The sequence below is a fragment of the Chelon labrosus genome (genome assembly GCF_963514085.1).
Source record: "Chelon labrosus genome assembly, chromosome: 3".
Taxonomy (NCBI): domain Eukaryota; kingdom Metazoa; phylum Chordata; class Actinopteri; order Mugiliformes; family Mugilidae; genus Chelon; species Chelon labrosus.
This window is the reverse complement of record NC_140339.1, coordinates 2092810-2163693: the sequence shown is the minus strand read 5'-3', so window position 1 is coordinate 2163693 and position 70884 is coordinate 2092810. Positions and strand designations below refer to the sequence as shown.

The 70884-nt window shown below is 42.9% G+C and overlaps 3 protein-coding genes across 4 annotated transcripts; all 3 read left to right on the top strand.

The window, feature by feature from the left end:
- Window positions 1–18828: 18828 nt before the first annotated feature.
- Window positions 18829–32051, top strand: LOC311485627 (para-nitrobenzyl esterase). The gene is made up of 10 exons (XM_084541168.1): window positions 18829–18920; window positions 19995–20265; window positions 21689–22109; window positions 24491–24598; window positions 25157–25353; window positions 26889–27088; window positions 27179–27237; window positions 27925–28092; window positions 28996–29223; window positions 29655–32051. Exons 2-10 carry the CDS (start codon window positions 20002–20004, stop codon window positions 29795–29797), a joined length of 1788 nt encoding a protein of 595 aa, XP_084397294.1. The 5' UTR covers window positions 18829–18920; window positions 19995–20001; the 3' UTR covers window positions 29798–32051.
- A 1577-nt stretch (window positions 32052–33628) lies between these two features.
- On the top strand, window positions 33629–53746 carry LOC311485424 (USP6 N-terminal-like protein). Of its 2 annotated transcripts, XM_084540821.1 has the most exons (14): window positions 33629–33812; window positions 40142–40215; window positions 43529–43614; window positions 43722–43761; window positions 43841–43921; window positions 45614–45721; window positions 47088–47197; window positions 49620–49668; window positions 50311–50431; window positions 50593–50687; window positions 50806–50871; window positions 51473–51572; window positions 52141–52293; window positions 52420–53746. In XM_084540821.1, exons 2-14 carry the CDS (start codon window positions 40150–40152, stop codon window positions 53025–53027), a joined length of 1683 nt encoding a protein of 560 aa, XP_084396947.1. In that variant the 5' UTR covers window positions 33629–33812; window positions 40142–40149; the 3' UTR covers window positions 53028–53746. The 2 variants fall into 2 exon arrangements, with proteins under 2 accessions (XP_084396947.1, XP_084396946.1); XM_084540820.1 differs by lacking the exon at window positions 33629–33812 and having other exon boundaries at window positions 39944–40215.
- A 2617-nt stretch (window positions 53747–56363) lies between these two features.
- LOC311485906 (ankyrin repeat and BTB/POZ domain-containing protein 2-like) lies at window positions 56364–70599 on the top strand. The gene is made up of 17 exons (XM_084541593.1): window positions 56364–57645; window positions 63181–63330; window positions 63760–63967; window positions 64054–64206; window positions 64568–64733; window positions 65088–65177; window positions 65266–65367; window positions 65884–65980; window positions 66155–66290; window positions 66370–66605; window positions 67379–67557; window positions 68046–68151; window positions 68230–68332; window positions 68738–68810; window positions 68904–68972; window positions 69480–69593; window positions 69788–70599. The coding sequence occupies exons 1-17, from the start codon at window positions 56769–56771 to the stop codon at window positions 70034–70036; spliced, it is 3108 nt and encodes a 1035-aa protein (XP_084397719.1). The 5' UTR covers window positions 56364–56768; the 3' UTR covers window positions 70037–70599.
- Window positions 70600–70884: the final 285 nt, after the last annotated feature.

The following is a 70884-nucleotide window of genomic DNA, read 5'->3' as shown; positions in this document are numbered from 1 at the left end:
CAGCAAGGACAGAATATTTTAAAAGGCTCTCATTAGTAATTAACAGACATCACTTACGGTGCTTTTTCCTTTTCAGGCAATCATTTATAGTAGTGGCTGAGTGTTTTGTTTCCTGAATGAATGAGGCAAAGCTCCACTAGGGCACCCTTTTTGAGTATGTGTGGTTTTTAATGTGACCTGGGACACATTGCGTTCACACTACCAAAGAATGCCAGACCACCTCCACATGTGGTCAGTGATCGGATCTCTCAAATGCGATCTCAATGCGACCTGGGGGTGTTCACACCTGTCTTTTATGTGATCGGATCACCCAGATCGGATCTTGATCCAAGGTCTGAACAGGCCCAGGGATCTCCCATAAATTTACAACACAGTCTGAAACAAGAAACTCTACACGTCCAGTTGTTTCAGCTGTTTTTTGGATATTGATATGAGGAGTCACAGGATCTTAAAAGTTATTACAGACTGGACTGTTCAAAAGGAAAATCTGATCTCCTAAAAACCATGTAAACTCTTGATCTGCTGGTTTCTCGTTAACTGTGCAAGCAAACTTACAAAAATAGTTTAGTTTTGCTTATACAAAAGTTATCAGACAGATGATTAAAAGACAAAGAGGTTTGTGAACTTGGACTGGATGCATGGATCCAATCCATGGATGAGAGACTGTATTGTAGCTCCAGGCGTAATATTAGTGAAACAACAGCCAGACAGAAAGTGACATGAAAGTCTAAGAAAAGTTTCACCATCATGTCAAAAAAGAAAGAAAAGAAGTTATCCGAACATTATTCCCCCAAACTGAGCACTTTTCTTGTCACCCTCCTCCTTTATGCTGGTGATGCTCCGGTTCAGACCTCACCCACGCACCAACAACACGACGTGTCAGGGAAGGTGACGCTGAAGAATCGCCGGTTTATCACTTATCAGCCCATTATTCCCGCGGCTGGGAGACAGACTTGCTCAGAAACGCTGTCAAACGCGTGCAGCGTGGAAACCTTCACAGCTGCAGCAGATTACAATCTCACGGCGGAGATGGCGAGGACAGGGCCCTGAGGAGCTGTCGACAGGCCTTCTGTTCACATATCCTACATTGTTCATTTGTCAGAGTTTACCAGAGCTCCCAGCTCTCACACCGTCTGCTGTGCTGTTACTGCAGATGAGTTGTTTTTAGGGTGGTTTTAGCGGCACAAAGGAAACGTGAAGCTCATACTTCAGAGAGGCAACGTGAGCCTCGTTCCGATGCCTGTTTAAGAAAACATTTACAGGTACGCTTTTGTCTACTTTAGCAACTCCTGTACACGACACTCGCTGCAGGACACAGACACAAGATTAATATTTTGAATTCTGCTGGAAATCTGTAATTTTCTGCTTTAAAGGCGAAGCAGAAGAATCCCACCGCGTGCACACGGGTCCTCTTGTCCCCTCAGGTTATGGAGCGATACCGTGGATTTCCTTTCATCTCCACCGATACGCCGGTGAATAAGAAGAGCCGCTGGACTCGAGTCATTTACAGCCAGCTCCTGCTCCGGTGAGCGCAGGTTTCGCTTTAATGGGACGTGTGCGTGAAAACCACAAAGGTCCCCGACATCATCCGGAGCATACTGATGCTCGGCTTTTGGCTTCTGGACGCGCCACCAGTTATTTTTTAACAAATCGCCCTCCTACGAGGAATGAGAGCGTTCCCCTTTCTGCCTGTCAGAGGAGAACGTGTAAATGGGTTATTCTTCTCAAATATCAATGTTGTTTTTTAATTTATTTATTTATTTAACGGGATGTAAAACACAGTGGCACAGCTCCCGCAGCACATTTTAAAATGACCACCACCTGCTGCAACACAAAGCCTGGCTGTCATGTGTTTATGTAAAAGAAAAATACCAGTCAGAGGAATAATTTAATTACACAATGATTTTTTTTTTCTCCCCTCTTAAATCGAGGGCCAGCTAAAACAATCACATCTTCTCCCACAGGCAATTTAGTCTGCAGTGAATCAGGCAGAGCTACAGTGGCCTACATACATACATCCACCGACTCGGTGAACTCGTCCGATCGCGGCTGTCACATGCGCTCAGTGTAGTCGTTGCCGTGGCGTCTATTTCTGTCCTGTACCAGGTGTGTGAGAGCTTACCACAATCTCCTTGCTTTCATTAGCCTGAAATGGCTTAATCACACATACTGTACACACACACACACACATATATATATATATATATATATTCATACATGCATGCACACGCTTTCAGAACATATTCTTTCATTTCAAAACCACAGAATAACCTGAGGTCATTCACATTTCCCGTGTTTAATAATTAATCGATGCTCTCACTGCACGCCAGCAGCGCTTTTTAATAACCTGCTCGTGTGGTGAGGTCAGCAGACCGTCACTGACATTGATTTTCATTATTCCAATAACAATCAGAAGAAAACGGCTTCATGTGACCACCTCAGTCTGATTCTATCTGAGCATGTGGGGGAAACATCAGGTGATGAGTTTGACATGATGAGGGAGGGTCAGACAAACTTCTCCTTCCACAGAGAGCAACACTTTGACGTTGGTTTCTGTCCGGCTGCTGTTCCACTGGCTTCTGTGATACGGCCTCTCATTGGCTGCAATAATTCTTCAACAGGACTGAAATCGTTCTGATCAGAGATCTGTGAGGAGGGACAGAAACATGGAGGTAGAAAAACAAGATGAACCAAGATGGAATCCATGTGGACAGAGACGTTTGAGACGTGGAGACATCTTGGTCGTCTTCTAGACACTCAGGACTGGAGAGAACGATGGAGAAATCATCTTCTTGTCACCTTCATCCTCGTTTTTCCTCTTCATCTTGTCTTTCTTCTACTCCTGCTTCTCCTCTTCTCTTATTCTTCTCCTCATCTCATCTTCCTCTTCATCTTCTCCTCCTTCTCCTCCTCTTCCATATCTCACCCTCCATATGTCATCATCCTTTTTCCTCTTCATCTTCTCTTTCTTTTTCTCCTTTTTTCCTTCTCCTTAACTCATCTTCCTCCTCCTTATTCCTCTCCATCATCTTCTCCTCCTCTTCTTTCCTCTCCTCCTGCTTCTCCTCCTCCTTACTCCTCTTCATCTTCTCTTCTCTTTCGTTTTCTCCTCCTGCTTCTTCTCGCCATCTCATCGTCATGTTCTTCTTCTTCTCCTTATTCCTCTTTATCTTCCTCTTCTCTTTCTTCTTCTCCTCGTTTCACCTTCATCTTCCTTATTCCTTCTTCTCTTCTTCGCCCTCTTCTTCTTTTCCTTATCTTATATTGATCAATTTATTCATCTCCTCCTCCTCTTTGCTTCTTCTCCTCCTTCTCCATATCTCACCTTCATCCTCCTTATTCCTCTTCATCAGCTTGTCCTCCTCTTCTTTCTTCTCCTCTTGCTTCTCCTCCTCATCTCATCGTCATCCTTTGTTCCTCCTCATGTTCTTCTTCTTCTCCTTATTCCTCTTCATCTCCTCCTCTTTGCTCCTTCTCCTGCTTCTCCTCGTCTCATCTTCATCCTCCTTATTCCTCGTTCTTTATCATTTTATTTGGTCTCCATGGAAACAGTTGGAATCTGATCAGATTGACTGATCAGGTTGAATAAATACCTGCGTACAAGCTGTTATATTGATGCACTTTAATGATATTAATGATGGCCGCACTCATCCAAAGGTCTGAGATTAAAAAAAAACAAAACAAAACAAAACTACAAAGAAAAGTGACATTGGGAAATAACTCATGGAGCAAAACATAAAGCAGAGAAAGACAGTATTTCAGTTAATATCCTGAGTTACAACTGAGAGGGAAAAGTAAAAACGACATCCAGGCCATGTCATGTTGTCTATTCACACTTTACAATTAAGACATTAACACCTGTGCACCACACCACAAAGAGTCCTGTACTGCCAGTGTAAGGTTAGCGGGGATGCAGAGAGGTTTGGAAAGATTTGGAAACCAAAGCTGCTGTCTTCTATTTCTGTAAACTTATTTTTAAACTTTTTGACAGGTATGAAGCCGTTTTACAGTGAGTTTGGATTTGTCAGTGAAAGAGAGAGGGGAGGAAATAGGTGGGAAAGGCGTCATTCTTTGCCAAGATAAATACAGAAGACTCTTCCAGAAGGGATTTCTTACCCGAGGCAAAGCGTGCAAATCTGACAGCCTGGAGCCGAGCGCAAACAACACGAGACCCCGCTGAACCCAAAGAGTTCTTTGATTTCCTCCTGCAGCTCGTTTCCTGGACTCGTTCTCCTCCAAAATAGACTTGCGTGGCATGTTCTCTGCGTTTTTAATATTTCATCACTCCACTTAGCTCGACGAGCATCTATTATTCACGAAGAGGTGGTCGCAATTAAGGGCCCTGCCAATCAGAGGGGTCGCTTGGGACCCCGGCGTCGCTGCGAATCTGCTGGCAGGCTGCAGGGAAGCGATTTGAGGAGAGGATCCAAGAGGACGGGAGACATTAACGCATCTGGTGCTCCTGTTAATGCCTTAAAAAATGAAGCATATGGAGGCAGAGGGAGAGACTGACTGTCCTGGAGCCTGAAAGAGGAGGATTGAGGTTTCAAACTGAATCTACTTCTAGGTTTACTGCTGACACAACTTTGAAAACCAAATGTGAATGCACACATAATTATCTGTGAGCAAAGAACAGTTTAAGTCATGGGACACACTTAAATACCAGCTAACACCAACAAACACTTGACAAACCACAAATAAAGAATATTTCCACAAACTGGCGCAGAGTTTCTTTTAGTCTATGACAATCAGAATGAAGCATAAACCTTAAAATACACTGGACAGCTACTGGTCAGTAAGAGCACCAGAGCTCTGGAGGTAGACGACAAGAATGCCAGCCATCATACATGCTGGCCAGGCAAAACATTATGACCACCTTCCTAATACTGTGCAGGTATTGGGCTTCGAGGGGAGGGGCCTCTGTGGATCATCCCACAGATACTTGATCAGTTTGGGATCTAGTGAATTTGGAGGCCAGGTCAACACCTTGTGCTGTTCTTCATGTTTTTTTTTTTAGTTGTTCCTAAAGTGTTTTTGTGTGTGTGTCTGTGTCAGGCTGCATCCTGCTGGGGATGGCTGCTGCCATCAAGGAGTGTCATTGCTATGGGGTGGGGGTGCCTGGTCTGGTCTAGGTGGGTGCTACATGTCTAAGTAACATCCACACCAATGAATGCCAGGTCCAGAAGTTGAACTGTCACAAGATGGTCAATGTTATTCACTTCTCCTGGTCATAATGTTGTGGCTGATTGGTGCTTTTTTGTTATTTATAATTAAATCTTTTGCAGAGCGTTGTCTGATTGATGTACAAGACTATCCTTTCAAGTCTGCACTATACCGGCACCTTAAATAAAAAAAAAAAAACCTCCTCCTCGAGAAGAGAAAATCTGCCCCGTCAACCCCTCTGGGAGCACTGAGTAAGATGAAGTGGTAGAAGACTAAATGGAGAAAAAAAAGGGAAGAAGCAGCAAAATAGAAACTGGAGGGGACAGAGCAGAAGAAGAAGAAGAAGAAAGTGCAGCGTGCGGCTGTTTGTCCAGGGAGACTTTTATCAGCTGGCTGCAGGTGATTATTACTTTCATTACCTGCAGTCACTGGAACAAAAGCATCACTTAATATTCTGGAATGAAGCCAGGTGGTACCTGGCTCTTGTTAATGGATTAATCTGCTGCTTTCACATTTCTTTTGTAGGAAAACAAATCATTTCATGTGAGTCAATGATGGCTGGATGTGTGAAAATACCGAAAAGTAATTTAGTTTTCATCGAGAAACGGCGTTCGTCCTTCAAGGTGCTGATTGTTCTGACAGGACGTGCGGCTTTCACAGTTTAATTTCTTTCTTCGCTTATTTATTTCACCTTATTATTCCTCATAAAACGGTTCCATGACTTCAGCTGAATCATAATTATGGTGTAAACTGAATTAGCTCTGATGTTATGACACATCTGCAAAGATGTATTCACCACGGACTGATTCATAGCAAATCATCACTCCGGTGCTCCCCGCAAACATAATTAAAGAATAATAAAAGTCGTGTCCACATAATGGGCCTAAGTGCGCAGGTTCAAAACTCTGCAGAGAGTCTTCATTGAATATCTGACATTCACCATGCGTCTCTTTAATTAGTTAAGAGCTGCTGTTTGATATGCGGTCGCACGCATGCATGAGTTAGTCAAGAGGCTGCAGGTTCAAACTGTTTTTGCTGTGTAATAGGGTGAGAAATACACCGAAGAGATAAAGGGCGCTGTGTAGTCTGGGCACTGATCCACAAACACACACACACACACAAACACACAATAGAGCAGATATCTGGCAACGCTCAGATACAGAGAAAACAGAGAGCTGCTTAGAAAGCTGGACTGGTTACAACTACACTGTACGGATATGTTTCTACTGATTCTCTTCAGATGTTTTTATTACAAACGCCTATAAGCTAGGAGGCTGAGATAAAGTAGGGTCACACCAAGATAAAGCAAGTAGAGCTCCCCCTGGTGGCTGGCTGCAGTATAGGTCATAAGCTCCACCTCCTCCATGTTAGTGGGCGGGACTTGGACCAAACTAAAACACTAAAATATACTCTGGCTCCAAACTCGTGAGATGGCGCCGCCCGTATCCCCGGGAAAATAGTCAGTTTGGCCAATGAGAGGAAGTGGAGACACGTTGTCCATATTTATATACAAACTAAAACACTGAAGTACACGTCAGATACTTTTTATTCAAGAATGGTTTCTGTTATTCTAGGTAGTTAATATAATGCTGACATATGCTCAAGAGGAATTTTCTGAGAATTTTAGTTTTCGTTATAAAAATGGGATGTTAGTAAGTTCAGTGTATAATCCAACGTTTCTTTGCAACTGGCAGAGGTAACACCAGTGATTTTAGAGGAAGTATGTCATCGATAGATGAGATAAGATGGTACCACCCATATCCCTCGATCATACCAGCATCAGTTTAACCAATGGGAGGAAGCGGAGACGCGTCGTCCAGTTTTTTCCTACGGCCTATAGTTGGCACCAGTCAGACCCCTGTCACAGAGGAACGAGTCGGTGAGAGAGAGCACTCTGATTGGCTGATCATCTTAGAGAACCAAAGCACGAGAAGAGAAACAGGACGTGATGATAGTAAACGCAACAACAAAGACTCTTCTGAACATTCAAATCCACAAATATTTCCACAACAACATGAGGATCTAGAATGAATAAACTGTAGACCAACTTATCACCATGATTCAAGTTTGTAGCTCTTCCTGTTTCCCCTTTTGAGTACTGAAGGCAGACTACTGCCACCTGCTGGTGTGGAGGGTAATTTCCTTTCATGCAGTTGCAGAGCGTACGTACCAGCTGGTTATAGGTTGTAGTCTTTGGGGTATGTTCAAGTACAGCTTTTTAGTCCAGACACAGAAGACATGAGACTCTCTGAAATTTGTTCAATATTTACAGCTTCAACTGTGTTTTTGTGATATTAAAGATGCCCACTGTTGACACGGTAACAGTCTATTGCAGCTAAACGACAAATAAGAATAACAGCAGTGTGGAGCACCACAGTCACACTTTATCTGTCAGCCATACACCCAGAATCTGGAGGATTCACACAAGTGGAGTTGAGTTGTTTGCATCCCCGAATAATGTATAGGAATATTAATATAACTTCTGTTGTGTAACTTCGTCTGAAGTCCATTATGGGGATTGTGACTGAGCGAAGAAGGAGGTTATTTCATTTCTTGGGAACCCCAGGTCGGGATGGAGCAAAGGACCAAACAGCTAACACATCATTATAATGGGATAATACACACACACACACACACACAGCGCTGACCACATCACAACAATACAAAGACTGAACTTGACCAGTTCAAACAAATGTTGTTGTTTTTTTCGAGAAATATTGAAATATTATAGAAATAACATAATAAGGGAATATCAGAAATATGCAGTTTGAGGGAAAAGTGGGGGATGGAGATTATCATAAAGTATGAAAACTCTACAAAAATTAAATAAATTCCTTTGCATGATTTACAGTCATACTGCAGTAATGGAAGCCAATAGAAACTAATAATACATATAAAATAAAATAAATAAATCTAAATGTCCCTGATTGTTTTCACGTCTGAGTCTGAGCACCGTTTCGATCGACTCACCGTCTCCAGCTCTCCCCGGTCACCATGAGAGGACTCAGCCGGCAGAGGATCACAGACTGCGGCGTGTGAGAGTTCAGCGAGCCGCCGGAGCTCCCCGCTATGGTCAAGACAGACAGAAAAACACAGTACGTTTCCGTTTGAACCTTTCAAAATAAAACTATGAACGGAAAACTTACGCACTGTTACTGTTACTTTCAAAGTAAAATACCAAAAACTACGAATAAATCACTTAAACGCAGGTTTAATAAACACACAATATATTAGACAAACGTACCAATTACTAAAATGAATTGCTCTTTGTTTTTGCTCTTTTTTTTTTATCTTATAATACTTTTTTCTACACTCGCTAGCATCACATTCTGTTAGTTTGACTAGCGGAATGTTATCTTAATTTGCATATGTACATTTAAACACCAATAACCTGAAAAATATAAAATAAATCACCAAAAAAAAAATAAAATAAAGCTAACACTATCTCACCTGAAAACACAGCAAACAACAATTACAGCAAGTAGTAGACCAAGGCAAATTTATCACGACTGCTATGGCTAGCTACAGACTGGCTACATTCAGCTAACAGGGTTACCTAATTGAAAACGTTGTATTTTAGACTACACTGATGAATACTCCAGACTAATACTGATATTGTTACTTTAACACCAAAAACCTGAAAGATATTTAAAAATATATCACCAGGAAAGAGAAAGCTAACACTATCTCAACAGCAAATAACAACTGCAACTTGTAGCTCTAAGCTAAGTTATCACGGCTGTTCGTTAGCTACAATCAGATTAGCCCAATAGGCTTCTACATTCAGCTAACAGAGCTGCTTAATTGAATTGTAGTAAATTAGACTACATTAATAAATAGTGTTATATTGATTCTGTTAATTTACTTGAAGAAAAAAGTGTAGTTAACTACACATAGATACTCGCAAGCAACAGTCTGAGTTAGCTAACATATTTGCCTAGCTTAGCTTTTAGCTTAATTTACCAAAGACCATTTTTAAACACCAATAAGCTAATACTATCTCAGCTGGAAAACACAGCAAACAACAATAACTGCAAGTTGTGTACTCCAGTCAGTTAATAATACTTTATTGTTTTGTATACCCAGCTTTGTTGTTTATTCTCTTCGTGTTTTTCACCAGCCTTAATGGACGCCATTTACCAAAGGAAACTGTTGAGACCAGTCTACGGGTACAAGTTCGACCAAAGTTTGTTTTAATCAAGAAGACTTTCTTTAAATTGGACACAGCTGAATTGGACACAGGTGTGCACGGGAGGCGGAGAAACGATCAAGTGACACCACTGACCGGAAAGCAGACAGGTAGGAGTGGCAGGTCTGAAGGTGAGTTAGAGCAAGAAAACACACAACGAGAATGATGAATGACAACATGGTAAACCATGAGTCGGGGATAAAAAAGGTAACTTCACAGATTACAAGCCTGTGAAGTTTTATGCTTGTGAACGACACTAACCTGATAGAAGCACCTGTGCCTTCATGGAAGTTGTAGGTTTTTTTTCTGTTGTTGTTGTTGTTGTCTTTTTACATGTAATACAAAATATAAAACAACTAGTGAAAATTCCTAAAAAAACTATCATAAATGGAAAGCAGGAAATGCCACATCACAGTACATCTCCTAAACCTGATCAGAGATGCAAAGTTAACTGTTTCCATGGACGCTAAATAAAATGATCTGATCAGACATATGTGTTTACATGCCCGAGAAACATTAGTCACTGTAGAACTTTACTGGCATTCTGCTGGTTCTGCTGCTGTGAAGCATCTGCTGGAAATAGAGCAGAAGAAGAAGAAGAGGAGGAGGAAGGAAAAGGAAGATGATGAGAAGAAGAGGAAATGAAGATGCAAGATGAGGAATAGAGGAAGAAGGAAGAGGAGAAGAAAATTCATTCAGTAAAAGAAGAAGGAAGAGGCAGGAGGAAAAGCCCTGAATTCAGTTGAGTAGAAGAAGATGAACCAAGATGTCTCCATGTCTCCAACATTGTTGTCCACATGGATTCCAGCTTGGTTCAGCACTGGTTGTTTTGGAAACTCATCACATAAAGTAGGGCATTCCTATCACTTGCTTACTTTATTATTTCTTTTATGTTATTTAAGGTAGAAGCAATATAGTCTTATCAGAATGTACAGTGACATAGATGTCAGGTTACCGATAAATACCTAACAAACCAGTATGGTTGAAATATCATGCAACCATTATCTGAAGCACTGTTAATGAGTTAGTCAAACTACCTTCCTTTAATCCATCTAATTGCAGAGTTCAAGCGTCAGTCCAGATGCGTACTCTTCAATGACCCTTAAATCCAGTTTGCAGCCCAATCTGAATAAAAAAAGATTTGGAAAGATTAAGGGTGAAATTGTTTCCTATAAACGGTTTCTCTTTACAGTTAACACTGGGATTACAGCCGCCGTCTTCAACGTTAAATCCTCTTATGACACCCGCCTCTAGAAATCTCTCGCTCCCACTGGATGAGAAAATTTTTATGAAAGTTTTGGTCCCAGGTGGCGCACTGTACCAGCCTAACAGACTAAATGAAAGACGCCAGTGAAGCGTTGCACCATCCCCCCCGTCTCCACACTAGAGGGATTTGAAGGAAAGCCTGCAGCTCCGACACGGTCACAGTCTGTTTATCAGACCTGAAAAGATGCAGCATGAACCCAAACTTCATCCTTCCGCTCGAGTTGAGCCTGGAAACCCAGAAACAGACAGGAGAGACTCTGGGGAGCTCGTGTCTGTACTGTATCTCTGACGCCCTTGTCTTATTTCCATCCTGTGTGGACGGGATGGGAGGACTGAGTGCAGACAAACATGTTTATGTTTTTGTGCCGAATAGCAGCAGCGGTAGCCCTGCTTGCTCTCCTCTTCTTCTTCTGAAATTGACCGAATCTGCCACTAGCTGTCTGCTGCAGCTGAAAGATAGGCCTTTATTGTTTTCTTATGAGGGATAAATCTGTCTCCTCCTCCTCCTCTTCGCTTAAAACCCCTTTAGAAGCTCTGATGTCTTTTTTTATCTTCAGTAATAAAGTCAGGGAGGCCGAGTGAGGCCACAGAGAGGCGTCATACAAAAACCCCTAATCTATAAGAAACATACACTATGAAAAATGAACAATCACAGTCATATACAGTACTTCTATCCATCATACAGCATGACATGAACGTCAACACACAGCCACTACCTTGGTGTTGGCAGTGCTGTTTTAAAAACAAATCTATATTAATGTTGTTGTTTTTCCCAGTTACAGCATTTTGTGGTTTGTAGCTGCTGATATGACCCATCTGTCAGAGGCATTCCAAAGGTTACAGAAGTCAGTTTGTTCAAGTGTTGGGCAACCGAAACAGGCCAAACAGGTCATTTAATTAAGAACGCAATAAGCAGATTGATCCATAATGGAAATATCCATAGCTGCAGTCCGATACAAAAAGACTGGAAGAAGGGGCGTGCTGTTAGCCTACCTCTGCTCAGAAAACCTTGAGGCATGTTTATCCTTCCTTGACAAAAAGCTGGAATACTGTTCTACAGCTTAGCTTACATGGCCTAGCTTAGCACAAAGATTGGAGGCAAGGGGAAAATACAATTTACTATTTTTTAAGGTATCTTTGTAAGCATTTTGAGTGTTTTGGGCCATTTTCTGGATGAAGTATCTTATTTTTTCAGTTCTTTTTTTCCGTGGTCAGTTAATTGTGCATTCAGAGTGCACTGAGCAACGTCAGCTTGTCGCTGCACATCGCCAGCTTCCATTAAAAATGCATTGGATCTTGTTGCTATTTCGCCGCTAGTGTGAACGCAGCATAAAGTAGCAAGGGCTCAAGCTGTGCACATATGTTCTTTGAGAAAAGAATAGGCAAAACAAAAATGTCTGAAGTGTTGTGGGTTGAGGGCTGATGTTGTTGTCGTCACCCCTCTGCCAGCAGTCTGTTCTGATCCTGCTTCACCGAGCCTGACTTCTGCATGGTGCGAAACTACTGCTGTGCACCCTTGGGCGACTGAAGATGCACTTTTGTAGTTCTGTATCTTTTAGCAATCAGCTGCTGCCGACAAAGGCAAGGCAGCAGCTGTGTTCCCCTTGTAATTATCACACAACCCCACCCCGACCCAAACTGAGCCTTGGTGCAAAGGCACAAATCTGATAGCATCTACGCACTGGATAAAGCCCATAAAGATAAGAATATTTATGATCCCGGTGCACAATCTTACTGTATTGTTTATTTGAGAGTGTTGCCGGCTTGTATCAATGACCTTGGTGCTCTGATATCTGGTTTTAATGCTCGCTTTCTGTCTTTCGACTTTGTTTCGGAACAAACCCTCCCTGTCCTGTTAAAAATGATAAATGATAAAAAGCTTCTTTGTTCAGCCAGGAGAACAAATGCAGCCTCATTGTTTGTCCCGGTGACAGGAGCACAACAACCGGGTCGAGGAACCAAAGATAATTTTATAATCTACTCTAAAATCTTTGCTGCAGTGTGCATGTTGCGATCAGTCACCCCGAAAACTCTAAGACTTTGATCTTTATCAAAAGGTCTTTATTAAAAGTATCATGTCCCTTCAAGTGAACACCATGAGACCTTATTAAACTGAATTTAGTCAGAATGGAAGTAGAGGGGAAATTGTTAGTTTAGCCTTGCAGAAAGACAAGAAATGGGGCAAAAACTGTTTGCTTGGCGTAGCGAAAAGAATGAAAGTAGAGGGGGGAAATGCATTAACCATTGTTAGCCTGGCCAAGCGCAAAAACTAGAAGCAGGACGAAACTGTAAACCTGGCTTATATCGCAAAGAATGAAAGTAGAGGGGAAACTGTCCAGCCCAGTCCAGCACAAAGACTAGATAAAAGACAAAACTGTTAGCTTAGATTAGTAAAAAGACTGGAAGCAGGTAAAAAAGACTAGCTTAGCACTGAGAGTGCACAAAGTGCAAAACAGTTAGCCTGGCTTAGCGAAAACAATGGAAGAAGACAGGACATTAGCTTAGCCTAACGCAAAGCCTAGAAGCAAGGTAAAACTGTAAAGCTGTCTTAACACAAAGAACGGAGGCAGAGGGAAATTGTTAGCTTAGCCTTGCACAAAGACTATAAAGGGGGCAAAAACTGTTGGCTTAGTCTGGCTTAGCGCAAAGAATGGAAAGAGAAGCTAATTGTTAGCATAGCCTAGCGCAAAGTCTAGAAACAGGGAACAATTGTTAGCCTGGCTTAGTAAAAAGAGTGGAAGAAGAGGGGAAATTGTTAGCTTAGCCTAGCACAAAGACTATAAAAAAGGCAAAACTGTTAACTTAGCTTAGTAAAAGGTTAAAAAAGCAGGTAAAACAGACTAGCTTAGCACTGAGAGCGCAAGAAGTGCAAACCAGGGTAAGACTAGAAACAGGGTAGTAACTGTTAGCCTGGCTTAGCATAAAGAATAAAGAATAAACTTTTCACTCCTTATTTAGCTCTTATAGTGGCCTGTGGGTTAAATCTGACCATTTGATATTTTTGTTCTCCTTTTTTCTGTATTTTTTCCGCTGATTTTATTGGTTTTACTTATTTAACTTGTTTACCTACTGCATGTGTGGCTTAATAATGGTTTATTTAAGAAGTTAAAAATGCATTAACCATTGATGAAGGCGTTCTTTACATCATGTAAAGCCCTCATAATTATTAGTGAGTCTTCTCCTTGTTATCCTCCCTGCTGGAACACTGTACTGTCTGATATCTGTCTGAATCAGCTGTGGGGAGAGTTTTCGTTCTACAATCAACTCAGTGAATCTGACGGTGCCGTTGTGGTTTTACATGAAATCCCGCACAGATCACAAGACAGAAATAGAAAGACTCTGTTGTCAGCTCTGTGTCAGGCCCTGGTGTTTTTCTTTTATTTTTTATGTCTGATGAGTGATTTCAGCAGTTTGCATCAGTGGTTTCAGGGTTCTGATTCAGAAAGTTGCTCTTTCTCTGTTAAAAAATTATTATTCAGATCTGATCTCTGGTGTTTCACACATGGTGCCATGATTTGTTTGCTCTGCACTCACAGAACGACCGTATAAATCTGTCATCTTGTGAGCGACTATTACTGTGATTATTGTGACATACAAAGCAGTTCCTATTTTTTAAGAGGAAACTGTAACTTCCACATAGTTTTAGCTCGTACTGGAGATTTTTAAACGTATTCAGCTTGTTTTTGTCTTCTTCTTCGGGAACAGTTTAATAGAAGTAATATTATCTTCCTTTGCCGACTTCAAAGAATATTATTTGCCAACTGCAGACAGAATGGAATTAGACATGCCGAAAAAATGCAAAATGACAATGACAAAAAGAAGGAAAATATACACAACAACCTCAAAAAGACCCAAAATGATCACAGTGTAAACAACACTGACCAGAAATAGGCAGAAATGCCAGTAAAGAAACACAAATCAGCTACAAAGAGATACAAAACAATCACACTGTAATGCAAAATGCCAGGACAAAGACACAAAGCAACCACAAAGAGAAAGAAACACAAGGAAACACTAATAAAATATACAAAACAGTCGCAATGTGACACAAAGTAATCACAAAAAGATGCAAAATGATAGATAAGCTAAAAGATATTGACGGCAAAATAACTTTAAAGGATGGTTAATAGCAGTTAACAGTGATCAAGGCATTTGTCGAGAATGCCTTAATCAATTAATGTCACTTATTCTGTTGAGAGAACGGCACCAAGGCTAACTATCAACTGTGCAACGTAATAGAGGATATGTGAAGGCTGAGACTGTTGAGAATATCAGCATTTTTTTTGTTTTGCTGCATTTGCTATATATTAAAATTAATATTGGATTTCAGGTTATTTTTATTACCCCCTACACTGCAGCGAAAAACAGCACATCATGCTTTAAAGAGAAAAATATATACTTGGGACACGGTTCTGGCATTTAGGATATTTTTCCCTTTAGGTTGGCTGATTGTAACGTCAAGCACTAGGACAAATGGTTGGCAAAGTAAAAGGGCTGTAACATTTAAGATTACTCTACAATAATGGGTAAAAAAAAAAAAAAAAAAACTAATTTGGATCTGCTTCATTTAAATTGAGCTTTTAAAATTCCTGCCAGCGAGGCAACCTGCAATCACACACACAAAAATGGTTCGATGCCATTCATAAGTCACAGTGTAATTCGGGGCCTCCTGGCTCGCAGCTTTAGATGAATGCTTCAACCCAGAGAGTAAACAAGATTGTGAAAGCGTGCTAATATTATCCAGCTGGGTGAAACTGAAACCAATCAGTCCTTTTTTCCTCTTTTCTGCACCGGCCCTGTGCTACTGCACTGTGAAGGGAAACGTTACTGCTGCTAAATAGATGGTTTCTGAGGAATGAGGAGAAATTTGAAAACAAGATGAAATAGCTGCTTCGACGCAAAAGCAAACATGTTCATTACACAGCAAAAACAAATTGTCATTTCCAGCCAAGTGGAGTCAAAAGAAACCCTTCATTATGTGAAGCCTCCGACGTCTGTGTTAATAACGAGTCTAACCAGACAGAAATGTGACAAACAGTGACGCTTGAAGGTGTTTGCACCTTTCAGAAGTTTCTACATTTCTGCAAATGAAACAATAACATTATACTTTTGTATTTGTTTATTTAGGGAAATGAGCAAATCTTAAATTAATGTGATATGCAAAAGAAATTTCAAGGCCAAATCTGTTCAGAAGTGTAATAAGACTCAAGAACAAAGACACTGCTCATCCAAAAAGAACATTTCTGCCCGTCTCCAGTTTGTTCAACATCATGTGGACAAGACAGAAGACTATTGGGACAATGTTTAGTGGACAGATGAGACCAAAGTAGAATAGTTTGGTTTAAATGAGATGAACCAACACTGCATCATTCCAGCATCAGAACCTCATCCCTCCATCAAACATGGGGGTGCTAATGTCCTGGTTTGGGCCTGTTCTGCTGCATCTGGACCAGGACGGCTTGTCATCATTGATGGACCAATGAATTCTGAATTCTACCAGTGAACTCTAAAAGAAAAAAAAATGTCAGGACATCTGTCCATGAGCTGAATGTGAAGAGAAACTGGGTCATGCAGCAAGACAACGAGCCCAAGAACACAAGTGGTTCTACAAAAGAACGGTTAAATGTTATAGAAATGTTGTGGAAGGACCTGAAGCAAGCAGTTGATGTGAGGAAACCCACCAACATCTCAGAACTGAAGTGGTTCTGTTCTGAGGAATGGGCTAAAATTCCTCCAAGCTGCTGTAGACCACTGATCAGCAGTTACTAGAAACATTTAGTTACCAGGAGGTCACGGCAGATACTGGAAACAAGGCTTTACATTCTCTTTGCAACTAAAAGATATGTACAAATGATTAATCACCATTTAATATCTTTCCCAGTAGATGATTCATATACAGCAAATGAATAACCAGCTGTGGTCTTGGTGGTTAAACTGACAGCAAAAGACTGACACCAAACTAATTATTCCCTTTATGGATAAGACATTTAAAGGCGTCACTGAGTCCCTTCTCAGTCGATGTGTATCGATGATTAAAATGGCTGACTGGGCAGAAACCCAACCATCCTGGACTCTCAGTCAATGTCTCTGATCAAACTATCAGTGAAAACATTTAACTGGGCCCATGCAGGCGGTCCTCAGCGTCGATCCATATTGATTTTACTAATGTGGTTTCTGTTACCTCGGTGGTTACAGAGCCACTTCAATAGACTCGGTGCTCATTGCGGATCGTATCCATCGACTGTGGTAAATAACCGACTCAAAGGTAGATAACTGAGCAGTGAGCCAGGTGAGGCTGTTTTTGCTCTGCGGTTAAATGAGACGTGAAATCACTGCAAGAAAAAGGCTGATCCACATGGACACTAGTTGTAATAATGTAAAACAAGATTAAAAGAGTGGTTTCTAATCATGTGACACAAAGAAAAACTGTTTAAAGTTGACAGAGTGTACAGTTGCAAAGTATTTGACAAAAACATTAAAAGATAAAATCAACGACATGAACCTAAAACAAGATAAAATAATTAAAACAATTTTAATAATAGATGGATTTATCTGGGCCTTTGAGTCCCTGTCAGTGTAGAAACCAACGGTAAACCCTTTTTAACATAGGACAAGCCATATTGTGGAAAGTGTTATTGGTAATTTAGTAGACTAACAATAGACTAATAGAAGACAGAGCTTATACTGCAAACAGCCACCAGGTGATCAAGAAATTTATATATATTTTTTTTTTGTGGCGTTGCCATTATTGGCCATCTTTATATAAAGATGGTGGCTAATATGCCCTTAAAATGGTGTTGAATTTATTGCGTTCATGAGTAAACAAATAATTCATACCTCATAGGTGGGTATTTTCAGTGAGGTCAGAGTTCAGCCTTTAACCTCCTAGGTAGAAAAATGAAGCCAACAATGAAGTTCCAAAATGTTAGTTCCTCTAATAACCACCAAAAGCGAGTCAGAAATAGTAGAAATAAACATGTCTGATACAAAAACAGTCTTGATCTCTATATAGCTAATTTCTCCATTAATAACAATTTCATGAAAAGTCTTAAAGTTAAGAATATTTTGAGTTATTAATAAATAAACTGCATCACCATCGCACTTAGAATCAGATTTAAGTCTTGTCTTGGTGTTTGGTGCAATAACAAAAAGTATAAAGGAAATATACAAAATTCCTGTTTTTAAATAACAAAGGAATATCATCTGGGAAGACTAGTGCTATACCTCTTTGACCATTTTTTAATTTAGCTGGTAGCTGGTGCTTCCAAGATGGCGACGGCCATAGACACTAAACTGAGCCTCAAAACCTCTCTTCATCCTGCTCTCTGCATCACGTTGCCCACGCCATTAATAATATTTTTTTTTTACTGTAAGCTTTTCTTTAATTTGATTCAAAATGGTTGTTATATTGGCTATTTATAAAGTATTTAACCTCAATGATACTCCTTACGGAAGCCGAGAACGGCCATGGATTTTTTTTTTATGCACTGTTATATCGTGATAACGACTTATTAATTCATTATCTCGAGAAAACAAACTTTGTTATCTCCAGGCACTGTGTCTGTTTAACTGTTCATCACCTGCAAATAAACAAACTTTGTTATCTCGAGATAACGAATTAATAAGTCATTATCACGATATAACAAAGATCGTTATCTCGAGATAACGAATCAATAAGTCGTTATCACGATATAACAAAGATCGTTATCTTGAGATAACGAATTAATTATTTTGTTATCTCGAGATAACGATCTTTGTTATATCGTGAATGATAATGAATATGAATTAATTCGTTATCTCGAGATAACAAATTAATTCATATTTGTTCGTGGCACAAAGCCGTTTGTGGCAGCGCATTAGTTTGAAGTCAAGACGAACACATTATGAATTAATTCGTTATCTCGAGATAACGATCTTTGTTATCTCGAGATAACAAAATAATTAATTCGTTATCTTGAGATAACAATCTTTGTTATGTCGAGATAACGAAATAATTAATTTGTTATTTCGAGAAAACAAACTTTGTTATATCGAGATAACGAATTAATATGTCGTTATCACGATATAACGGTGCACAAAAAAATAAATAAATAAATAAAAATCCATGGCCGTTCTCGGCTTCCGTAACTTCAGTCAAACACATTTTTTAGGGTACTGTCCCTTTAAGAATCCCAGCGTCCGTTACAGTAACGGTTGTGCACATGCGCACTCCGCCCAGCGCTGAACTAAATACGCCACCGTTTTTTGTTTTCCTCATCTTTGGAGCGTGTTCTCGTTTTATTTTGGGAGTTTATATGACATGGTAAGTAATGAAAGGACACTTGTACGCTTCTTCTGCACTCGTGTGAGCCGTGACATTTAAAGTTGTCGAGACAAAAAGAAAAGTTCACGGTTTGGAAACGGCAGGAAAACTGTGAATCTGAGCAGAGAAAACATGGCTGGAAGTTTAACAGAACCCCTGAGACACGGACGGTTGTGTCAGAGGGGAAAAGCTATGATTTATTATCTTCTTTTTTTTATTTTTATATTCTTTTGCTGTAGAGAAATAAATTCTCTGTGTCTTTATTCTTTCATTGAACACTGACCCACCTCTGTGTGGTACTGGTTGCACCGGTTGGACTGTGTTGACACTTGTCCTGTGTTTCCAGTATATCCGTTTATTGTTCCTCACATGTTTTTTTCCTTTTCCCTTTTTCATTGTGAGTGTGTTTAGGACAATTACTCAAGTACTTTTACTTTACCTGCATATTTTTCAGTTTCTGCAAAACTTTCCTTCTACTCCACCACATTTCAAAGAGAAGCAGTGGACTTCTAGTTTGACTTTGTTTATAAAACTACCACACAACTCTCCAGGGACCTGTGTGACAAAACTCTGTGAGCCTTAGATCAGGGAATAGGTCCAGACAACATTTCTAAAGCTTCAGAGTGTTTCCCAGAAGCACAGAAGTTTGAAATGGAGGTCTCGTAGATATGGAGCAACTTCCCGAAAGGACGATTGTCTCAATAGCTCTTCATCAGTTAGTCCTTTTTTGGCGAGCTGTCTCATGAATTAAGTTTTGCATTTTAAGGAGTTTAAGAGCACGAGGAAGGAAAAAAAAAAAAAAAAAAAGATTGTCTGATCAGATAAGTCAAAAACTGACCTATTTGTTCAGAACTCCAAGCACTGTGTCTGTTTAACTGTTCATCACCTGCAAATAGGAACCCTGCTGTGAAGCATGACCGTGGGAGCATCATGCTAGGCAAGGATGAATACAGCCTAAAATGTAGAGGAATCATACTTAATCAAAACTTGCTCCAGACTCCAGAGAAGTAGTTCAGCTTTCAGCACCTCAACTAAAAGCAAACAGCCAACAAAACACTTTATTTTCTTCCCCAGAGTGAAGATGAATGAGGATGCGTTCGAGGTCCAGGAGAGGAACGAGTACCGCTACCTGGTGCAGGAGGAGGAGGAGGAGGAGGTGCAGTACGTCCGTCACAGGCACTACGTCAGCCCCTTGCTGGTGCTGTCCCGACGCTGCATCTTCCTCATCTGCCTCGCGGTGCTCGCCCTGCTCGTTCTCGCCACCTACCTGGGATACATTTCCCAGACGCTGCCGCCGGGAGTCGCCCAGGTGACGACGGACTGTGGAGACTTCAAAGGAAGACACGTGAGTTCGGCACCATAAGTACAAGATATAGGAAGGAGCATTGCTTTTTTTCCTATGTTGTTGATGTACACAAAGTATGTAGCATTACAAAGATCTTTTTAAACTTACTTTTGACAAAATACATCTCATCTAAACCCACCAAAACAAAAAAAAAGCCCATTTTAGACTATTCCAGCCTCATTGTGAGTGCATAGTTCTCAAGTTAGCACAAATGAAATCCAGAATTCCACATTTTGACCCCTCTTAACCTCCGTTTAACTTCCCCAAACAAGATGTCACAACAAGGACTTGTGCCTCTTCTGCAGAAACAATAACAAAGAGGAGCTTTTAATCCAAATCATTTCTGACAAATGTTTTATTTCAGCGGCACTGAGGCTGCAGGGGCAGGAGAAGCACGCATTCACAGGAAAATTAGTGCAATTATTAGCTTAAATCAGATTCACGCTTCTCTTCACATTAAATTTTTTCTTACAGTTTGACCTCTGTAACTCTTTGGCACGATGAAGTTTGTTTACTATTAAGTCTAAAGTGTTATTTGTATAGTCTTGAACATCTTTCCCGTCTGCAACGACGACGGTTTACACGACATGTTTATCCCAAATACACAGTTTACACAAAAACCCAACAACTAGACTCACAGCTTAGCAAACACACGAGTCTGTTTGCATTTTTACTTTGGATCACTTTTCGGCAACAGTTGATCTAAAATACAACAAATTGTTCAAATGAGTAAACTACTTTAATAATCGTAACGCTGACCCGTGTCGGTAAGTTTTCTGTCAGTGTCAGGAAAAATCTTCGTACGCCTCCAATCACCAGAGATCAGTTTAGTCAAGTGGCAGCAAAGAATGTAGAATTTGCTCACCTCTGTCTGTGGCGCCCCCTGGTGTGTGGATGTCTACTATTTAATTAGAACTTCCCTGTTATCCAAAAACGTCTCAAAATCACAAGCAATTTCACAGCTACAAGTTTAATACAAAGAAACAGATTAGAGAGTTACATTTAATTATTTTATATCAGCCCGAAATTTGGGATGACTTGTGTATTCAGAGGCCGACATTTTGTCCGACATAAATAAATGAAAGTAATTTAAACTTAGAAATGTATTGCCACAAGTGAGTTCTTTAATTTAAGTCACTGATCACGGCTTTGTGGAAAATTATTAAGCATTAAATAAAGGAATAATAAATCAAATGTAAAAACTGTGGCTGCAGAAAGCACTGTAAAGTAAATATAGAGTAGATGATTCATTTTCCAAACAATACAAAAATAAGGTAAATAAACAACAAAATGTGACAAAAAAGTTTGAAGCTGAAGCTTGGATTTAAAAATCTGTTCAATAAAATTAGTAAAAACTGACAACAGAAATATTTTAACCAAGCTGCAACTGGTTTATTTAACATTTTGTTTCCCTGTTTTGCAGAAAAATGGAGCCTACTCTTTTAAGGGCATGCCCTACGCTGCTCCGCCCGTTGGCAATCTGCGTTGGGCTCCTCCGGCTGACCCCGTGTGCAAGAGCGGGTTGACCGACGCCGGCCGCTTCCGCAGCAAGTGTCCCCAGGTCCAGCCGATGACTGTCACGGGCAAGGTCATGGGCCAGGAGGACTGCCTCTTCATCAACGTGTGGACGCCCACGCTGCAGCCCAGCGCCAAGCTGCCAGTCATGGTCTGGATCCACGGAGGGTACCTGCAGATATTCAGTGGAGGCGAGCAGGGATACTCGCCCACGGAGAAGCTCGCCGCCGACACGGGAATGGTTTATGTCAGCTTTAACTACAGACTCAACGCCTTCGGGTTCCTGGCTCTGGAGATGCTGAGAGGAGGTTCTCCAAAAAACACATCAGGTCAGTCAGGGACACGGAGCAGGAGAAACATACAGCTTTTTACCTAAAATAATGAATTTACACCAGATACTTTTCATCCACAACAGACAGCTGTATGCAAAGTACTGCCTCAGGTGAACTGAGCGTAATAAACATAAGAGAATATCTTCACTCATTATTTCCTCTCTGAACGTCACTCCATGTTACAGTGTTCTTGATCGATCTCGCCAATGGCATCTGTGAATAGACACTTGATTGGACTAGAGAGGGTCAGCATGACTGCCAGCAGATTCATTCACCTAGACAGTAGAGAGCTCTTTGCACAATTATTTCTTTTATAAGACAAACTCCTAGTTAAAAAAAAATAACACAATGTTTGCCTTGATGGGTTATCAAAGCGACTGAACAGCTTCCTGTTTCCTGCATTAAAGAGATATTGTTAAAAGTGTTGAGTGGGTTTAAGGTAAGGACAAACCAAAATGTCATCAAAAAACAACCGGCAGAGAAGGACGACTGGGACGTTGCATCAAAGTTCCTGTGTTTGGACCAAAAAGTTGCACTTGAACACACCACAAAGACTGCAGCCAACGGCCAGCTGGTACATACAGTCTACACCTGAGAGGAAATAACTATCTATATCTATTCCTCATCATTTATCTAAAGGGGGAACAGGAAGAGCTACTGTTAGCTGGAAGGAAAGGAAGCTAGGAAGAGCTACTGTTAGCTGGAAGGAAAGGAAGCTAGGAAGAGCTACTGTTAGCTGGAAGGAAAGGAAGCTAGGAAGAGCTACTGTTAGCTGGAAGGAAAGGAAGCTAGGAAGAGCTACTGTTAGCTGGAAGGAAAGGAAGCTAGGAAGAGCTACAGTTAGCTGGAAGGAAAGGAAGCTAGGAAGAGCTACTGTTAGCTGGAAGGAAAGTAAGCTAGGAAGAGCTACTGTTAGCTGGAAGGAAAGGAAGCTAGGAAGAGCTACTGTTAGCTGGAAAGAAAGGAAGCTAGGAGGAGCTACTATCAGCTGGGAGGCTAGGAAGCTAGGAACAGCAACTGTTAGCTGGAAGGAAAGGAAGCTAGGAAGAGCTACTGTTAGCTGGAAGGAAAGGAAGCTAGAAAGAGCTACTGTTAGCTGGAAGGAAAGGAAGCTAGGAAGAGCTACTGTTAGCTGGAAGGAAAGGAAGCTAGGAAGAGCTACTGTTAGCTGGAAGGAAAGGAAGCTAGGAAGAGCTACAGTTAGCTGGAAGGAAAGGAAGCTAGGAAGAGCTACAGTTAGCTGGAAGGAAAGGAAGCTAGGAAGAGCTACTGTTAGCTGGAAGGAAAGGAAGCTAGGAAGAGCTACTGTTAGCTGGAAGGAAAGGAAGCTAGGAAGAGCTACTGTTAGCTGGGAGGCTAGGAAGCTAGGAAGAGCTACTGTTAGCTGGAAGGAAAGGAAGCTAGGAAGAGCTACTGTTAGCTGGAAGGAAAGGAAGCTAGGAAGAGCTACTGTTAGCTAGGATGCTATGAAGCTAGGAAGAGCTACTGTTAGCTGGAAGGAAAGGAAGCTAGGAAGAGCTACTGTTAGCTAGGATGCTATGAAGCTAGGAAGAGCTACTGTTAGCTGGGAGGCTATGAAGCTAGGAAGAGCTACAAACTACAATCCTAAACTAAAAACTCATTTTGAGGTGTGTTATTGTTCAGTGCCACCGGAGGACAAATATCAGGACTGCTACTGGACAGATTAACTGGAATAAAGTACAATACAGTGCAGCAGACATGCTCCATTAAAAGCACAAATTAGGATCATGAAGTTCAAGAATTAGTTGTTGAGAGCCTTTAACAGCTTGGGTTACACTGTGTTGTGTTACAAGATGTAATGACAAGCCATTTACCACTTAAGGAGACCCTTTTAATATTTATGGTGTTTACATTGTGCTCCCAGTTCGATTGAATGCTGAAAAGTCTATACCCTCCCATTAAGATGTGAATACTTAATGAAAGTTAATGTGATCTGGATAAATGGAGCTCCGTTCTGAGGCGGCCTCGTCCGTGTTAATGTTTTACAGTTTCGCACACACTGTGGGACACAAATTGCCGTGTTGTGAGTCAAGTTGGGCAATTTCTGTTACATAATCCAAACAAGCCCGCTGTGACCTTGATGGGAAACGACCCGGTAAATGAGCGAGCATGACAGCACGACACGATGGCGTGATGACGGTTCGCACACGAGTCTCTTTTTTATCTTCCAGGAGCTTCTTCTCTCACATCTCTAATTTTGAACACTCTCTAATTCCCTGCCCCGTTTCCTCGTTCCCTCGGCTCGAAATGAGTTAAATTTAGTTTAAGCCGGTTTGCTCTCTGAAAATGGGACGCCGGAAAGAAAGAGGGCCACATCAAAGCAGATTCTTGTTGCTAATCGATCCCTTCCTCTGCAGGGAACTATGGCTTCCTGGACCAGATCGCAGCTCTGAAGTGGGTCCAGAGGAACATCCATGCGTTTGGAGGAGATCCCGAGAAAGTCACCATATTTGGGCATAGCTCAGGTATGAAAACAATAGAAGTACATAAAATACACAAAAGAGATTAAAGCGTGGTCTCTACCTAAAATATTAACACCTCACCAACTCCCAACAGTTGATGTTAACATGAACTCTTGTAGGTCTTTAACGAATATCACTTTATTTTTTGGGTAAATGCTGAAATATAATAAAACTTTCCCTTACAATCATAATATATGTGAAATGATATTAGTCACCAAAAGTTCAGATTCTGACTGCAAATAGTAAATATGTTTTTACTATATTCTGTCATTAATAAGCATGCATTGAGTATGATTTAATGATGATTTAACATAGTTTATAGGTTTATATGTGCAGAAACAAAAGGCTTACAACTAGTGAAAGCCACGGCGATGACCATGAGTGTCCCAAACGTTCACCTGATGCTTTAAGCAAGCATCGGTTGAACCCAGATGGAGCCACATTAACAGAAGAAGAGCTAGCTCCGTCCATAGATCTGCTTATTTCACTCTAAAACATTTGAGGGTGGGAAATACACAAGAATGTTACTTAGGCCTGTTTCTGTTCTCTGGTCTGGTGAAGGCGGGACCTCGGTGTGGACCATGATGATGTCCCCACTGGCCAAAGGTCTCTTCCGCGCGGCGGTGGACATGAGCGGCTCGTACGTCTACAACGCGACGCTGGAAAAAGCCGAGTCCGACAACCTGGTGTTCCTGAAGAAGACGGGCTGCGGAAACGTGACCTGCCTCAGGAGTCTCTCCATCACACAAGTCCTGCAGGTACGGGACAGAATCCAATAACAGGAAATGACAGTAGAGTAGTTATTGGCTTTAATATTCTCTTCAATATTTGACTAGTCAGATATCTAAATCGTAGCTCACCTTAACGATCAGAAAAGACGTTTTGATAACATTTCAAATTGCTTTTTCATTTTAATGGATTTTAATGTCACATCCAGGTATCAGGACCTAGGAGGTCTCTAATTTCACCATCAAAATTAAGGAAAAAATGACAGAACAGGTATTCCCCTACCTTCCCTCTGAAACCTCGTCAGGATATATAAAGAGTAGATTCTCTGTGGAGAAGCAAAACTAGTTAATTTAAGGAGAGCATCAATTCAGCCCGCGTGTCTGAATGATGAATAATGTACGTTATGAAATGACGACGCGCTGCTGAACTTTCATAAGTGCAGCAGCCACCGAGCTGCATGTGACTGTTATTAGGTTTTAAAATGTCACAGTAAATGTCTAAAGCTGCCACTCAGGAAGACAGAAAAGAGCACAGCTTCCATCTTATTCCTGAACTTTCTTTTTTTATTATTTTTTATTTTTACCGAATACTTTTCTTAGTGCTGTTTAGATGCATAAATTAGAGTTGAATAGAGGAGTTGTAATTTATTGTAGCAGCAGATTAAGGACTGTACACAAGAGAATTTTAAAAGTTAGACGAAGCAAGACCTTTTAAATGGTCTTTTAATTATTAGTGATGTCCTGATCAAGTTTTGTTTTTAATTTTCTGTATTTAATCTCGTTTTGGGGAGAAGCTCCACCTACTGTTTAAACTTACTAGTACATTACAGTCAGAGGCTAGGAGGCTAGGAGGGGCTACTGTTAGCTGGGAGGCTAGGAAGCTAGGAGGAGCTACTGTCAGCTGGGAGGCTAGGAAGCTAGGAGGAGCTATTGTCAGCTGGGAGGCTAGGAAGCTAGGAGGAGCTACTGTCAGCTGGGAGGCTAGGAAGCTAGGAGGGGCTACTGTTAGCTGGGAGGCTAGGAAGCTAGGAGGAGCAACTGTTAGCTGGGAGGCTAGGAAGCGAGGAGGAGCTACTATCAGCTGGGAGGCTAGGAAGCTAGGAGGAGCAACTGTTAGCTGGGAGGCTAGGAAGCTAGGAGGAGCTACTGTCAGCTGGGAGGCTAGGAAGCTAGGAGGAGCTACTATCAGCTGGGAGGCTAGGAAGCTAGGAGGAGCAACTGTTAGCTGGGAGGCTAGGAAGCTAGGAGGAGCTACTGTCAGCTGGGAGGCTAGGAAGCTAGGAGGAGCTACTGTCAGCTGGGAGGCTGGGAAGCTTCCCTGCAGTTGGCTTGCTGACTGTAGTTCAGATTCCCCTGATCTAGAATGAATAAACTTTAGCTAACGGCCAACTAACAACCAACCTGTCTTCCAGTTGGTTGTTGGTTGTAGTCTTTGTGGTGCGTTCCAGTGCAATTTTTTGGTCCAGACACAGTAGATGTGAGGCACTGCCACATAATTCTTTGATGCTGATGCTGTTTTGACTGTGCCCAGGCCTTTAATCCAGTAATCTTGTTGATTTCCTCAGGCCATCCCGTGGAAGGTGTACCCGTTCTGGGCGGCAGACGATTTGCTGGATCTCCCCACTAGAGGGCTCCTCGTCGGGCCCGTCGCAGTGGTGGACGGGTACGTCCTGGAAGCTCCGCCTTTCGAGGTGTGGGAGAAAAAAATGAATCACAACGACGTCCCGTTCCTCATCGGGACGACGGAGCAGGAGGTTGACTTCAGGTGAGGGCTCGCCTGGTTCAGGTTCAGGTTCTTCGCTGTGAGCTGGTGCTGAGCTCAACCTCCACTCAGTCCTCTGTGTTTCCTCCGCAGTCCTCCGGCTGGAAACATCTCCACGTGGACCTGGGGGGACTACAAGTGGTTTGTAACAGGTAACAGCTGCTGTGTGGACATTAATGAGCGGATGTTAACAGCGTAAATGTGTGCTCATGCTTAGCTTTTAGTGCTAGCTAATGTGCACAGAAGGCCTCTGAATATTTAATGACCGCTCTGGGCTGCAGACTAGACGTTATCTGTAGCCATGGGAACAGTCCTTTTCCTTTTAATGAAAAGGTCTTTAAATTTAAATTTAACCCATGACGATCACATGAGCATCTCAACACCGACGTCATTAAAAGGTCGTCCTTGTTCGAAGGCTGGAGAGCTACTTTTAAAAAGGTTTTCACGACGCACTGTGACTATTTTAAAAAGCACAAATACAAAATAAAGGAGACGGCTTCCTTCCCTGAGGTCACAGGGAAGCTTTTAAAGTTTTCTACCAAATGTTTTCTGGCCTGTTATATGTGGAGGTAACAACAGTACTGCCAATAATAGGAGCAGGATTAACAAGTTTATTAAAGGTGCACACCACATATTGACTGTTGCATTTCCTTCGTGTCCTGTCTCTCTACACAGTTTAATAAAATGAAAACAAAACGCAATAAAAGGGTTGAAGGGTTGTTCTGTTTTATATCTGTTGGCTACATCGTATCTGTCCGGTGCTGGTCTGGAGTACTACACATGCTCTGTACAGTATATTTGTACATATCGCCTGTTCTCTTTCTCTTCTGTCCCGTCAGAGAAGCTTCAGTCCTTCAGTAAGAATCTCTCCCGTGATGCTTTGGCCCTGTATCCGAGCTCGGACCCCTGTCCCACAACAGACCGCTGTCCAGAGCGGTCCTACGCCACCATGGTGTCCGACATCAGGGTCACCTGTCCCAACAACGACCTGGCCAGGAGGGCTGCAGGTAAACTCCTAACATCCATCAGCTGATCAACGAGTGTGTTCACGCTACCATAGAAATGAGGCCAAATGTGTCCCAGACCACCTCCACATGTGGACTGAGACCAGATCAGTGTTCACACCTGGACGGGGTCAATGTTAGCTTCTTTCAAAGCGTCCAAACTCATTTATTTGCAGAGCTCTTCATTTGTACAGTGCAGCAACGTTTGCTTCTGAAATATAGTGAAGTAAAATAAAATGTAAATGCTCCGTTTGAGTAAATGAACCACAGTGACACTTCCTCTTGTAATTTTTTATTGCGTTCTTCACACTGAAAGTATTAGTCCCTGAAGAGTTCATTAGTCTCTGAAAAGCTGTGAGTGTTTTCCCCCCGCTGACACCAGAAGTTAAATGGTCTGCCTCCCTGTAGTACATTAGTATATTAGAGCATTAGTGTACGTTACAAGTCGAGGAACGAGTCTTGGCCCTCTTCTCTTGGTTTAGCTGCTGCAGCTCTTCTGAGTTTTTCTTCTTTCTTTTTTTTTGCTGCAGCAGAATTGGGCTCCGTGTAGTTTCTGTGCCTCCAGGGCTTGTTAAACTCACTCAGTGGTGAAGCTCTGACTAAAATGACATTTAGATGTTGTTAGAGGTGACTGCAGGGCATCCTGGCTGATTATTTTTTTCTGTATGCTTCATTGGACTTTTTTATGTTGTTCAGCTTGTTTTTTTTTTTTATGCTGTTGCTGAATCACAGCCAATCTGGACTGAAACTGAAAGATAAATCAGGGGCTTTGAAGGCTCATGCTAATGTTGTTTTCAGCAAAAACAGGCAGGCTATAGTCTGTGTGTGACCCACCCTTCCAGAGTCTGTTCCCTTATTATTTGCTGGTGTCACCTCACATTGACTATTTCCTTTTTTCGTCCCCAGACGCCCTCAGCAGTCCGGTGTATCGCTACTTGGTGACATATGTGCCGTCCGGACCAGTCAAGCCGTCCGGCGACCTGCTGACGTTCCCCAGCCGCTTCTCCTTCCACTTTCTGGACGCCCTGGGTTTCTTCGGAGGGCTGGAGGGCGCGCTGGGCAAACCTCTCTCCGATAAAGACAAGAGCTTCCAGGAGCTCATCACACGGCACCTCGTCACCTTTGCCAAAACAGGTGAAGAGGTCAACTGCTCACTGTCCCCCCTGCACTATCACAATAATGACAATTGACAAATACGTCAAATATTTGTTTAAATCAACTTTGTTGCTGTGTACGTTTTGCTGAGTCGAGGCAATAGCTTCCTCTGTGGCCAGAAGTTGTAATTATAAGATTCTGGTGCGTTAAAGAGAGAAGTATGAAAGAGCAGCTAGTACACATTTAATCTTTTATTTACATTTTCATCTGCTGCACATTCAACCAACTCAACTCAACCAACCAACTTGTTTTTTGTGAAAAATGAACTGCTGATTGTTGTCATGGGCAACAAAGAGAGCAGTTTCCATTATGAATCCTGAATGAACAACCTTGGGCTCTATGGATCAGAGACACTTGTCTGCAAAAGCAACTCTGACAAATCTGCCTGTGCTTCTCTTTCCATCTTTCAGGTAAGATGGAGAAGGAGTGGCCCGAGTACCCAGCAGCCACCGCTCTCCTGTCCGACAGCCTGACGGCGGTCCAGAACCACTCGGCGGCTCGCTGCGAGCTGTGGAAGAAGAACGGCCTGTACGACTACGCCTGGATGAACTGAGCACAGGCGGCGGCTGAAGCTCACTTGGTCGTCACGCTGATGACTCCTGTTTCATCCAGCTCAAATCCCGCAGCAGCCGCTCGACTGGCCGCGGGTTTGAAACCTCATCGGAAACGCAGCTTTTTATGGGTTTGAAGTTCAGCCTCCATGTCTTAATTTTAGATTTTGAAGTGTTAACGGCAGCCATATTTGTATTTGAATCTCTTTATCCCTAGTGGTATCTCTTCATGCAGATAATTTTGTTTTTTATTCCAGATAATCCACAGACCCCACTGTGGACAGCTTTAAAGGATCTGCTTTAGATTAAATAAACTGAAGGCTTAACTTGTCTGTGTAGCTACATACCACTAGGGGGAAGTTTTTGTGTTGTAGTTTGGGTGAATTTAGTTAAAAATGGGAGCCTGCAAAGGCAATAAGCTTGAAGTAAGCATGTCGACCACAGTACATGACCAAAGTGAAATGTGTAATGGGATTTAGGAGTCGATGTGATGTGAGAGATGAGGAAAGTGGGAAGTGACCGTGCAGGAAGGTTATTGTCCAGAATATCTAAAATGCATAGGAAGTGTAATTTCCCTGATCTCATGAAATGCTCAAAAAAGAAAAGCTGTGTTATTGGCTCCAGAACCTGTGATACCAAAATGCTTTTGTTTTGTTTTTTGTTTTTTTTTAAGAGAAATGTTGTTTTAAACATCCCAACGTGTTGAAAATATATTGTCCCATGAAAAGGAAGCAATGTATTGGCTCACAGGACAGAAAGAAACATGGACTTTTTAACTATATTTATACAGAGGGGAAAAAAATACCTCTGCAGCAACTGAGTAGTCCTCCAACCAATTATGTGACATATGCTTTTCAACAAATGCCTTTATCAGTGTCAGTCCTCGTTACTTCTAATAGAAACACCTCACTTCTCTGACAGATGACACTACGTTCCTGTCACTCTTCCGTCCAAACGTTACTATTGATTGACTATCGGAGCGACTGCAGACTGAAATTCTCCCACTAAAATGTTCAGGTTGATGCAGCTCTGTGTGTTTGCAGTTGCATCTCTTTGAAAAGAGTTGCTGAGAAAAATGCTTGATATTCAAACAGTCAACAGTTTATAGGTTAAAACAACTTGAATTTACTTTATTTAGACACTGGTTCCTTAAAATGTTCTTGGTCCTGGTTCAGCTTCATTCACAGTGAATAACAACCAGTTGTTCTCCCATATAATTATAATTATAATTAAAGTTATAATTATAATTAAAGTTATAATTGGACCTTTCTGGGTCCCACTTTGCCAAGTAGATAATCCAGCCTTGTTGACTAATTTGGACACAGTTTTGGATTAACACTGACAATTATACTAGGAGGTAAGGTTATTGATTGACCACAAGACATCCAAGATGTCCACATTTCAGAAGCAGAGTGTTCTCCAGCAGACACATTTCTAATATTGAAAAGTGTTTTATTGCTGACATTTTTTTTGCTTCAGTCCTTGACCTTGGTTTCTTCACTTTGACCAATCACTTTTGTTGTTTGTTTGTTCTTAAGAGACATTTTTTGCATTTCAGAAGCACATTGAAAACATAGTTTGCAACGTGTCTGAATCAAATTGTTGCAAAAACTTTGAGGCCTTATTTTTTATTGTTTTTTTTTTTAAATGCCAGAATATTTTGTATTTGAATTTCATAATGGTGGACAAACTCTGTGACGTTCCTCTCCCTGCACAGACCTTTGAGAAGTCACACAAATAAGCTGCATCTATAAAACACATTTAGATCGAGACAATTAATTCAGTTCATTTAACTTTCCACAGTTTTTTGACTTTTGTATTTGAATCAGGGAAAATCTTGAGGTATGAAGGGAAAGTTTTTTTCTTATATTGTATTTTGAACCTGTGGATGTTCTGAGGAATCACAGGATGTGTGTTTTGTGAATTTTGTCAAATACTTCTGTTTGCACTGATTTTATAACCTCAGCGCTTGGCCACTAATTATTTGCACACATATATATATTTGATTTGAAATCTTAATGATCTGAACAAGCTTTTAACCCTTTTGATTTTGAGTCATTCCATCGTTTGTGAACCACTGCTGCCTGGTTGTTTCTTACCACTTTGTTAGCTTTACATTACACTATATTTTTGGAAACAGAAGTCGGGCATCATGTTTTGCTGTGAGTTGATGGTGTGAAATTCACTCTTTATATTCTAAATAAAGTGACGCCATGTGAATTATTGCATTTACCTGCCCTTTATTTCAAAGTTGGTCAACCTAGATTGTCTATGATCACGTTAGTTTCCAGGTAAACTTTTGGTTCATGTGAATATAATAACTAGACAGCTGAACATTGCAGTATAAAAACATGGATTATAATTAATTTCATTAAAAATTATAATGTATTTAGTTATTACATATTGTGCTAAGGATATCAAGTTAATGCAGTGGAGTAAAGGCTATCAGAACTGTGCTGAAATAAATGTATTATGTTGGTTTCCACTAGCATTAGCAACACACTAGCTCCAAGCAAGTTTGGCAATATGCTAAATCTAGACAGCAATGATAAATTACTCCTAGTTGGGGATAGATAGATATAACACATACACCAACTATGATAAAGATGTGAGTGTGAGATACACCTTGACTTAGAATAGATGTAACAATGTAAATTAAGCTGCTAACTGGTGGCTAGCTAGGTCCTGGTGGCTAGCTGCCAACTGGTGGCTAGCTAGGGACTGGTGGCTAGCTGCTAACTGGTGGCTAGCTAGGTCCTGGTGGCTAGCTCCTAGCTCCAGCTTGGTTTAGCAGAAACATAACCGGACATACAGTATGTAAGAGAAACTGAAATCGTTAAATAGTAAAATTAAAGTGCTTGACAGTTGCACAAACGTTAGCTTGAGCTGCTATAAAATAATGTTTTTGACTTTTCCCAAAACGCAGACTAACTAACTGTTAGCAAACCAAAACAAAGATGGCGGCGGCTAACTGAAGGGAATAAACAGAGTGAAGAACGGGTAATAAATTTCTACCAACTGACAGATAGAGCTGTGGAGATGCATTGAGAACACCTGCAAAATTGTTTTAAACGTCTTTTTGGATTTCTCGACTGCTCATAAACTTCGCTAGTTAGTTTAGCTTTAGGGAAACGGTGAACCAAACGTATGCTAACTAATGCTAACAAGGGATTGTCAACAAACACTATGAGCCGGAATACAAGCACTGCATTGGACACTTGTACAGATACCAGGGAGTAAGTAGTAAAGATTAGATTACAGATTAATTTGGTTAAAAATAATTAGTGTATCTGAACCTTAAGTTTAGTAAATAAAAAAGTCTTACTAACTAACTAAACTACATAGTGCCCGAGAAGCTAACAGTGAAAGAAACCGTTGATAAAGCTAAAAATCAAGATAAATTGTTAAAACAGGTGGCTTATAATTGCATATTTATATATTTAATCATTAATTTAATTAATAGCGAAAAGTTAAATAAACAGTTGAAAATTCTAAAACTATTGGCTAATTGGTTGCCACAGCTAGCTAGCTAACAGTAGCTAATAGCTAGCTGAAGGGGTGGTGGTGTAAAGAGCATCATTGCTGCCTCCATCCCTGCACTACAGTGTTTTATCCAGCAGATGTCGGCAGAGGAAAGAGCTGAGTGTTGGGGGGTATTGTGTGTGGTCGGGACAGGAGCAGCTGCTCCTCCTGGAGGTGTCTGTGTCTTTAAGGCCGTATCTTTACGGCGCACACACGGCTGACGGGTGCCACGCTGCGGCGCCTGCTCAGTGCGCCTCCGCCGCTGCCGCTGCTGGGACCCCGACCCCGGAGCTCCTCTGTTCCTGTACTGTACTCAGTGTATGCGTGTCTGATGGTAACCTATGGACTGACGGTGAGGAGGCTATTGTTGTCAGCCCCCGGTGGTTCGTCCGGTCCTGTCCTGCTGCTTGGAGCTGCACTTTCACCGGAGAATGCCCAGAGGACGCGGAGCTGTGTTCCTGCACGGATAGCGCAGAAATACACCGGAGAAACACGGTAATTACGCTCCGGTTTATGCATGATTTATTCCGCTTTTGTTTATTATTCTCATTAGAATAAACAGATCTCGCGTGAGGTTGTAGCATTGCCAGCGGCCCATCATCATCATCACCATCATCATCGTAGCGGAGGTTTGTTTACCATCAGAAAACGACCCTCATTGTCGTTAATTATCACCGGATCTCTGTGAGACATGTCTGGACGGTGAGCAGACTGGATAGGCATCCTCCAGCCGGCTGTACATACATGTCCCTCAGATGGAGACAGTGAAGGCAGCAGCAGCAGCAGCAGCAGCTCTCAGGCCTGCTGGGAGATCAGAGCTGCTGCTGCTGCAAAAACACACCGGAGTTATTCAGCTCAACTCAATCTGCATTATAAAATAGTCACATTTAAAAGTTCTGCATTGGAAATATTACCGAAAAGTAAACTGCAAAGTACTAATTCTGCAGAAAAACTTTGAACTTATGCTATTTTTCTATTATTAGATCATTATTACCCATGCATTAATAGTGGAACTGATTTTTAAACATGTTTTTAAGGTTTTCATTATTGAACAGTTTGCTTATTTTCTTAATTAGTTGATTAATTATTTTATTTGTAAAAAAACAAATCAATAAGAGCCCTGCTGTGCAAAGTAGGTTTCAAATCACCAAGGGGCCCCTCTGGGTCCGTATTGATCCAGAGTAATTAAATTAATTGCACAATAACCGAAGCCGCTCAGTTCAAATATGCTGCAAACTAAAGGCAGGTCTTGCTGTGTCGGCTAATTTCGTCTGCTCTAATGGTGGATATTTAACAAATGGACACACAGCCGGTCATGTTGGCCTCAAGTAACAGCATTCGCTTGATTAAGAAACTGTCCAAAGCCTCAAATTAAAACGATTTACTGATGTTTTAATATTAGTTCCATTGTTATCTTTTAACTGGATGGAGTGCAGCAGTTATTTCTGGCTGTAACTGCAGATTATGCTCATAATTGATTAATCTACCAGTTATTGAGTAAAAAGTACAAGTTTAGTCTGAAATGTGGTGGATCATCAGTAGAATGAATGGAAAATACTTGCTTATAGTAACTACTCAAGCTTCTTGAGTAAATGTCCTTCATCCTGGATTATCTGATAGACTAAGAGCGACTTAATTTGTTAATTAGTTGTGAAAAATAGCCGTCACATCCTCCAAGAGGCCAAGCTGACGTCTTCTTATTAATTGGTTTGTCCGATCTACGGGCTAAAACACAAACACAGGAGACGAAAGAAAGCTGATCAATACACAATATACACAGAGAATCATTGTGAAAACCAGCTTGTTTAATGGCTTTATTAATCGACTGCTTCAGCTTTTATTGAAGATGTTAAATAACACACGTGCATCCTTGTGATAAACCCAACCTCCCATCCTGTGTTCTGGATTTTGTTAATGCAGAAACTCTTTGTTTGGAACAAAGATTACGCTCTGAACTGCAAGTCCAAGTTCATTGCAGCCACAGACAAGTCTTATATTTTCAAATGTTTTTAAGTCTGAGTCTTTCATCAGTCGCGTCTGAGTCAAGACTTTGTGTGGGATGAGATTCAGAATTTGGGATTTCTTAGGTTTCAGCTGTAGAAAATCTTCGTCCCTTCTCAAGAGATTCTTTCCAAAGCTCCTAACATGATATTAATTTGACGACTGCTCACGTGCTCTAAATTTAATACTGCGTAATAAGAAGATTGCAAGTCCTCAGTTGGGCAATGCATGTTTTAACTTAACTTATGAAAGCAAAATTAGGAAATGAAAAGTGTCTGCTGCAACCAAACACCAGTTTTTTTCCCAGCTCCACTTTAATTTCCCCACTTTAAACAATCCAACCTCTGACCAGAAACCACGTCTGCCAATATCAGAATCAAGTCCAAATCCCATGTCTCCACTCTGTGATGTAGTTTGTTTAATGAAGTCCAGATTTAGGGACATTTAGTTTGGATTAAACACACCCAGAGTGCTCTGTACTTAGGAAACTGTGTCCTTCAGTCAGGTAGAGTAAAGGGGAGCCGTCCGGTCTCAGTAGTCTCTCCCAGTTTGGGCCTCCACCCTCCATACTGGGACTCCCGCCAGTGCTCGTCTGTGATTTAGTGCGCTGACCACATGCAGCCGCTGCCATATGCTTCAGATGACGGCTCATATTTAAAGCTTCTGTAAGCTATCAACCTTCCTACGTGAACCTCTGCGGGGGCCAGAGCTCATATATATATTGCACTTTTTAAACACTTTCCACAGAATTTATAATGCAGTAAATCTTTGCTGACAGGGCTGAAATCCAATCTGGGTTGGATCAGCACACCCGACGCCAAAGCATTTCAGTATCTTAAGAATCTCTGTGAAATATCTAGATTGTCAATATCCAAGTGCGTTGTGGTTTTCAGACTTCTGATGTCTCAGACAACCAATATGCAAAAAGCACAAGAGTGGAAAAGTGACATTTAGAGTCTTTAATCATTCTTTCAGGGGCACGGAGAGCTCCAAGAGGCACGGGGGAAGCTGTGGGTTTAACGGCTGCGTTTAAAAGAAGAATTATGGCAAATGAAAAGTAAATATGTAAAGCTGGGTCCTGTATCTTCTGTCAGGGGGAGGAGGAATCTGTATCGCTAACTCATCAGAGGAGGACAACAAAAATTTGTTGGGAGTATTATTTGATGCTGCCTCTTAACAAACAGAAACTCCAGCCTTATTGTATTGTACAGAGTGTTTACAAGTGGCTCTATAAACCCAGCTATTAAATAAAATAAATTTGGTTTAGGCACAAAAATAACTTGGTTAGGAGAGTAGCTTCATTGTTATAGTTAGAAATAATAAACAGGCTGTTAAGGACAGTCATAGCCAATGGAAGCGTTGACCAGCAGCATGAAATGGGAAATAAACAAGGAGTATGTGTTGAAGTCCGACATTTTATGACCCACCCATCCACCCAGACCTCCTCTCTATGCCAACTATGTGGCTCTGCAACTTCGCCTGACTCCCTCATATCCCCCCTGTCATAATTATTTTTGGTTACCACAGGTTGCTGCCATCGAACTTAAATATTTGTTGCTTTAAGCCACTCAGCGTCACTAAACAGTTCAATTTAAAATCACAGAAACCCGCCAATGAGGTGGTTTCAGGGTCTAGGTTTGAAAAAAATACATGTTCTGATTCAAATTGATCAATTCACAAAAGTAACCCTAACCCAAACCCAAGTACACGCCATTTCCCGCATCCTGTCTTTAGAAATCTTGCAATGTTTTTGGGAGACCGGTTTCGCGTGACAAAATCTTGCAAGATCTGGCAACAGAAGGAGATCCAAAACATGACAAGAGCTATAACTCTGATAGCATCGTCAGGAATGAAAGCTGATTTGATTTAAAAAGTATGAGGACAGAGAAGAGCTGGACAAAAGCAAAAACACGTAAAAGATGAGAAACTAGATGGGAAATATTGTGGACATACCACAAATCTCTGGAACCAATGACAACAGTCGTTTTAGTTTTAAATAAAAATGTTTAAAAACTAAAATATCTCTAAATGGATTGATATTGAATCGAATGGAATCTGCACCATGTGAATTGGAATTGAACCGATTCAGGAAGTCAGTCGTGATAGCCAGGACTAGTTGTTTGTTGAAACACAATAAACCTAGAACAGAAGACTGAACAGTCTTTTAACTGTGTCACTGACCATCAACCAGACAGGAGCGCCATCTTCCTCCTCCCTGAATTATTCAACCTGGTTCATCCACATTCAGACTCAATGTCTGGGGAGAAGAAAATGATGAACTGGGTAGACGATGTACAGAGCGACCCAAACAAACTGGTTGCCCTCCATTAATTAAAAGCCCCCATTTTACTTTGGGCTGTTGCACTGAATGCTCCTCCTCATGTGGTGAAGTCATGTTGCCGTCTCGACAGTGGTGGATATTATTGACGACGTCAATGACGTCTCTACATGCCTCGGCTACTATTCAGGCATTTTTAAAATGATCGGATCAGTATCTGGCTTCAGCCAAGCCTGATCTTTTGTAGTTATTCGTTTTAACTCCACATCCAACAACCAAAACCACATCCCATGTATTGTCAAAACCTCTTCTTCCTCTTCTGGTTTAAAGGTGGCTGGCTAACGTCAGAGCTCCCAAAAAACATGAAGAACCAAAATCACGTGAATAAACATGTCTGCTGTGTGAAACGTTTGTGCTGTATTCCAGAGAGGGTTAGGGAGTTTATGGCAGCGTTGGATGACCAGAACATTTCTGGAGTAGAGAACACAAGGTACGACTCTAGGAGAAGACAAAGAAAGACTTTAGGAATCTACACGGGACCAACTTTAGGACATTTAAGATCAGATCAGGACTTGGATCAGCTAATACTTAATATTAAAAGATCATGGGGCAAAAACACTTGATTGGGACACCCCTACCTGTCAGTAACTCAATAGTGGAGCGTTAGATAAAGCTGACCACAAAGAAAACGCCTTTACATTTAAAATTTTTGAAGCCATCACGGTTGGAATGTTTATTTAAAGTAATTATTAGCTTTGCCAAACTCAGTTTCATTACGGGACGGATTTCAACTAAAACAATACCTCTGGCACATGGATAGTCAGACATTTTTCTTTCATGGCGCTTAGATGATGTGTATGACTACTGTTACTGACGGAGAGACTCCAGGACAACGTTCTGTCAAAATTATTGGGCGTGGGAAGCTCAAACTAGCTTCCAGGCAAATCTTGTCACCCTATTGGCCGTTGTTTGATCAGTTTTTGAGGCTAGATGATTAATTGATCACACAATTTCGATAATAAACAAAGTTTATTAAGCACTGGTGCACAGCTGGCGTTCATAGCCGCAGCTTCAGAGCCGCCAGATGCTTTTTGTGGCGTTAATGAACCATTAAAACCAACAAAGGATTCATCCGTGTCTTTATGGGGCCTCCCTGCTGTCTGCTGGTCTGGCTGAAGATCCTCCCAGCTTTTTTTTTTTTTTTTTTGTTTGTCTTTATTCCAGCTTTGGGTATAACAGACTTTCTGCATAATCCTTCTCTGGAGATATTTCTAATCCAGATGCTTTGCGTGTCCAGATTACCCCCCCTCCCCGGGGTCCTGTCATTGGTGGATGTAGATTAAACAAGGATTAAAACCCTCGCTGCTTTGTTTGGGGATGATTTGACAGGAAGCCTCCAGCTGGCTCTGTGTTCATTGTTTGATTAGACACAAAAGTGTCTAAGTTATAGTATTATACTACTAATAGTCTTTTTTTACATACTGTTAGCCGTCACATGCTAATCGCTAGCTGTACAGTCAAGTGGGACATTAGTGGTAGCAGTCATCAAGACTCTCATGACGTCTGGTTTCCTGTCACGACACCTCGGTGAAGGTGTGAGGCAGTTGTCGTGTAGGAGGCTGGTTTGTGGAGGTGTAGGTGCAGGTTGATGGTTTACTGGGGGGATGGGGGGGTGGACAGCTCTGTACTACAGCTGTCTCATGCTAACTATTTCATAACCTGATTATGAAACCTCTAAAGCAGGGGTGTCCAAATTCTTTTCACAATAAAAAAAATTAACAGCTGTGTGGTGTCTCTGGAATCTCTCATCCCATGCAATCGACAAGTCTTCAATTCATTGCGCAATGTTGTTGAATGCGTGCTTTTTTTCCCAGGCACATTAATCCTGTGATTTTATCGAGGCATTCTTTTATGAAGTCACCATCTGAGAAAGGTTTCCCATGTCTGGCAACGAGTTTACTGACCTCAGAACTGGCTATTGTTGAATTTTCCTGTTTTGTAAGCATGGGAAAAAAATTCTGTTGAGCTTTTAGACTAGCCGTGTAGGTGTAGGTCTGACACTCACTAACCGTCTTGCGTTTCCTTGGTTCTACCATTTTTGGTCGTCTTTGTTTAATTTCGTGGAGAAGCTGCAGCGTTCAAGATGCTAGCACCGCCCACTGTTAAAACTAAACAGTACAACACAGTCAAGTGCACGCTCTGTGTGTGGGCTATACTCCACTGTACTGTATGCCGCTGGCAAAAATTAAAATGGACCTTGGTTTTGGATTTTATTTGTTTTTTATTCTGGTTCAGGCCGACTGAAGATCAGCTGGTTTGTTTCCGCATTTTTGCACACACTGACTATGATATTACTCCACTACCCACTAATGCTAACTGTCTTTATTCTCTGCGATGAAGTCATTTACCACCTCGTGCTGTTGGTTTGAGGGCCAGCAGTCGCCCACATCTATCAGCTGGGCTCACTCTTTGTTTTTGTTTTTTGTGAGTCATCTTCAGTTGTTGTTCTCCAGCTCATACAAATCTTTCTTTTTTCCTTCTGCAGATATTGACATGAAGAAAGACATTGAGACTCTAATAGCAGAGGAACGGGCCGATATCATCTTGAAATATGCTACGGTGAGTTTCCAACAGGCAGAGTGATCCCAGGGTTTTTAGATTGACAAGAATGTGTGTCCTTTAAATTCAGAGCAAAGGTCTGTTGTATTCATTCCACTTTTTAAGCAATGGTAAAATAAAATTCATCATTTAGGCTTTCATTATGTCTTGTGTGTTATTTGTGTGTAGGAGGAAGAGATCACACGTGGTAGATTTGATGGTTAAAAACACCAACGGACACACTGAGATGGACGATGGTGTGACTTCAAATGTGCGTTTTTGCATTTCTGCAAGTGTGGAGGGCACTAAAGGTGTTTGTGGGTTGCTAGATAGGACTTAGAATAGCATTAATAGCATGTTGTGTTAGAATGTTTTCATGCCACTAATGTGTCGTGCTATTTAAAGCCCTGGACGGCAATCTGTTGGCTCGTGATTAATTGTGTCAAAATATAACCCGTGCTGATTATTAATGCTTCTCCAGGCTGCACAACGTGTGGTGAATGTGCTGATGCCGAGTGTGAGCTGGTGGTGGGTGTGGGTGTTGTACGCCACGGCAGCAGCAGCAGCAGCAGCAGCAGCAGCCAGAGGTTAAATTTAGCTCAGCAGCCTGGAGCAGCGGGGCGACGGGGTGGCATTGGAGGGGTTTGCTCCGTCTGGCCATAGCAACAACTGTGACACACTGCGCAGCAATTGACTTGACACCTGACTGGCTGAACTCCCGGTCATGGTGTTTTCTGTGTGTGGATGCTGGTTTCCGGGTTACATGAAACAGCACTGTGCAGAGACTGACCCCAAACCACAGCTGTGTACTCTCAGGAGGGCTCTGGGTGATCGTCTGTCCCACATACATGTAGGTTTATGTCCTTATGACACCTCCCTTCTCCTGAACAAGCTGCTGTTTGGCTCCTTCTCACTGTTACAGCACAGTGTTTACCACTCTACGACTACTCCAGGTGGTGCTGGACCTTAGCTCCAGTGCTAAAGTTGGTGTTGGTAGCTGTAGGTTTATTCCAGTAAGCGAATAGGCTCTTCTGTGTCGGGTTTTATTGGAATTCTGTGCTGTAAATTTGACAAACTAGCACATCGTGAACCAGAGTGCAGAGCCGTCACTTTGCAACTCACACATAAAAAGCTAATGAAAATGAATATCCTTTTAAAAACAAGTAGGAGCCGATATCATCGTTAAACGGTATGAGTACGGATCCGTTTCTCATGAAAATAAATGATTTGTAAAGTTAAACTTCAACCTTCTAAGGGACATGATGTCCCAAGTTCATTGGTCCATTGTCGGCTAGTTTATGGTGGTGTGTCCCGCTCTGTGGACGCTAATCAGCTGATCCAGCATCATCTTCATCTGAACGTTCCAGAATAAATAAACTCCAGACCAACTGATCAGCACGATTCAGGAGAGGCCAGCTCTAGAAAACACCTTGTAGTCTTTACTAGCTACCTAGCCTCAAAGCTAAAAGTAGCTCTTCTTAGCTCTCTAGCCTCCCAGCAAACAGTAGCTCCTCATAGCGTCCTAGCCTCGCACTTAGTATTAGCTTGTCCTTGCTACCCATCCTCTGAGCTACTAGTAGCTCTTCCTGTTTCCCCCCTTTGAATACAGACTACCGCCTCTTTGTAGTGTTTTCAAGTGCAACTTTTTTGGTGGAGACGTGAGCCGATGTCCCAGTCAGCCTACTTTGCTGTTAGCTCTTTGATGTCGGTTTGTTGTGTCTGCATAAAAATCCAGAAATACATCTCTCTTTGTTGCAAATTTGGAGAGCGTCTGCAGCATCTTTTGCTTGAAGTCTTCTCTGGAAGCCTGACGAATAGACGGAAAAGTCTTGGACCCTTGAACTGATTGTGCTCCTGCAAAGATCTGCCAGGCCAATCAAACTGCATTTCTTTGCGGCTTCTTCATGGGTGCCAAAGTTATGCTTTAATTAATTTACTTGAGGCATTAATCTTTCTACAAAAGCAGTTCAGCAGCTCTAACTTCATACAACTGGAGGAGCTTTAATAAACACTGAGGTGTGACACCCGGTGCTCAGAGGCGTCTTATTCTACTCTACTACTTTTATTTTTTATTTTTGAATTCAGTCGTAGTAAACTGAAATAAACCGTCGTCTCTCTTGGCTTCAGTGTCTTTTCTCTGCAACACGCCGCACAGCGTCGCTGAGAAAGTATTTTTAGTTCCTCTCGCTAGCGTGATGCTGACATCACTCTGAGAGCCTCAACTGAGATGAAGCCCTACTCTTCCTGTGTGCTCACGCCGACCCCCCCACCTTGCCCACTGGCTGCGTTCCAGACAGGAGGCAGCCAACCAACCACACAGCAGTGTTATTATTCAGAGTGAGAAGCCTCTCGGCCCGGCCCGTCTGAGGATTAGTTCCCTCTCTGTTATGTCAACACCGGGACCAGATTGTTGCCTAAATGGATTTTCCATGATTTAAACATTACTTCTAGACTCTGAGCGCATGTTTGACTTGGCTGCTGCACTTTAACCCGATTAGATTCATTTAAATGTTTGTGTTTGAAGCTTTTAGTGCGGCGTGTTAACTGCAGTGTTTAAGTTTATGTGTGCATGTGTAACCCTTAAAAGCTGAGCCACAACTTCACCTATTCTCAAGGTGCACGGAGAAGTGAAACCATATGAGGAAGTCAAAACTAAAGCAGCTCTTTGATGTTGACTGGAAGCTTCCTACGGTCTCCTCAGTGTAGGAGAAGACTGAAATGATTATTTACACCACACAGTATAACTCATGTCACTAACTGTATATTTACACATACCCACTTTACCCTGTTTATGTTTCTATCATTATATACTGTACACATTATTTATACATCTTATATATCTTCATATATGTATATACACCGATCAGCCACAAGATTATGACCACTGACAGGAGACATAAATAACATTGACCATCTTGTGACAGTTCATTGTTCTGCTGGGAAACTTCTGGACCCGGCATTCATTGGTGTGGATGTTACTTAGACATGTAGCACCCACCTAGACCAGACCAGGCACCCCCACCCCATAGCAATGACACTCCTTGATGGCAGCAGCCATCCCCAGCAGGATGCAGCCTGACACAGACACACACACAAAAACACTTTAGGAACAACTAAAAAAAACATGAAGAACAGCACAAGGTGTTGACCTGGCCTCCAAATTCACTAGATCCCAAACTGATCAAGTATCTGTGGGATGATCCACAGAGGCCCCTCCCCTCAAAGGCCCCCCACTAACAACAGGACACCCTCAGAAGGCCCATGTCCATTCTCATCTATCTGTCTAATATAACATGATTGAAGTGTGACTTTGTTTTCCCGTTGGTGTTTCCAGGGCAGGCAGGGCGGGGTGGAGATCGACCCCTGGGAAGATGCCGACTACAGCATCTACAAAGTCATCGACCGGTTCGGCTTCATGCAGTAAGTCCCTCTCATTGCATCTCAGTAGTATTTTCCCGCCAGGTGGTGGCGCAGTTCTAGCGGTCGCTTTCAATTTATCTTTGCCTCTATGTCTTTTTGTCCTTCAGCGAGGACGAGCTGCCGGCGCCGACTGCTCACGAGGAGAAGGTAAAGAAAGGAGAGGAAACGTCGAGACAGGTGACGGTAGAGGAGCTTTTTATTCACCGGCTTCCTTTTGCTTTGACAGCGGAAGCAGCTGGAGATAGAGAGAGCAGAGAAATGGCTGAAGATGGTGAAGAAGTGGGATAAATACAAGAACAGTGACAGAGTGAGTAAAAAGCATCTATTTAAAATGACTTCACCGCTGGAGACTTCTGTTGACAAATATGTGAAATGTCTGCTCATTTCTGTGTGAGAAACTGTCAGTGCCGAGTCACACAAAGTGAGAAGCCAGATTCTTTCATGATCACGCTCTCATTCTGAATAATCTGGATCCCTAAAATATGACTCAAACAAGGAGAGGCCAAACATCCGCCTTGAAAACAACAGAACACTGAAAAAAACACACACTTCATTAACAGGACCCAGTTCCTGAACCCTAGAGCAAACACCGAGGTGACGATGGAAAGAAAAACTCCCTTTTTAACAGGAAGAAACTTTGAGAAGAACCCAAAAAAGAAAGCAGAAAGAGGAATGACATGAATGAAAACATACTACATGCAGCATCTACACGATGAGCATTTAAAATATTAATTGTAGAAAGGCTTAGTGGGCATACAGTGCTCATAAAGTTACTGTTATATGGATAAACAAGAGCACAGGGGCATAACACTGTCAGTGACAGTAGTAGTTGTATTCCAGGTGAGTTAGATGCTGCACTGATGCCTCACAGCCAGAAGGTTCTGGGTTCTAATCCATGGGCCGACTGGTTTCTTTCTGTGTGTAGTCTGCATGTTCTCCCTGCGTCTGCGTGGGTTCTCTCCAGGTTCTCCAGCTTCCTCCCACCGTCCAAAGACATGCTGGTTAGGTTCATTGGTGATTCTAAATTGGCCGTAGGTGTGAGTGTCTCTCTGTGTTAGCCCTGTGATAGACTGGAGACCTGTCCAGGGTGGACCCCGTCTCTCGCTCAAAGAAAACTAATGAATCAGTAATTTCAACATATATCTAAAGTTAGCAGCACTGAGTTATTATCGAGCAGTAACTTTTGGGGCTGAAAAATGGACTACAGTTCCTCTAATGTCCACTAGGGGCTGACACCAATAGTGAGTCCATCTCCATAGACCTCCATGTTAAAATGTCCAGAAATAAACATGTTCACAGCCTGGTACAAAACCAGTTCTGGCCTCTAAAGCTAATTTCTCCAGTCATGCCAGTTGCACGATATCAAGGCTTTGAAGAATTGTGAAAATTCTTTGAGCATCTTTGAGTTAGCTGGGAGTTGGTACTACACTGAGCTTCAGGAAACATGGCTGACTTCATGAAAGGGTTCATCTGTCTTTATATGGAGTCACCAGCTTCAACAACTCATTGCTCTGACTCTCATTCATCATTTCTTCCATCTCTTTTTTGTTTTCTTTCCATATTCTAAGAAAAATAATCATCCCTATTTATGCATTTCTTTATTTTTTTCTGTGCTGGATGCTGCATCCCATGATTAATGACAAATAGACTGTAGACTAAGAGGCTTTGAATTCTCCTCGTTACTTTCTCAGGACTTGCTGCCGTGTGGAGCCACAAATAAGTGAAGTTAAACTGGGAACTTTTAAACCTCCTCACGTAAACATTAACTCCACTTATGTTTTTTTTTTTTTTTTCCCCCAGCGGCTCCTTGATCCCAAACCTGCTTCACTGTGTGCTGCTCAGTGAATAAATAAGATGTGAAAACCTTTTTAGCTTTGTTCCTGTGAATGTTGTCGGAGGCGGTTAAAACTTTCCGGTGACTCACTCTTCGCAGCGTCCGCTCTCCAAAAACCTTGTTCTCTCGGTGATTATGTTTCCCTCTGCTCCTCCTCGCTTTCAGATGGTGAAACGGGTTTACAAGGGCATTCCCCTGCAGCTCCGAGGCCGGGCCTGGGCACTGATGCTGGACGTGGAGAGGGCTAAGAAGGAGAACGAGGGCAAATATGAGGTAAACGCTCTGAAATGACTAGATGCTCTGTGGACATACACATAAGATGTTGGCCGAGGATAAATAAAAGTGTGAGAAAAGCAAATTCCCTGCAGAAAAAAAGATCAGATTACATAGAGGAGATGAAAGCAGTAACTGCAGCGTAACAGATAAGACTTTTAAAGCAAATTTGTTAAAAATATTCACTTCATATTAGATTTTCTTGTTTTTCTAAGAGTCAGAGTAGAGGTTGCATATATATTTAGCATCTTTAGCTTAGCTTCTCACAAAGAAAGTGTGAAGTGGGAGTAGCCTAGCCTTCAAAGATTTCCTCCCAGCAAACTTCCATCAGCATGTACCTGTGCTCAGGAAGTTACCTTAAACTATTTGTTTTATGGTTTATCGTTTGGCTAAACGTGACCAGAAACTCCAAATGGAGAATAAGTTTAAAATAAATGCTAAATGTTTTACTCATAATTGCAAACATAGGAATTGTTTTTGATAGGATTTAGTGAAGGACTAGCAGCTCATGTCCAATGTAAAGCACCTTTTTAAGATTAAACGGAGCTAGTGTTCAATAACACACCATCAGTACAGTCTAATAAGAGTTTAGTTGTTGTGTACTTACAAATAAAAAGGCTAATGTTAGCATCAAAAGTGCTTGTTAAGCAAAAATACCCTTTCAGAGCGTCATGTTATCAGCAATTAATTACTTTAAAGTCTTTAGTTTGTAGTTATTATTTAATCCCTACATCATATTTTATAAGTTCCTAATGTTTTGCACGTGAAACTTTATTCTGAAGTACAATTTAATGCAAAAGTAGCAGGATGAAGTAGCAGGAAGGTAAACATACTTAAAGTAAATCTTCCAGTCTGTCTGTGAAGCTAGGCTAATGCTAAGCAACATATTACACTTCTAAAGATATTATTTTTAACTGTTAGCTTTTAACACTAAGACTAACTGTTAGTAAAACTCAGTACATGGAATAATGTACCAAACGGCTAAGCTAACGATGTTAAGTGAGGGCGGATTTGTACAGATGGCAACCAGATTAACGATGACAGATTTTATTTTACTAAAGTGGACAGGATTAGAAAAACTAGAGGAAAACTAGAAGATGGAGACATGCTAAAGATTAGGAAATGATGAAATCAACCTGTATTAATATTTAACACATCCTGAGTCTGGTGCATAATACACAATTTTTTATGTAGTTCTCTCCTAATGAGATAATTTTCCAGTGAGACCAAAATATTCTGAATATGTTCAGCTACATGTTGAAGATTATTCTGCTCTTTCATGTTGAGTGACTTCCCTTTAAGTATCTGTAATCTAATCTGCTGTTCTTCTCTCTTTCTCCTCACCTTCCCTCTGTTTTCCACCCAGAAAATGAAGGAGCAGGCCAGGCTGTGCTCGTCGGAGATCAAACAGATCGACCTGGACATCAACAGGACCTTTAGAAAGCACATCATGTTCATGGATCGCTTTGGAGTCAAGTACGTCTCGCGTCGTTCAGTCCGATGTTCCGCCAGAAATTGATTTTCAGGGTCTGACTCACTTTGCTGAAATCTGGCCTGCACCTCTCCTGGTACAAAGGCTCTGCTCGGGTTATCGGGTAATGTGAGAGTTTACCGATGTGCTGTAAAGCATCCTACGCTGCTCAGAGACTCACGTGGGTCGCCCTAGGATTTAAAATCTGGAGGATTGTATCAGTACTTTCACGATAAGCAACAATAGATGCCGGTCTATAAGTACACTATGCAGCTGACGGTGTTACATTGTAGTCCTCTAGGCTAATGGTAGCTAGCATAACGATGTAGAAAGATATTAAAGATGACATCTGAAATCTCACCTACATCTTCATCTTCATCGTCTCCTCAAACCTGTGAGACAGTGGAGTTTATAGATTATGAAGCAGGAGTCCATGACAAATTTACAAGTAAACACCTATAAATAACAACAACTCCAGATTTTTTCCTTTGGTTTTGGTTGCAAAGAAGAACAAGTAACTTAGGAGAATGTTTACATTTAGTAAACCGTCCTTCAAGTGTAATTTGGTCACATTGCTGTCTGCTGTTTAGTCCTGGGTCTCAGTCTTGTGTTCTGTTCACTTCTCTCTCTAAAACAGTGGACAAATTAAGACTAGCAGCTATTTTTCAATTTGAAAAATGGAGACCTGTCCAGGGTGGACTCCGTCTCTTGCCCGATGACAGCTGGGATAGACTCCAGCAGACCCCGCGATCCTTAACAGGAACAAGCGGTTACAGAAGATGAATGAATGTTTAAATTATAGTTTATAATGCAAATAGAAAGACTCAGGAATCACAGAAATCAAATCAACTTTAAGGAGTTATGAACGTCTGCAACCAGTTATGATGAAGCCTGTAAAGACTCAATCTTTATTTAGCCGACTAATCTGTGAGAAGTTTTACTGGTTAGTCACCATCAATGTTCAAGATCAAGCTGTAACCTCTAGGCCTGGAAAATATACAACAGTTCCTCTCCTCCGTGTTAAAGCGTCTAACTTTAGAGCAGATATAAACAAGATTACATCCTGGTCTCTACAGACGATTTAGTCATTTATGTCAACTCTAATAATGAGAAGTTTTACTCACCTGTTTAAATTATGGTTTATGATGCAAGTAGCAAAGATCAGGAGCCCACAGAAATCATTACATCTTTTAGGAACCATGAATATCCACAACAAATTCAAATGAAGTCTGTAAAGACTGAGAAATTGTGGGACAATCTTTATTTGCCCACCTCTCGCCCGATGACAGCTGGGATAGGCCCCAGTAGACCCCGCAACCCTTAACAGAAATAAGCGGTTACAGAAGATGAATGAATCTTTATATGCAAAAAAAAAAGAGCAGAATGACACGACTAGTAAGTGAAAACTTTTCTCAGCAGCAGCCTTGGTGGACACAAGTGGCAAGAATGCAAGCTTTTCATTCATTCGCCGGTCTATCACAGGGCTAACACAGAGAGACAGACAACCATTCACACTCAATTTAGAATCACCAATGAACCTAACCAGCATGTCTTTGGACGGTGGGAGGAAGCTGGAGAACCTGGAGAGAACCCACGCAGAACATGCAAACTCCACACAGAAAAGAACCAGTCGGCCTGAGAGGCATCAGTGCTGACCACCTCGCCACTGTGCCGTCCTGCAACTTTTTCAGTAATTTCAGAATACTGATGATTAAACATGATTACAGCCTGGTACTAAAAACTCACACCACCTCACATTCCACCTCCTTGACCATCTTTGAACTAGCTGGGAGTTAGGTGGAGTCAGGCAGAGATGAAAACGGCCGGAGGCACCACACTGAGCTTCAGAACCTCTCTTCAGGAAACACATGGGCGGGTTCATCCAACATCCACAGTAGAATGGATGACGTTATGAATGAAGCATCTAGATGGAGCGAGAAGCTTTGGTTTCACTGTGTGGGCTGAAATGAGGTGTAGGTGTAAAACAGTCTGAGAGAAAAACCTGCTTTAGTTTATTCTGAGAAAACTCTGCTCATCAGCAGCACAGACCTCGGGCTGAACTTGGACCGAGTGTGGGAGAGAGGTGGGCAGGCTGAGTTCTGGACGCTGTGAGGTTGTGGAACCTGATCCTGTAACAGAATTACGTCACTGACAGTTTAATAGAGCGCAGGCCTGTTCAGGAGCAGCAGTGGAAAAACGTTTCAATATTTAACAGGAGATCAGCGGACCTGCAAGAAAGAACCTTTTCATAGAGACGGAGAGGACGGAGATGCTGCTGCACAGCTCCGTCCTCTGTGTCCTCTGTGTCCTCTCTCTTCTACACGTCCACATGTTCTGTTTCCATCCTCAAGTCCACTACGAAGAATATAACAAGTTTAATAATTGTCAAAATACCGAATAAAATTCTCCTCCTCTTCTTCTCTACAGGCAGCAGTCTCTCTTCCACGTCCTCTCTGCGTATTCAGTCTACAACACAGTACGTTCCTGCTTTCTTCTTCTTCTTTTATTACATAAGACATTCAAATACCAGCGTAGCTCAGGTTAACCGATAAAAATCAACATTCATCTCTTGAGTTTTATTTATTCCTGAGCGAGGACAGCATTTTCCACTCGGGGTTCGTTGTGCACAGACACAGACTGCAGCGTGATATTAGTTTGATAGTGTCATAGAAATCTGATCTGCTCAGGTTGTTCTTTACAAATATTTAATCGAGATCAACAAATTAGACGTTAGGGAAGGTTGATTAAAAGGCCAAACGTATCGATGCAGACTGATTGCAGGAAATCGTTTAGCAGCTTTGAGAAACCACCGATACCATCTGATTCTGCAGCTACAACACATGGATGCATCTATTTCTACTCTTTATTAAAACATAACAACCCCTCTGCACGTTCTGCAGCTAACTTTAGCATCCCGTGCTATATACGTGCTGCTGCATCACACACAATGATTCACGTTATTTTTATTTGTGTGTGCATTTTATTTCTGCCATATGACCAAATGCTGCTGAGCTTTCATCATGAGTCAGAACACACACACACACACACACACACACACACACACACACACACACACACACGTTGTGACTGTTTACATTTTCTGCTCCGCCGCCTGCAGGAGGTGAGCTACTGCCAGGGCATGAGTCAGATCGCCGCCCTGCTGCTCATGTACATGAACGAGGAAGACGCCTTCTGGGCGCTGTCACAGCTGCTGACCGACCAGAAGCACGGCATGCATGGTGAGACGTCACCCGAGCTGCTCCCCCTGCCATGTTTACACGATGTGAAGCTCCACATGCAGCTCTTTGGACTAACTGATTACACTCTGATCTGGACTCTGGAGCCGGATTAAACACAGCCTTTACTTATCCTTTCTCTTTTCTGAATTTTTTTCTTTTAGGCTTTTTTGTTCCCGGGTTCCCAAAACTTCAGCGTTTCCAGACGCACCATGATCAGATTATTTCCAAACTCCTCCCCAAGCTGAAGAAACATCTGGTGAGATCACGCTTGCACATGTGTTTCATAAGAGAACATGAGGCCGAAGACACGACACCGCCGTCAGATACGTGATGACATTTAATGTGATTTACTCTCTCTGTCTCTTCATCTCCAGGACAGAGAGCAGATGTCTGCAGGGATTTACAGCACTAAATGGTTCCTGCAGTGCTTCATTGACAGGGTGAGAAGACGTGTCACGCTCTCTGTCTCACCTTCAGATGAATGCATCACATTTAAAGTATGAACCTGTCACAGAAACCGTTAAGAGTAAGAGTAGACTGACGAGGGAGTGAAACTCTTCTTGCATGGGAGTATTTGATGAAGACAGACTTCCTTCATCCCTTCCTGTAGCAGCTGTTTTTGGCCTACAGTATTTTACAAACCTCTGTTTAACTGTTAATAACTTTCATGACTTATGTGTCTGCTGGTAAAGTTAAAGAGCGCCACCTACAGAAACTCCATCAATCTAAACTATCTTTGGGGAAAAGCAAAAAGAAAAACACATTCCCAAGAATCTCTGAGAAGCCGATGATGCTGCATCCTGCTGATACCCGATCCCTGCGGCTTCGCATTAGAGGAGAACATTAAGAGCTGACAGGCTAAGCTGTTATTAGCCTCCTCCATGCATGAACCACAATCCTGTGGCGGCGGTGGTCTGGCAGGTTTGGGGCGCTGTCAGCACTTCTCGGCCCCGCCGGGTCGCTGGGCTCGGAGCGGCCTCCTGAGGTTCTGGGAAAGAACCAGACGAACCCCCTGACTCGCTGTGTTTTGCCATCCTGCAGACGCCGTTCACCCTGACGCTCCGTCTCTGGGACATTTTCATCCTGGAGGGGGAGCGGCTCCTCACCGCCATGTCTTACACCATCCTGAAGATACACAAGAGTAAGATGAGGCGTCGCAGACACACTGCATTTCACTTTAACTTCTTAATAAACCAGTGAGACATTTTGAAGATGTGTTCATAGGTGATTCACGCTCATTTTAGTTCAGGGGCCAATAACAGCCCAGTTTGATCTCAAGGGTCCCAGACCAGTAACATAACAGCATGATAACCTACCAATAAAGACAACTCTCCAATTTCCTCTTTGTTTTAATGCTTTATGAGCTTTCCTTTTACAAATTTTTTTTTTAACAACCTGAAATTAACCTGAAAAACTAAAAAAAAAGACATTTCTGCACATTGCTGCCATCTTCTGGTTAGTTCTGGGTCTCAGCGTCGCGTTATGTCCACAGCTCTCACTAAAACAGTGCGACCTCTAGTGGAAAAAACAGGATTAGCAGATACTTTCTATTGAAAACATGCACTTAATGCCTTCCTAGTAATTTTCACACTTTGCAAATACATCCTGCAGGGCTGCTTTTGGCCCGACACCCCCGCTGCTGTCGGCCGGTCTGTCAGATGAGTGATGGTGCAGCTGCTCTGTGGGTTTAACATGTGGTTTCTGTGCAGAGCGTCTCTTGAAGATGACTCTGGAGGAGCTGAGGGAGTTCCTGCAGGAGCGGATCGCCCAGACTTTCCTCTACAGCGACGACGTGATCGTGGAGCAGCTGCAGGCCGCCATGACGGAGCTGAGGAAGATGAAGCTGGACCTCCCTCCTCCAGGTACACGCCATCGTATCTGTCTGAACTTACAGACCCTCCAACTTATTTCTCCACCTGCCAGACGTGACTTTGAGTGCTCTGAAATGTAATAAATAAAATGTTATTTATAATTATTATTATTTTCAGGGAAGCCTGATGAGTTGCCTCGTAAGCCGCTGGGCCAGGAGCTCCCGGTGCTGCTGAGTCCGGTCCAGTCCTCCAGAGGGAGGTCGTCCTCGGCCGGCGAGTTCCCCCGAGCCGGCCTGAGCCTCCACATCATCTCCCACCAGCCGGACTCCATCTCCTCAGACCAGAGCCCCTCCAAGGACCCCAGGGATCTCGAAGCCGTGGACGAGGAGGAGAAGGAGGAGGAGGCCCCGCTGCCTTCCCCTGATCCCGTCATCATCCACAGCCGGGCCCTGCTCACCCCCGACGGCTCCCCGCTGACTGGGCCTCCGCCTTACCAGCCCCCGGGGAGCCCGTCACCGCCGCTGCCTCATGAGAGGGACCCGAGCGCCGCCGACCCGACCTCTACTGACGTCAGCGATGACCAGTCCTCCTGCAGGGTCCCGAGGACTCTATCGGCGCCCGTCACCCAGGTGGCGTCGACGCCGTCGGGCCTGGCTCAGTCCGAGAGCCTGACGGCGGCAGAGAGGGCCGAGGACGGTTACCTGGCTCAGCTGCTGCAGCAGGCCTCGGCACTGACCTCCGTCAGGAAGACGGAGCAGGAAGCGCAGGATGAGGACGTGTCCTGAGAACAACGCCACGTTAAAGTGTTGACTCTGCTCCTCAGTTCTGTGGCACAACCATCAGAGTTACAGTGTCAAGCAATAACATTAGAGGCAGTTTCCTCCTTTAGGTTTGTAACTCAGCGGAAAATATTCAGCTGCAACATCCAGGTCATCAGATATCAAAGGTGTACGTCAGAGGCAAGCACAGCTCATCAGTTATCAAGGTTTGTAGGATCCTGCTCTGTTCGCTCTGCGTCTGCATCGAAATCTGAAGTTAGAAGGAAGTTCTGATGAATGTCGACAAAGAGACAAGAAAACAGGAATTAATGCTCATTTAGTTCCCTGTTGGTTTCTCATAGTGGATGCCTAATCTAATCAGGCTTAATGTGCAGAAAACATCTTTTATTTCTTTTGTTTTTTATGCTTTTTTAATATTTTGGAAAAGTGGAAGAAAAGACATAAAAAATCTAAACTTTAACATCTTCCCCATGTCTCTCTTAGTTTCTTCTCAGTTTAGTTTATCTGTTCGCTAAGAAATTTACCCCAATTTAGTCGGCATAAGGTTAAAATGTGAACTTTAAGACGACAAATAGTGTTAAAGCGCTGGTGTTTCCTGCAGAGAGAACAAAATAGTTTTTATAATAATTTTCATCCTGCATCAAAAATCCACATTTCCTCTAGATTTATAATTCACAGTTAAGACTAGATGAATATAAATAAGATTAAATAAGACTATAAAACTGTCCCCGTTACGTTACATAACAGGATATGTACAAAAACATCTTAGAACACATCCTGTTTGTCCAGATCATGACAACATGTGTTTCAGATAAAATAATCCTTTTATTTATCTCTCTCTCCTCAGAAAAATCCAGGAGTTGAATTGTTTTATTTTTTCCGCTTTGCTTTAAAAACAGAAGAAAACGTCTGCGCCACCTACAGAAACTTTAAAAAAGCAAAAGAAAAACACATGTCTCCGTTTAGTTGATGAACTGATTCTCCTCAGATTCACTCGACGCAGGTCTGAGGAAGCAGACGTCCTCTCTACAGATTAAAAAGTGAACGTTTTCATGATAAATTTCTACCAAATAGCCTAAAAGTAAAAGCTCTGGTGTTTGCTGCAGAGAGCGGCTGCAATGAAAACCATCAGGTTGCATCATGGGAAGTGTAGGAGCCAGTGTTTCTAGGACTAAACCAGACACGTGCGTTTAAACAGCAGCTCAACAATGAATAGGATTATGATTTGGTCAGATTATCCGACTTGACTCTACGTCCACCTGCTGCTTCTATCAGGCCTCTCTTTAAGTATTAAATCACCTGGACATCTCTGAGGCGTCGACCCTTTACAAGCGACACAAAAACACTTTTGTAGTTTTGTACTGTTTGGGCGTCAGACATGGCGGCGTCTGCTCGCCCGCCCGCTCGCTCGGCCTTTTTCTTTTTCTTGTAAAGTGTTTGCTAGCAGAGTTACACCTTTATTTTTTTGTACCAACGTCTCGATGCCTTATTTCGGAATCGGCTTCAGTTCCTCTGTGACGTGGTGAGCTGGCTCACTGTCATGATTGTACGCGTTGATGAAAACTTTTTCTAGCTCAGTAATTTATTGTTTGTGTTTTTTTTGTTTTTTTTTCGTCCTCGTGGAGAAAAGTCACTGAACAGCGCCGCTCTCGTCCTTTCAGGAACGTTTCCCTCCTTTAAAGGTGGATGTATTTTTTTTTTCTTGTTTTTTTTTTAGATCTTGCATAAAAGGACGTGGATGTGTGGGATTGTTTGAACATTATAGTGTAGAAGTGTTCAGTGTTGTAGAAGCTGTAGGTTTAACAGGAACGTGTTCACATGGATCTGTGCTTAGAAACGAGGAAACGCTGACACCTTGTGGTCGCTCTAGGTAGTGTCTCTCTCTCTCTCTCTCTCTCTCTCTCTCTCTCTCTCTCTCTCTCTCTCTCTCTCTCTCTCTCTCTCTCTCTCTAGGTGTAGACTTGCCAAGAAAAGTAGAAACTTTCTATTATTATTTTTTTTTTCAAATACGATTAAGAATCAGACGTTACAGTTTACTGCCATTATTTTAGAACTCTGTGAACATGTTTTATGATATATATATTTAACTCTAAAACTAATCCAGGTGTTTTTTTTTTTGTTGTTGTTATTTTTTGGATAATAGTTTGAACATGGTCTTTAAAATGTCTTTGTAGGACATTGTCGAAGAGGAGTGGAGCTGAAACAATACAACTTTTATCTTCATTGATTTCCAGCGTCTTGTTTTCTTGTGTCTTTCAAAGTGAGCGTGTGAGGAAGAGGCCGACGGTGCGGTTCCTCTCAGCGAACTGAGTCAAACCTGAACGAGGCAGAGAGATTTCATGAGCGTGCAGACGTCCTCTCTGCAGAATAGAATGACAGCTCGGTTCTTGAACTGAACTTTAAGACGACAAATTCCTAAAAGAGTCGTCGTCGCATCGTGGGCAGTGTAGGATCCAGTGTTTCTGGAGCTCGACTCATTCCAACAAATACGAGTTCTCCTCCCGTGCAAATAAATGCATTTAAACATCAGATAAACATGTTTAGATATATTTTCAGAATCCTTAAAGACTGTTTTAAATATCCTGGGTGCTGTATGAAAAGCAAAAGTTTCTTCTCCTAGCTGTCAGTGAACGGCATCTTTTGCTTTTAACATCTTTATTTAAAAATACTCAGGGGCAGGAAAACACCACCAAACCACAAATAATCATTTGAGATTTCAGATTAATGATAAATAAAAGCACTGATCTTCAGACTGGAGTCAGATTATTACTGCATCGATCGTAGAAAGAACAAGAAGAGGATCATCTCTGAACTGAGAGAGTTTCTATCAGTCTGATTTGAAAGAAAGAAAATATCAGAATAAAGCTGCACCCTGATTTATCTACACTACTCAGCAGATCATTAATTTAACTCAAATCTCGCTCAGAAATCAGCTTGAATGTTTTGTCTTTACAAGAAACAGACAAGAATCATCAAGTTCTTGAAGTTCATTCACTTCAAATGTAAACGGGAACATCTTCTCTATTTGTAAAGCCTAAAAACATCAGTGCATCTATTCGCAGTATAGATTATTTTACCACATCATATCAGGTTCAGTGCTGTGACTGAGCTGTTGTTTATCACTTCAATCTGCAAGTCAGTGTTTTTATTTCTCTGTAATCTGAAATGGTTCAGTGGTGATTTCCTGCCCCTGAAGTGTTTTCAAATTAAGATTTTAAAAGCAAAAGATTCCAGCAGGGAGAAGAAACTCAGCATTTATTTTTCATACAACACATAATCCTTAAAACAGTCTTTAAGGATTCTGAAAATACATTTGCTTTTGGTTGGATTTAAAAGAATCACTGGTTAATTGAACCAGCTTTTAGACATTAGTCTGGTTTAAAAGCTTGATAAATAAATTAATCGTTTAAGGAAAGAGAATACTTTATCTGGGTTTGGAGTCTTTTTCTGCAGCTCTACAAGCTTTTATTATAAAATCCAAACCAGTTCTCTGTTAGTTCACATGCAGGTGAATCAGTCTGCGCTCTGGCCGCAGGGAGGCGCTGGAGAGCAGCAGCAGGACTCCGCATGTGATTGGTCCGTTCGTGCCTAATAAACTTCTGTCTGTTCATGTTGTGGTTCGTTCTGAGGCAGCAGGTCAGACTGCTGCGCCTCTCAGAGCTTCACACCTTTAAACACTTTGGTTTGATGGAACCTCGTTCGTCCTTCACTGCGCGTAAAGATTAGAAACCCAAACCTGTCCACATCATGTGCAGCAGTTTGTTAGTGAAAACTCTGGAGGACCTGAGTCTGGATTCGGGGTATGCGGCCGGAGAGCCCTGCCCGTCCCTCAGCCTGTCCTCCTCCGGGAGGTCCCGGCGGTCTCCGCCGCACACGAGCACTCCTCACCGGGGTTCCTGGTGGCAGCGCGCCGGCTCCCCGTACAGCCGGAACGGCAGCTGGGACACGGTGAGCACGCTGCCGGAGGACGCGGCGGACGTCCTGGCCAGGTGTCCCTGCCTGCCGGAGCTGGAGGAGTACCCCTGGACCGACGCCGAGCTGCGGGAAGTCGTGCGTAAAGTGTCCGGCTCGGACGCGTCGTTCACGCTGGAGGCGGTGCACCGGCTGTCCGTGCTGCTCCGGAGGGCTCTGCTGCGGATCTCCCGGGAGGCGCAGCGGCTGAGCGAGCTCCACGGGCGGTGCACGCGCCTGGAGGTGCAGAGCGCCGTCAGGCTGGTGCTGAGCTGGGCTCTGTCCGAGCAGTGCATCTCCTCCGCAGTGAAGGCGGCGTCTCTGCACTGCATGAGCTCCGGGGACACCGCGCGTCAGCGGGGCAAGTCCGCGCGCTGCGGCCTCGCGCTCTCCGTGGGCCGCTTCTTCAGGTGGATGGTGGAGACGCGCGTGTCAGTGCGCGTCCACGAGTACGCCGCCGTGTGCCTGACGGCGTGCGTGGAAAGTCTGGCTGAAGAGGTGACCGGACGGGCGCTGCGGGCCGCGGCCGCCGAGGAGGAGCAGGGACGGGGCGAAGGAGTCACCTGGAGCCCGGTGAGCGCGGAGCTGCTGGAGGGAGCCGTGAACAACGACGCGGAGCTGTGGGGGCTGCTGCAGGTCTACGAGCATCTGATGTGCGGCAAAAACGCAAACGGTGAGTTCAGACTACTTATCAAAGTTACTTTAATGAAGCAGGAGCTGAAGAAAAGAGGAACATCAACAAAAACATGAGGATGAGAGTTCAGGCTCTGAGCTCTGACAGATTTGGGGTCAAACAGATTCATAGAAACTCTTTACAGGGGTCAAAGGTCACATGTTCAGAGAGCATCTTCTCCTCTTCTCTTATCTCTCACATCTGTAAGAAGGTTGATCCTGTGATAAGTGAAGTTTTTAAGGTTCATCCACTAAGAATGCAAACAGGATCATGGAGATCAGTGTGTTTATTTCTCTGTAATCTCACATCTAAAATGATCATTTGAGGTTTAGTGGTGATTTCCTGCCCCTGAACATTTTAAAATTAAACAGAAGATGGTGTTAACTGACAGAAAAAGGCTTTTATTTAACACACATACTGAAAACTCATCTTCTGGAAGAGTTGAAGGACTTTCTGGCTGGATTTAAAAACATCGCCGGCTAATTGAACCAGTGTCCTCGCTTTTTTTGTCTCCTGCAAAGATGAAAACCAAACCAGCCTCTGCAACATTTCTTTGATCCATTCTCGACAATATCCTCACCTGGACTCATGGTTTTCTTTGAGACGTTTCATCCCAGCAGCTTCTTCAGGTCTAAACTCGGTTCTTACTTGGATGAGGGGTGAATCGTCTGCTAGAACTAGTCCAGTTGTCCTTGTTTCAGCTCAGTATTTTCGATAAACCAGGACCTGGAGGACTGAGAACCGTCACAGACGTAAAGCACGAGAACAGCAGAGGCTCCGAGCCAATGGAGAAACTCTGAGTCCTCCTGCTCGGTCCCACCGTTCAAAGCTGGAGGCATTAGAGAGCAGACGAGTTAATGATGGCGACAATCTGCTGATAAGAGGAATAGAGAGCAACCGGAGGCTGAAGAAGAGGAAGTCTAGCAAACCTCTGAGACAGGAAACGAGCATTTTAGGTTAATAACAGACGGAAGTAGAAGATCCTCGGTCAGATAGTCTGGTTAGTTTGAAAGAAAATTAAGATTGAATGATACTGAATAAAGCCATGTTCAGGAAGTAGTTTGCATTTTTATTTATCTGATGTCTCGTGCTTTTTAAGTCTTACATCTGCGTGTCTCATATTCACACCTCGTCCCAGCCACCTCCTCTTTCCTCCTCCTCCACTGGAAGATAAATCTGTCCTCTGTGGACGTTGGGTCACTTTAAATGTGCAGGAATCAGAACGCTTCAGTAGAAACAGAGTAAAATGAGAACACACATACTCCTCCTGTCCTCCTCAAACGTGTGACTCTGGACTTCAGATGAAAACCAGTCCGGTGTGAGTGAATGAAACACAGACGCTGTTTCAGCTTCAGCTTCAGAGGATAAACACGGTAAACAAAGAGGCACCATGTTCCCCTGGCTGCTGCATGCTGGGATACGAGCTGCTGGAACCCCCTCCCCTCCTCCTCCTCCTCCTCCTCGTCCCATGAGAGCGAACAGGAAGAAGCAGCGGGTGAAGTGAAGGAGTGAGTGTTGTTACCCTCTGACCCGAGCCGGCGACACAACGGAGCTCTCTTTCCCGCCGCCAGAGCAAACACACGCTCCGCCGCGTGGCTCGGGTTTTAATCGTCATCCGAGGACCCGGCAGCCGGTTTGTTCTGAGAAACTGTTTCTGCAGCTCGTAATGTCACAGAGGTCAGAGGTTAAACTCGGCCCACCTCACCGTTTCTTCATACATTATTTGATAAAACAGAGTTTACCTAATGCCGTTCCCTGAGCTGAGCGCTGTTGTCTGGTTCTTTGTAACTCTAACATCTGCACGTCTCCTGTTCAAACTTTAATTTAAACATCTGTCTTTTCTGGTGAAGGATCAGGTTTAGTCTCTGTGGACGTCAGGTCCCTTTAAATGTGCAGGAATCATCAGTAGAAATAGGACCAACTCCATCTGTGTTTTCACTCTGTTTTCATGATGGCAGCAGACAGCTGATGACGCTTCATGTCTCTCCTCAGCTGTAATGAAGCCGTCTGTGTGGCTGGAGGGACGGGAGGCCCTGTTGTCCCCGCCCGGCCCCGCGTCCACGTCTCTAAAGCCAACAGCGTCCGTCCTCTCTGGCTCCGGCAGGTTTTAACCAGATTAGCCACAAAAACAGCGTCTTCCCGCCAAATTCTCTGTTGTTCTTTAGTTCTGCACGAGATGAGAGAGTTAAATCCGGCTGCTTTTGGTTTTTAGACACGTCGTCACCTTCATGTTACTGACTTTGTGTTTTATGCAGTCTTATTCTATTTATGTGTTTGTTGGTACAGGAAGAAAACATGAGCAGTTGCAGAAGAAACGTCTGACGTTTAATTTAAGCTTCATTCTCTAGATGTGCACCAGTAAAATGTTTATTAGTGTTTAGAATCGATGCTTTATGAAGACAGTAAAAAGAAAGCTGCTTCTTGTTGCTTCTGTTCACGCCTCACGTTGCAGATTAGTGAATGTTTGTGTTTCTGCTTCTGTCCATCACCACATGAAACCCCAGACTCCAGATAAACTTTGAAGTTTGAGCTGGTATTCAGGCTTCATCTCCATGGCAACGATAAGGTGGTGTTCTCTGCATCCTGATACCATGCACGTGATGGAAAAAATGAAATCAGACCAGAACCACCTTCCTCCTCCATGTCTCTGTGGTCCAGTTCTGATGTGTCCATCAGAGGTCAGAGGTCAGAGGTCAGAGGTCGGCATGGACACCCTGACTGGTCTGAGATCCACTGAGTGTTCTGTCCTTTCTATCAGAACCAACATCAACGTCTTCATCAGTCAGAGCTCCAGTAGCGTTTCTGAATCACAACCACACTGGTCAGACTCCTTGGTCCAGGACCCTAGTTCTGCCCCCCTTTCTTTGGACCTCTGTAGACCTGGAACAAGAGCTGCAGTTCTGGAGATGTTCTGACCCCGTCGTCTAAGCCATCAGAGCTTAGTCCTTTAGTCTTAACGTCTCTAAAATCCTTCCACTGGAACATTTTTAAATTCTTCTAAAATCAACTTTGAGGAGATTTAATGACGGATGCATTTTGAAAGCAGACCCCCTGCTGACCTGGAGACGTTCTAGAGAAGCAACACGACCAAGAAATAAAAGCATGAAGAGCTCTCTCTTAAACTGACTGGACTGTGTTCGTGTGGAGCCTTCAGTGTCGTGTTAATATGTGAAACCTGATGAAGGAACTGTTCATCTGAGTGTTTACATCTGACACATACAGGAAGTGTTGATCATTTATCTTTTAATACGTTTAGTTTGCTGCACGTTTCTGTTCATCTGCATCGTCTGACTGAGCTCTGAGTTTGAGCTTCTCTCCTGCAGGACGCTCAAAGCATCGTGCAACAAAGTTTGGATCTTTCCAGAATGTAGAGAGCTCCATAGACTGGAGGAGCTTTCAGTTTTATTACCCGTCTCCCTGTAGTGGTTTCTAGAACCTGTGTGAAGTCTGCAGAGTTAAGTTTTCTGTGTGGGTCCTTTCCAGAAGTCTGTGAAGGTTCATTAAGATCTGGTTTATCCAAAAAATAAGCTGAAACAAGGACAACTGGACGTGTTTCTTGAAGATGTTTCATCCAAGTAACTTCTTCAGTTTTAAAGGTCTTGCAGAAGGCTTTATTTTCATTATTACTTCTTCACCTTGAGAACCAGTTCACTCTGGTTCCGTCTCCATCTGATAAACCTTTAATTTGAGTCTCAGTCTTTGTGTAAATCATACATTTTAAGACGAGAAATCAGACGTGCTTACTTCTTTTCAGCTTAATCTTCAGGGTTTTATTTGCACTGATCCCGACCTCCACCACAAACACACACAAACACAAACATTCACCTCCTCAGCCCTCTGTGCTCCTGTTGTCCTCCCCCAGACACTTGCAGCATTATTCCAGGCAGCAGAAAAGGCCTGTTGTTTTCCAGGACCGGTGACTAACTCACATACAGTGCAGCCAGTCTTTCTCTGAGGATGCGGTCGCAGGCTTGGGGGTTGTTAAGCGAGGCTTTTTATTCGGCTGCAGGTTACAGCCGAGGGAAATGACTTAATGATTGTGGATGTAGGCAGGGCAGTGTGTGTGTGTGTGTGTGTGTGTGTGTGTGTGTGTGGACTACACAGGTAGGGATTAGAAAACAGTGATTTGTGCTTTGTCCGCTGCAGACTGGTCTCCTGTTGTGAAGTCATGAATAGATGCCTGTTCACCGTCGCTCCTGTCCGTAAACACAGCGGAGTAATCGGCACCAATTATCTGCAGCACACACTTCTCATTTAACGGACAAGAGGCGGCTTTCAGAAAGGTCCAGATGATCAATCTGTTCAGGCTGATAAACGTCCTTTGTTTACCTCCACTTCACCCTAAAGGTGTTGCACCGGGGGGTGGAGGTCAGGTCGGTCCAGTCCTCCCACAGAGAACCAGGAGATGAAGTTGGTTTGTGTGTGCAGGCTTTGGATAAACATGAGCTACTGATAAAAATTTAATTTAATTTAATTTAATTTTGGGATTAATTAGTTTCATCACTCCAGGAAACATCTCCCCAAACGTCTGCATGCTGCTCCATCTTTCTTCATGCATGGCTGTTGTGCATGTCAGAGGTTAGGGGTTGTTCTTCGGCTGCAGGAGCTCCAGTATTTTATTTTTTTTGCAGACTGTTCTCACTGATGCTGGTTCCATTGTGTGGAAGATCAGGAGTCAGCAAATCCTCCATTCACTGGGACACAATGGACGGGGCTGGGGGGGTGAGGTGAGGGGGGCGCTTTTCAAAAAACGTGGCCGGGTGGTTTTCAGGGTCTGTGCATCAAACACGTGATAAAGTTTGCTCAGTGACCGTTGGGATGATTAATCTCTTTTAGATTTAGTTTTTTTTAACAACCTCAGAGCAGGCCAAGACATCGCTGCAATGTGACTCTATAAACAGCACAGTTAGGTTCTTACCACGTGTGCAACAGATAGTTCTCGTCTAAATGTGAAGGATTAAGAAGCTACAACACCGTCCAGAACGAGAAGAGACGACGGGAAGTGATTGAGTTTGATGCAACAAAGCAAAGAGACAACAAGAGTCTGACCTCACACAGTCTGCAGATTCCTGTGCTGGAATATTGAGAGTTTCCACCTTGATGTAGGCCGTCCCCCCCGCAGATGTCAGAGAGGAGGTTTATGGATGTAGTGTAGGACGTCATGAAGGTAGCTGGTGTGAAAGAAGAGGACACAGAGGATAGGAAGAGATGGAAGCCGATGGAAGGGAACAGCCGACGGGAGAAGAAGAAGAAGAAGGAGAAGCACTGAATGTTCAGGTTCAGACGATCTTCAGAGGAACATGAATGTCTCTGAATATGTTATTAAAACACAGATCTGGCAGTTTAATGGTGGCGACAAACGTAATTTGGTTTTATCTTCTGGGGAAAATTGAGATATTTAATTCAGTCCATAGTGTCCTATGCACAGTAACACATTTCCTGAACAATGAATGTCTTCCTTTGCCGTCCACACTGAACGTGTTCCCTAGATTCTCTTAAACTCTAAGAGGTTTAAATGTGTGTGTCTGTTTCCAGGTGAGCTGTCGCTGCCGGCCCACGTCAGCCCGTACGCCAAGGCTCCCAAGGACCTGATGGAGAGCAGGGAGGATGCTTACATCCAGCTGGAGCTGAGGACGCTGGAGCAGGCGCTGCTCGCCACCTGTGTGGGCAGCATCGCTGAGCTCAGTGAGTGTTCGAGTGTGTGTTACCACCGCCGTCGTCACAGTCGACTCTTGTTGTGTGTGTGTTTGTTTAAACTGTGACCGGCGTCGTGCTCCTGGGACACGTCGTTAGGCCTCGGTTACAACCTGTGGCTTGTGTCCAGAAAACAAGGGCACCTTCACACCATGGTCCTCCAGCCCCCCCACCCCCACCTCCTCCCGTTACTGAAGGAAAAGAAAAGTCTTTGTTCACGTCAGTTTATGGACCGTCTGACGACACGTTTACTCACCATGTTCTGGATGTTTCTCTATAAATTCAGCCACGTCAGTTCAGCTTTAGCGTTTTATAGCTGTTTGGAGAAAAGACACGAAGCTCCTCCTGAAAGCAGCAGAAGTAAACGTCTGATTGAATCTGCAGAGGCTCTGGCTGACGATGCTTCCCGTCTTCCTGCAGGTGATCTGGTCTCTCGAGCGATGCACCACATGCAGCGCCTGCGCAGCTCCAGCCCCTCCATCCACCCCGCCACCTCAGCCAATCCACCGTCGGTCTCCTGGGCCCCGGACGCTCTCCGCACCCTCTACTACTTCCTGTCCAGCCCACAGATGGAGTCTCTGGAGAACCCCAACCTGGAGCCTCCGGCCATGACGCTGAGCAGAGAGAGGTGAGTGAGTGGGTGGGACGTCCTGCACTGACCTGGTGTCTTTTATCCAGGTTATCTTCTAATCTGCATTTTTAACGTCCGTCCAGGCCGTTCCTGCTCCTCCCTCCTCTCATGGAGTGGATCCGGGTCGCCGTGGTGCACGCCGAGCATCGCCGCAGCCTATTGGTGGACAGCGATGATGTCAGACAGACAGCCAGGCAGCTCCTCCCAGGACTGGACTGTGAGCCCAGACAGCTGAGGTAGGACGCTGAAGCATGATGCATGTAGTCCTCTGTGTTCCTGCAGGTCTTTAAATAGTTTGAAACCTCTTCCAGAAAGAACTTAGGAGGCACTGAAGTGTTTATTTCATGTCTGCATATTATTTATTTCCTCCTTTAGCAGGTCTCTTTTATTTTATTTTGCTTTAAACAACATGAAATCCTCCATGTGTTGCTTCTTGTCTAGTTAACATCTCCAGAGGATGTTCTGACCGTCCTGCAGCTGCTGGCTGAGCCTAGCATCCCTTATGTGTCTGCTCTGTCTCATTAATAAGTTCCTGACTCTCCGGTGGATCACGTAGGAACAGTTCCTGTGAATCTTTCTCCGTCCGTTCCTCTGCAGGTCCGACTGCTCTTTCCTGTCCTTTAAATCCCTCAACGCTGAAGCCGCTTCGGCCAAGTTCCAGCTGGACTTGGGCTTCAGGATGCTGTCCTGCGGCCGAGCAGATCTGGTCCATCAGGCCACACGGCTGCTGGGACCAGAGGGAGTTAACACCATGGACGACCAGGTGAGGCCTGGCTGTCTGATACCAGTTACTGTCATTAGGATCAGTCTGAATCATATGGATTTAATGAAGAGTTGGAACAAACTGTGAAGAGCACGAGTCCAGACGGTTGCAGCTCGGTTACATCAAGTTCAAATGTCACCAGGGGAAGATGAAGGTTGCTTTAGCTTTTGTACAGTTAGACGATGTGGTGACACGTCATGCATCTTTATATTAAGTCGGATTTCCAAAGGATGAAGATTTAAACCCAGAACACCTGGTGTGGATATAAAAGTAGTTTTATTTTTTTGTCATTGCTCTAAATCTTTCTGTATTTGTTTATTTAAATAACACACAGTTTCCCATGTGTTCCTGCAGGGCATGACTCCTCTCATGTACGCCTCCGCGGCCGGAGACGAAGCTCTGGTGCAGATGCTGGTGGAGGCCGGAGCTCACCTGGACCTGCAGGTAAAAAACCACAGCAGCAGATTCAGCTGATCTTCGGCTCGGCCGCTTTTATCACTGAGCTCAAATCTGTGTCTGTGTCTATGTTCAGGTCCCCGGCTGCTCCGCCAGACATCCGTCCGTTCACCCCGGCAGCCGGCGCTGGGTGGCGCTAACGTTTGCCGTGCTGCACGGTCACCTGTCGGTGGCTCAGGTGAGTGCATTTGCATTAATTTACAGACTTTTAAGTAATAAATTAAATAAAGAATTTCACGAACTTGAGTGAAATTTACAGAAACAGGAATCATTTTGCAGGATGATTAAAGATTCAAGATGTTTATTGTCATGTCATCGTGCTGTTTAGATCATACAGTGGAACTCTTACTTTGCAGGTATCCCTCACTAACGAAACTAAATAAATAATAAAATAAATAAAGGAAATATAAAACCACAAAATATAATAAGGTAAATAAAAAAAATAAGGTGCAAGAGAAATCTGTTAAATTAAACGGTAAAAAGCAAACATTGTGGGGGAAAGTTGTTCTGGAGTCTCTCTGACTCTAACAAACATCTGCTGGGCTAAAATCATTTGGGCGGGGCTCAGTGTGGAGTAACAGTTATGTGTGTAGTAATCTGACTGGTTGGAGGACTGTCTGATTCCAAATTCCATACGCAGCGACTCGGATTAATGTTGAGATCTTCTGACGGTGTTTTGTCTTCATGGAGGCAGCTGCTGCTCGAGGCCGGAGCAGACGTGGAAGGTGGAGCGCTGCTGGACGGTCATGAGAGCTCGGCTGAGACGCCGCTGCAGATGGCTGCTGCTGCAGGTGTGTGTTTGAAACCAGGCGTTTCTGATCTCTCCATCATTTACTTCTTTAATACAGACGAGAGTGTTTTATTTACCTGAAGCTAATAAACTAAAGCTGTCAGATAAATGTAGAGGAGTTAAAAGTGGTGGAGGATAGATTTACTGTGATACTCTCTTCTTCTCTGTGTCTAAGGCTACTATGAGATGGTCAGCCTGCTGCTTGACCACGGGGCTGACTCTCTGCTCAGAGTGCATCATGGGAACTCCCTGACGTCACCGCTGTATGAAGACATGAACTGCTTCAGTTACGCAGCAGCACATGGACACAGGTGAGGATCAACCTCGGATCAGTCTCACCGTTCTCTAGTTTCTGCTCCACGCTGACCACCAGCTCTCGTCCGTCCTCAGAAACGTCCTCAGGAGGCTGCTGCTTCAGCCTCAGCACAGGAAGGAGGACATCCTGTCTCTGGAGGAGATCCTGGCTGAAGGAGTCGAGGAGGAGAAGGTGGGGAAACCTCCGGCGGCTGACTCCTCGGGGGTCGTTCCCAGGCTGTGTAAGGCTAGGATGAAAGCCCTGCAGCAGGCGGCCTACTACAGCGCCGAGCACGGATACCTGGACGTAACCATGGAGCTCAGAGACATGGGTGAGCTCCTGAATCAAGCTGAGGAAACAAACATTCACTCGTAGATCGTTATTATTTAATCTAAGCATACAATATAGACATACTGGATACACACTGCAGAGAATATAGCTTAAGATACATCATAAATGATCCTGAGAACAGATTAAAGTAGACCTTTTCCCCACTAATATTAAAGATGAGCATTTTATTCAAAGAGACTAAGAGCCCTGTAAATATGAGGGACAGTGGACCATGACATTACCCACAATCCTCTCTGCTCCACTCTGTCATGCTGTCATTTTAAACTGGAGAAGCTACGTGCAGGTAAACTTTAAATTTCACACTCGGCATGTCAACATTTCTTCTTATGTCTCACTATTTCATCAAACTCAAAATACAACTGATAACAAACATATCTGATGTTGTTTTTATTACATGTTGAGGTCCTTTTGAGACTATCTCTATGATTCTACATCACCTATGTACCACATGGTGACTTGCCTGACAGAATCTGACCCCTGTGTCTCAAATGTATACATGGTTCCTTGCCTCCATCTAGTGGCGATCTAGTGGTACTGCAGATAGAGACCAGGGTCATAGAGACCAGGGTCATGCATATGGACTTTGAGCTATTCCTGATTTATTTAGTATTTTTAGGCTTCACCTCCCAGCACCTTAAGGCTTTACAGGGTAAATGTTCAAGCAGTAAATGCTTCACATTTCCACATTAGTTCAGTCCATCACTTTGTAAAACTACATTCACCGCTGCAACACGTCTCTCTGCTCTTGTCCAGGTGTTCCTTGGAGGCTCCACATCTGGCTGGAGTCTCTCCTCAGAGCCCAGCAGCTGAGCAGGGACGAAGTGACTGTCTCTCTCCTGGCAGAGTTCCCCTCCATCCGGAAGGAGGACTACAGCTCTGAGCTGCTCTCTGCAGGGATACCGCTCATGTTCAGCATGTTGGAGAGCAGCAAGGTACGGATCAACTCCTCTTCATTAGTGTGGTCTTCATTAGTCTCTGAGGTTTACTTTTAACTTGTGTTAGATCACGAGAGGGTGAAAAGTTATATGGGTTAAAATGCCGACTGCTGAACTATTACTGCAGCATTTTTACTCATTTTCTATTTCTCAGTATGGACATTTCTTACAGTTCTTCTTCTTCCGCAAAAAAACAGCCAAACTCATAATAACCCACAGCTGTTTATAGTGTTTTTGGTTTCTCACCTCGAAAACAAATTAATGTTCTAATAAATGAGAGACAGATTAAAGGACCCATGTGTAGGATTTAGTGACCTCTAGTGGTGAATTTGCAGATTACAACCAACTGAATTCTCCCCCCTCATCACCATAGTCTAGGAAAGGGATAAAAATAGAAATAGAGTGATTTTAAACTGTAAATACATCAGTTAATTTCTTGATCATATATTATGTTACGTCAGTCTTTTGTCCCATTTCCCCTGAAGGACTACGTGGTGATGAAGCGGCTGGCGTCCGTCTTGTCCCACTGCTACGGCTGCTCTCCGGTTCCTCCAGTCCCGCCCATGGACACGTCTCTGTCCACACAGCTGGGTAACTAATCGCTCCCGTCCAGCGTCGCCTCTCGTTTTCTAAACGCAGGAAGGTTGACGTGGTCGTCTCTGTCCTCAGATATCCACTTCCTGAACAATAAGGAGATGTCGGACGTGACGTTCGTGGTGGACGGGCGTCCGTTCTTCGCCCATCGGGTGCTGCTGATGTCGGCCTCTGAAAGGTCAAAGGTTTCCTAATTTCTATCTGATCGTCTTGTTTTATTTAACAGGTGCAGCATTTGTTCTAGCTTGGCTAGCAGATACTCACCTGTAATTAGAGGAAACTCCAGCGAAGGAGAACAAGTATTAAAATGTTAACATTTAATGAGCTATCCTTTTACAAAACATTGCATGAACAACAAGTCCAATATCAATGCATTGCTGGCGTCTGCTGGTTAGTTCTGGGTCTCAGTGTCTTGTTATGTCCACAACTCTGACTAAAACAGTGCGACCCCTAGTGGACTAGTAGGAATAGGTGGCAATTTAATTGAAAACTTGCAGTAAATGTCCTCAGACTTCGACATATCCAGAATTAGACCTTGTACCAGGTGAGTGTTCAACCTCACCTTCTTTTTTCCTCCCGACAGATTTCGGCGCATGCTCGTTGATTCCCCCGAAAACGTCATCCACATCAGCCACATGACCTACAGCACCTTCCAGGTTGGAGACGGCCCTCTGTCCTTTTTGTTTTCTGAGATGTGTCCCGTCCTCTGTCTGATCATGAAGTCATCATGTGTGTTTGTTTCTCTGCAGGTGATGATGAAGTCTCTCTACTGTGGAGGAACTGAGGGGCCGACCGTCTCCCACTCTGAGGCCATGAAGGTAAAATGCAGCTCTCACTGCACTGTTGTATCAGGAGATCTTCATTTAAACTATTTCATTTGACTTTTTTTTCCCTCTTCATAATTTTCTGTGTGTGTGTTTTAGGCAAATTCATATTTTTTCCATTATTTTGCACTTCTCCAATATACAGACCAAAAAAAATATTTTTATTCTATTTTTATTTATTTTCTTGGTCTATAAAATGGACAGTAACAGCTTACTCAAAACCTCTTGTAAATCCTCCAAATATTCACTTTACAGTATGACACGACAAAAAGGCAGCAGATCTGGAATCTGACAGTTTTTCTTTCCTCCCAAAGTTTAAATATTTTGCCTGAAACGATCAGCTGATGACCAAAATAGATTAAAATAATATAAAAGAATATTTACTGTGTCACCCTAAGAGTAGCAGTAGTAGCAAACAAGACTCATAACAAAGTTTTATTTGAATCCATTCAGCTGTGTGTAAATGAAACTGATCTCCAGGTGTGTCTTGGTGTCTTCTAGCTGCTGCCAGTGGCCTCTTTCTTCCAGCTGAGAGGTCTGCAGAGATGCTGCGAGAGGACGCTGTCCCAGAGTCTGACCCTGGACAACGCCGTCGGCATCTACCAGGCTGCAAAGGTACAAAAACACAAGCAGGGAGAGAAGAGCTTTTCTGTATTTTTCTTTTTTTTTTTTTTTTGCTGAGGTGTCTCTATGTCTATGGTGTCAAACATACGGCATAAAACTGTGATACTTAAAACATAAAATTTGAGTTTGACCTCTTTATATTTATATATAATGTAAATGAACAGATTATCTGGTTTTCTTCATAGCACCATGGAGGAGCGGAGCTCTGCAGGTTTTGTGAAGGGTTTTTCCTGCAGAACATGGATCAGCTCCTGGACAGGGAGGACTTCCACCGCCTGCTGCTGGGAGGCGTCAGTCAGGAGCTGCTCTGTCCAGGGACGAGCACCCGGTCTGGGCCAGGACATGGAGACCCGGACCCACGGGTCCTCCTGAGAGACCTGGAGGCTGCGCTGATCCAGAGGCTTTACAACCTCCACTCTGTGTGTCGAGAATAGAAACGCTGCAGAGCCGGACTGTGTTCATCTGGTATGTGTGTTTGGGAGTAGTAGCCATACTGTAGAACAGGTTAGCGTAGAAGAAGAATAGACTGCTGATATACTTCATCCTATTTATTAATCTTGACACAAGTAAAGACGAGGACAAGACGATCCCAAGTGATGCCAAAAATGTATTAATTGTTAAAGTAATATTTAAATGTGGTTGCAGTTTCCCCATCACTGTGACTTTTTTCTTACCAGTAACGAAACCTTTAGTTCTAATAAAACAATCATTACTGGGGTTCATCTATTTCAAGGTTTGACTTGAATTTTGTAAAATCAAGCTTTAAAAGAATCTTGATGTTACCTCAGAGCACTTGCTAAAAAAAATATATATTTAAAGCAGATTCTTGCTAAAAGTGATGATTTTTATACTTGAATTGTGGGAGACTGCACACGCTAATATCATCACTGCTCTCAAACATCAGTATGCACTTAAAATTTTTAACATTTTGAAAACATTCCAACTGAAGCTTGCAGATTTTATTGCCTAAAATAATATACACAGTATGTAATATGTTGTAAAATGAAATTTAAATTATTTACTTGGTTAAAAATCATCATCTCCTCCAATCAGAAAACCATTTAGATGACGTGGAACGATGAGGTAAACCGCTAGTTAGCCTAGCTATCATTATGCTACACATTTTCTAAAAAATAATTAATATTTCTTCTCACATAATCCTGTACGGACGCTTAATAGCATAACTTCAAAAGCAAAACAAGCGTTTTACTTTAGAGCAGCAGAAGATTATGAATTAGCTTAGCATAGGTTGAGCTAGCTAATGTGAGATGATTTGCAGTTG

Coding starts and splice junctions, on each gene's coding strand:
- LOC311485627 (XM_084541168.1), top strand. CDS start 20,002: ATGAATGAGGATGCGTTCGAGGTCCAGGAGAGGAACGAGTACCGCTAC. Junction 27,238..27,924: donor CTACAAGTGGTTTGTAACAG/GTAACAGCTGCT, acceptor CTGTCCCGTCAG/AGAAGCTTCAGTCCTTCAGT. Junction 29,224..29,654: donor CGTCACCTTTGCCAAAACAG/GTGAAGAGGTCA, acceptor TCCATCTTTCAG/GTAAGATGGAGAAGGAGTGG.
- LOC311485424 (XM_084540820.1), top strand. CDS start 39,991: ATGAAGTCATTTACCACCTCGTGCTGTTGGTTTGAGGGCCAGCAGTCG. Junction 45,722..47,087: donor AGAACGAGGGCAAATATGAG/GTAAACGCTCTG, acceptor TTTTCCACCCAG/AAAATGAAGGAGCAGGCCAG. Junction 50,432..50,592: donor CCAGAAGCACGGCATGCATG/GTGAGACGTCAC, acceptor TTTTTCTTTTAG/GCTTTTTTGTTCCCGGGTTC.
- LOC311485906 (XM_084541593.1), top strand. CDS start 56,769: ATGTGCAGCAGTTTGTTAGTGAAAACTCTGGAGGACCTGAGTCTGGAT. Junction 65,178..65,265: donor GAGCTCACCTGGACCTGCAG/GTAAAAAACCAC, acceptor GTCTATGTTCAG/GTCCCCGGCTGCTCCGCCAG. Junction 65,981..66,154: donor GCAGATGGCTGCTGCTGCAG/GTGTGTGTTTGA, acceptor TCTGTGTCTAAG/GCTACTATGAGATGGTCAGC.